At 43.1% G+C, this 72,089-nt stretch overlaps 1 non-coding gene and 1 pseudogene across 1 annotated transcript; both read left to right on the top strand.

Annotated features, from left to right (window-relative positions):
* The first annotated feature begins 46,477 nt into the window (after positions 1-46,477).
* Positions 46,478-47,686, top strand: LOC130025986 (thioredoxin-interacting protein-like; annotated as a pseudogene).
* Positions 47,687-67,894: 20,208 nt separating this feature from the next.
* Positions 67,895-68,036, top strand: LOC130026233 (U4 spliceosomal RNA). Its single transcript, XR_008792844.1, has one exon. It is a non-coding gene; the product is annotated as a U4 spliceosomal RNA (small nuclear RNA).
* The last annotated feature ends 4,053 nt before the right edge of the window (positions 68,037-72,089 follow it).

Raw genomic sequence — 72,089 nt, 5'->3', positions numbered from 1 at the left:
GGTGTAATTCCTGAGTGCAGAGCAAGGAGTAACCCTCAGTATTACCAGATGGAAAACTTGGGAGAAAAGTGAGGAAGTTACTTTGCCGGCTATTGCTTAAGGAGTGGCAAAACTTCAGCCACCCACACACACACAAAAAAAGTAACCACATGAACCACTGTGATTTAGTACCAGAGAGTTAAGTCACCAGATAGGGCTCTTGCTTTGTATGCACCTGACCTGGGTCCCCACCACTGCACATGATCCCTTGGACACCACCAGGAATGATTCCTCAGTGCAGAGCACCTGAACAGCACCAGATGTGGATTTAAAAAAAGACCCAAATTATTTTAAGTTTTTTAAAAAGATGCTATGTCAGAGTTCGTGAGATTTGGTTTGCCTGCAAGTTATCTGAACATAAATACTTCCATTTGTCCTATTGCTTTGAACCATATACTCTCTTTGCAGCATGCGTTGCTTCAAGATCAGGCCAATGTGCCCGAGCAGATGGCTCTGTGCTAGATGGCAAGGAACTGGAGTTCTATCAAGGCCCAGAAAGGCAAATAAATCTTCTTCTTCTCATGTAATAAAAGTCTTTATTGTCCTATATCCTGTGTTTAAAAATAAATTTAGAAGACGCTATCTAAGTACAAAATCTTACCACCCCATTTGACTGACTCATCTCTGTGTGCAGTGGGAGAGGATACACAAATTACTAATATGTTTGTTTCTTCTGGTTAACCTATTAGTCTAATTTCAGGAACCCAGACTGATACCCTGAGGAAGGTAAAGGACAAAGAATTTCTCTCTTCTGCTCCAGTGAGGAATGTTATACAACAGAACAACCCCGGACCAAGAATTGTCTTTCTCTCTTATAAACTCCCTTCTACCCTGTTCATTAACCTGGAGGAGTTAGAATTTGGCCCTTCTAAGTAATAGATGGAACTCTACTGGCCTTAAATATGATCAAGGAAAAAGATTTTCTAATTCAATATTCCTTCTGAGAATATAGGTAGCAGCCCAGATAGGCTTGGTTCTATAAAAGAGACATAGTAGTTTAGTTAATGCACAGCTCAAAATGCTTCAAAAGAGATGTTTTACTTTGTCATGGATTTTATTTAGATTTTCCATACAGAAATAGAGAAAATAACTTTTCTGGTCAAGTGATTGATGAAGGCAGTCATTCGCATTCATTGAGGGTCTAATTTTGCATCTATCAAGCTCATATTAGCCCATCAAAAAGAGTTTTGAGGGGCTAGAGTGATAGCACAGCTGGTAGGGCAATTGCCCTGCAAGCAGCCAAGCAGGGTTTGATTCCCAGCATCCCATATGGTCCCCCTCAGCACCGCCAGGAGTGATTCCTGAGTAAAGAGCCAGGAGTAACCCCTGAGCATTGCCAGGTGTGACACACAAAAAAAAAGTTTCGATTTGTGTACAGAGAAAAACTGGGCTGGAGTGATAGCACAGCGGGTAGGGCGTTTGCCTTGCAAGTGGCCAACATAGCCGACCCTAGTTCAATTCCTCCGCCCCTCCCGGAAAGCTGGGCAAGCTACTGGAGGCAAAGCCTGGCAAGCTACCCGTGAGGTATTCGATTCGATATGCCAAACACAGTAACAATTGTCACAATAGAGACGTTACTGGGGCGGCTCGAGCAAATCAATGAACAATGGGGGGACAGTGACAGTGACAGAGAAAAACTATTTGTCTAAAAAGTAAAAAACCTAATATTATTAAAAAGGCTCTTAGACATTCTGATGGATTTTTGTGGGGGTTGGGGAGGTATAGAGACAGTTAAATGATTTTGTCTGATTGCTCTTCCCACTGATTTTCATAATCTTTGCCAGCTACTTCCTATGAGCTGAGATCTCATGCAAAGTATATGTATTCAATGCAGAAAAATAAAAATAGAAATAAGCACTAGGTACCTATCTCAAAGTCTAAAAATTTATGACCAAGCTTACGAATATTTTTCAAAATTAGTGTTTTCATCAAGTTGCAGCTCAAACAAAATTCAGAAAGATATCTTTAAATATCAAGAGTGTCTCAATTTTTTAAAAGGTACAAAGCAGACAAGAAGTCAGTCTTAATGAAATTAACCTCAAAGAGATTAAAAGATAATTCAAAAAATGTTTTTAAAACAGTAAACTCCTCTGGGCTTTGTGTCTTGAGAATGAAAAGAATGTTTCCTTTATCTTGACCTTTCACTAAAGTTTATATCAGAAAAATAACATGTCGGGTGAGCCTTTAGTCAGAAATCCTTTAGATTCACAAACATGCTGCCTTCTGCCTCAGAAAACCAGCTCAAAGGAAGTTTGTGGACTCTGCTGATGCCTACTGATCCGTATCACGAACTTCTAAAATAAGATGTCCCTGTTATTTCCCCATAGAAAATGCATTTTGTGTCCATTTAGGTAGAGTGGTTCTCCAGGTCCTCACGTCTTAAACTGTACCATGACCCCATATGGAGTCACTTAACTGAATGAAGGGTGGGGCACATGTAAAAATAAATTTCCTTAGGACGTAGAAGCAATAAATATTTCATTTCTATGCCTGCCTTTTATACTTATATAGCAGGGGTCACTTAAAAAATTCTCAAGTGAATGAGGGATTATGAGTGAAAAAATTTAACAATTCCTGCCCTCAGAGGTGAATCTGCCATCTTTGCCACCTGAGATCTTGTTACTAATCACCATCCTGTGTCTTGATTGACTGCCCCCCTCAAGTGGCAGTGGATTCAGATCTATAAGCAAGCCACTATCTTTGTCTCACGTCAAGGATTTGCTTATTATGACAGACACTATTTAAAAGCAAACATGCTTATTTTTCTTTCATTCCCCCTCCCACCCTGCAAAAAACTAGCCCACCAGCATTAAGAACTATCCATTTGCTCTATGACTTGTATTTTTATTATTATTATTATTATTTGTCCTTCTCCTCCCCCTGTTTGAACCAGGGAATAACATATGTGAGGCACAGCTCTATCACTGAGTCACATTCCCGGGCTGGCCCTTTGGGTATTTCATTAAGGTCGAGTTCAAATATAGTAAAAGTAGGCTCATCATTTACACCCCAACAGGGAGGTGAGAGGGAGCATTTCCTAAAGTTCCTTTGCATTAACTCAAGACTGAGAGGCTCAAGTCTTGGGAAGCCTGTGCAGTCAACTGAAACCTCAGCCTTCAAATGCTTCAAGATTAAGAAATTGAAACCTAAGAACAACCAGTCACAAACAGCCATAGGCTTTCCTGAATGCGGCCACTCCTTAAGCAATAGCCGGCAAAGTAACTTCCTCACTTTTCTCCCAAGTTTTCCATCTGAAAGTCATGCCCCTAGTTTGGATTTGTAAACCACCCCTAACCACTTCCTGTTTTCCACTGTCCTGCTCAAATATATGTTGGCTCAAATAAATAGACCTCAGTTTATCTGCACTGGAGAAAAATTAATGGGATTATTGTATTAATTTAATTCACTGGACTGGGAGGGGCTGGATATACAGCAGGTAGGAAACTTGGCTGACGAGTTGAATCCCTGGCACCCTAAATGGTTCCTCCAAGCCCGACCAAGAATGATCCCTGAACACAAAGCCAGAGTAACCCCTGAGCACTGCCTGATGGGACCCAAATACAATTTTTAAAAAATTTTAAACTGGAGAGGGATTTGTTGGTATGCTTGAGACTATATTCCTGGCTCTGTGCTCAGGAGTGGCCCCTGGAGGTGCTCAGGGGATTGTGTACAGTGCCAAGGATTGAACTAGGGTCAGTTACATTCTACTTATTAAGAATTTTATTTTTAAAGGTGTTGGGAGGATCCTCCCAGGATGGGAGAAGCATGCTGAAAATAGACTATAGACCAAACATGATTGCCACTCAATGTTTCTTTTGCAAACCACAACACCCAAAAGGAGAGAGAGAACAGAGGGGAATGCCCTGCCACAGAGACAGGGTGGGATGGGGGGAACGGAGAGTGGGAGGGATACTGGGATCCGTGGTGGTGGGAAATGGGCACTGGTGAAGGGATGGGTGTTTGATCATTGTATAAGTGAAACCCAAGCACAAAAATGTGTAAGTCTGCAACTGTACCTCATGATGTCTCACTATTAAAAAATTTTATAAGAAAAAAACAAACAAACAAACAAAAAACAAAAAAAAAGAATTTTATTTTTATTGAGTCACTGTGAAATACACAGTTACAAAGTTGTTCATGATTGGGTTTCAATAATAAAAACCTTCCAACACCCATCCCTTCACCAGTGTACATAACACACTACCAGTTTCCCCTCCCTTCTATGGCAGACCTCTCTCTCTCCATCTCTTTCTCTGTCTCTGTGCCTCTGTTTCTCTCTGTCCCTGTCTCTCTCTGCCTCTCTGTCTTTGTCTCTCTCTCTCTCTCTCTCTCTTTCTCTGTCTGTCTTTCTCTCTCCTTCTTGCATTATGGTTTGTAATACAGGTACTGAAAGGTTATCATTTATATCCTTGTCCTACTTTCAGCACTCCTTTGTCTTACTGGTCCCTTCTCTATCCTAACTGTCCTGCCCTTTCCCATCCGTCCCCATTTGCCACAAGATTCCAACAGTGGACCAGTCCTTCTGACCCTCATTTCTATGCATTCTACTTTAATTTATCCTACTTTAATTTATTTAAAATGTTATGTTTTCTAAAACCCCTCTTGAGTTATGAGAGATAAACTTTTAGAAATAGATTGTTTCATCAATGTTAGTACAGATTGGTTGGCCACTTTGTTTAGCAAGAGTTCGAGAGAAAGCAGGGCTGTGGCTCTGCCACCAATGCACGGGCTTTCTTGTGGAACCGTTGCCTTTGGTTAAGTTCTTTAGATTCTGTGCCTGACCAGCACTGATCCCAAAGAGACTGCTTGGGGCAGGTTCATAGAGGGGGAAAGATCTGAATGCTGACATGTTCCTGCCACTTCCCATTAAAAATGAGTATTCCGGGGCCGGAGTGATAGCACAGCGGGTAGGGCATTTGCCTTGCACGCAGCCGACCAGGGTTCGATCCTCATCATCCCATATGGTCCCCCAAGCACCGCCAGGAGTAATTTTTGAGTGCAAAGCCAGGGGTAACCCCTGAGCATTGCTGGGTGTGACCCAAAAAGCAAAAAAAAAAAAAAAAAAAGAGTATTCCCTGGCCCAGAGGAATAGGGCTGTGACTTAGAGTGCTTTCCAGCAATTTCTGGCCCGCAACACGGTCAGGTATGTGTGAGCACTGCAAAAATAGGGGGTGCAATTCGCAGGGAGCACCGCACCTATAAAGACAAAGGAGTGTCAGGGCCGGAAAGTGTGACCCCCACACCACAACTTGTTTGTCTCAACTAAGGGAGGGAGGGAATCAATGCTAACCGTTTTGAAAATAAAATCAACTGCATATATAAAGATGGACCTGCCCTGAAAAATCTATCAGTGCGCAGGCGCGGACTCTCTCTCTCTCTCTCTCTCTCTCTCTCTCTCTCTCTCTCTCTCTCTCTCTCCCCCCCCCCCCCATAAAAAATAAAAGCCTCAAGGTTCTCTTTTTGTTTCAACTCTGTCATTAACGGAAAAGCACTTCTCTCGTCCTCTATAGCAATTTCCCCTCAACTCTAAAAGCAGCAGGACACACCCCAGGCCCTCTCTTTGTCCGTGATGATAGCTTTCCTCCCTCGGTTTACTTCCCAAGCCTGCATCTTGCTGCTTAACTTGATTGATAAATACTTCATTTACAACCCAAAAGGTTAAAGGTGGCTGTGGGGAGAGGGTTATGAAGCACATTTAAATAAGTGGTTCCTAGCGAGTTCTCTGACAAGCAGAGAAACAATTTACTAATCCTGCTATTCTAGCTCCCTGGGGTCTCGCCTTCATCTCCTCCGTATCCCAGACAGGAAGCCAAATCTTGCTTTGAAACTCTCCGGGTTTCCCTCTGGAGAAAGGATCTACCTAGAGAGCATTTCAGATTTGCAATGATGCCCCAAACGCCAAACTCTCAGACCCACTTCCGGGAGGTGAAAATGCGGAAATGCAATCCACAAAATCAGAAGACTCGAAATGAACCTGATGCTCCCCGAGCTCAAACGAAATCTCCCCGCTGCGCCACTCAGGCAGGATTAAGGCTATTCATCCAGCGGAAAGATGAGCTTCCTGTGGCTTCCCGGGAGGCCGCCGTCTCCCGAGAATCCACCGCGGTTTCTGGCTGGTGGAGGAAGTGTCTTTCCCTGAAAGCGGTGAGAAATATACCTGGAATAAGAAAGGAACCTCCCAGCATTGTTTGTCTGCAGTGGGGTAAAAACATCATTTAAAATCCTTTTAAATTATTTATTTAAAAATAGGTTTAAAGTTATTTAAAATGATTCTAAAATAAAATGTAGAAAATCACCCAGAAGAGCATAATTACCTTCATTCAGTATTGGAAGTGACCGACTGAAACGAAAGGAGGCTTTTAAATAACGTTTTGGGAGGCAGATCCTTCAAAGGAGCAGAGCTCACGGCTGGTTTGCAGCAGGCACTAGGGTTTCTATCCCCAACACCCTGGATCCCCCAACACTACAGGGAAGAGGCCTCCATGGATTTAACCAGGGAGTAGCCTCCAAGCACTTCCAGATGTGGCCTCCAAAGTAAATTATAGTAAAATAATATAATTGCAGTAACACTGCACTGTAGCACTGTCCTCCCTTGTTCATCGATTTGCTTGAGCGGGTCCAGTAATGTCTCCATTGTGAGTCTTGTTACTGTGTTTGGCATATGGAATACTTTGTGTATAGCTTGCCAGGTTTTGCTGGTCCAGGTGAGATACTCAGTAGCTTGCCAGGCTCTCTGAGAGGGGCAGAGGAATCGAACTCTGGTCTGCCAGCCACATGCAAGGCAAATGCCCTACCTGCTGTGCTATAGCTCCAGCCCTTAATTGCAGTATAACAAAGAAATTAGTACACATATGATATGTCTTTGTCTTTTTAATTACCCCTGGCAGGTTCAGGGGACCATATGGGATGCCTGAGATCAAACTCAGGTTCACTGAGAGTAAGGCAAGGCTGTACTATATCTCTAGCTCCTCATCTCTTACTTTTAAGGACATAGGGGCTGGAGAAATGTTACAGCAGGTAACATGCTTGCCTTGCATATGCCAATCTGGGTTTGATTCCCAGTATCACTGGAGGTGGTCCTGCTGCGTGCACATTCAAGAATAAGCATTGAGTACCTCCAGGGGTGGCCCCTCAAAAAAAAAAGACAATCTAGTTGGATTTGATTTTTATGAGTATGTGATAGGGATCAAATTTAAATTTATCTATATGGACAATTGACACAGTACTAATGATTGAAAAGACCATCATTTCCCTATTGTTCTATAATGCTCCTTTGTCCTGAATCTAATATCCATTTATATATGGTTCTTTGGGGACTGTCTTCATCAATTTGGACTATTCATCTGTTCCAGCTTCAATTACAAGTTGTATTAATTGCTGTAGCTAAATAAAATCTTAGTATCAGTTGTATTAAGTTTTCCAACTTCCTCTTCCAACATTTTCTGCTATTCTTTGAATTTATACATACATTTTAGGCTCTTTATTTGTCAATTCTCTCATATACAAAATAAACTTACTGGGATCACACTGAATTTTGACAGTTTGGGCAGAATTTATACATATGAGTGTGTATGAGATAGATGGATAGATAGATAGATAGATAGATAGATAGATAGATAGATAGATAGATAGGAAGGCAGACAGACAGACAGTTTGAGGACTACACCCAGTGATGCTCAGAGCTAACTCCTGGCTCTGTGCTCAGGGTTCACTCCTGGTATATTTTGTTCAAGAGCTTTCCCATGGAAGAGTTGTATTGCCTCTCAAATCAGAATTGGATGAGAGGTAGCATTCTACCTCTATGGTTTGGAGGACCATATGCATTGCTTGGGATTGAACCCAGGTCAGTAGTGTGACCCATTCTATACTTTCTTTGGTTCCATCTTTATAATATTTGGTGTTCCTTATATTTATTTGAATTTTCTTAAATCCTTGATTTTTCTAAGAAATGTTATATATCTTTATTTCTTTCTTTCATTTAATCCTAAGTGGATGATTTTTAAATTAGTCTAAATGGTTATGTTCTGTTATTTCTAACTGTTTATTGCTGGTTAAATTTTTTATTTTGGTTTGGGGCCACCTTTGACTGTGTTCAGGGCTTATTCATGGCTCTGCGCTCCAGGATTAATGCTCGCAAGGTTCACGGGACCATGTGTGGTATCAGAAATCAAATCCTGGTCAGCTCATGCAAGGCAAATGCCCTACCTGCTGTATTGTCTGTCTCTCCAGCCCTCTCTGGTTGAGAGGGAAGGAAAGTGAGGCAGGGAAGCAGGGTTGGATGAGCACTTTGGATCACTTCTGTGGGCTCAAGGCATAGAGATGATTCCTAGTTGTCTGACAGCTGATCCCCCCCACACCTCACCATGATTAGAGAAGATGGATAGTAGTCCAGGAAATTCAGAGCTCAAGAAAGAATGTGTTTGGGGCAAGGCCCAGGTTCTTCAGTGCTATGAGGAACGTTCCCAGGAAGCCATTTGGTCTCTCAAGAAATTGGTCAGTCTAAGGAGGGCCATTCTCCCTGGTCAGAATATAGAAATAAGGAAATGTAGTTAATGCGCATTGCAGCATGAGCTGACCTGGCAAAAATAAAGTGCCTGAGGCCCATCAAGAGGGAACTGATATACACATCTAGTTCCAATCAGTGATGACTGCTCAGCCACACGAAAGAATGCTACCTCTCATCCAATTCTGATTTGAGAGGCAATACAACTCTTCCATGGGAAAGCTCTTGAACAAAATATTTTAGGATTATAGTAAGTAAAAGTAAGTAAAGTAAAGGCCCTCCCGTTGATCATCGATTTGCTCGAGCGGGCCCAGTAATGTCTCCATTGGAGACTTTTTGTTGTTACTGTGTCTGGCATATCGAATACTCTCGGTAGCTTGCCGGGCTCTCCGAGAGGGACGGAGGAATCGAACTCGGGTCGGCCATGTTGGCTGCATGCAAGGCAGACGCCCTTTTTAGCATCGATCCCTGCTACTCCACCCCCATGGCTTCAGTACCAAGTGTACCCACCACACACACACACACACACATACCTACCCCCAAAACAATGATAACAATTTATCCTCCACAGGAATCTCGTATACTAAAGAATTTGGAAAATAAAATAAAATAAAATAAAATGTATCTGCATTTCTAAAGAAAGAAAAAGAATTTGGTTTATAAGAAAATGTATATGATTCTTTTGTATATATTTTTTAAAAATTTTTTTATTCATTCTTTTACCCCTGGTGATTTTGCACTGGGTAACTGATGATGCTCAGTGATCTAAGTTTGCAGTTACAGATGTCAGAGGAATATGGCTCAGCTAACCCACAGAACAAGCAAAACTCAGTGAGGCCAGTGTGGAAATTAGTCTTGCTACCGTGAAATGTATAACTACCGTGAAATACCTTGAACACATTTCAGGAAGTACAAGTGAACTCCCAGCTCAAAGCATCAGATCTCTGGCCTTGATTCTACCAGTAGGAAGTAAGTAAGAGCAGGCTATTAATAGCCGGGACTGGGGGCAAAAATAGAGCTAGGTGCTAATGCAGCTTCCTTAACCTTTCTTCTACCGCCTTCTTGGTTTTCATTACTTGTCTGTCCTTCCCATTTGTGTCAGATTTTTAAGAAGAGCTTGTTATAAAGTCTTCTTGATGCATTTCAAACTCCTGCAAGCAATGGAAGTGAAGCGGCGTGGTTAAATGGAGAAAACTGAGAAGGCACAGGAAGATGTGTTTTCATTGCTGACCTGGTAATGCACTGTCTCTGATTTCTAAAACCTCTGAACCTTGGTTTCCTCTGGGACAGAACAAACAAGAAGCTGATCTACTTCATAGAATTGTCATTAATATAAGAATGACTTCATGAATGGCTACATGTAAATGAAAACACAGGACACAGTCATGAGTGATGATCTCTTCATCGCATAACCCAGCTGTGGCAGAAATGGGCACCTGCTATATCTCTCCTCGGTATTCTACCTACTAATTGAATTCCAAAGCTGTTGTGCTCAGGGTAACAACTTTTCTCTTATCCTTCCTCGCAGATATCTGAGATGTCCTGTAAATACTTGCTTTATCAATGTGGATATTATCTCTTTGGCATCCTTCCTTTCTTTTTTCTTATGCCTAGAATGTAGCTGTGATGTGAAGAACTGCAGAAAATGGCCAGAGCAATAGTACAGTGGGTCGGGTGCTTGGCTTGCTCGTGGCTGACCTGGATTCAACTCCCCTTACAATGGTCCTCTGAGCCCTACCAAGAATGATCCCTGAAAGCAGCAGAGCAGGAGTAAGTCCTGAGCTCTACTGGGTGTGGCCCCCAAAAATAAAACAAAAGAAAAAAAATAAAGAGGCATCCTGGAATCATGAGGGAAAAACCAAGAGATTGTTAAGACCTGCCCTGTTATCCTTGGGACGTCACAGTTACCAGCTCTGCCCAGATTTCCTGGCACATAAGGAATCAAAATAAACATGGAGCTTATGGAGTTTAGGCATGGTAAGTATTAACTCCTAGCTCCACAGGTAAAGATACCTTATTATTAACATTTGTTATTTTCTGTGGTATAAATTCTCCCACCATGGCTTTAAGCTATCAGTGTAATTTTGCCCAGGGCAATTATGAGAAGAGATGCATAAACACATCCACTAGCTAATATTCTATCCATAGATAAAATAATCTCAAGAGCACAGTGCAGTAAAATAATTAGGAAGTGATACATCTTGAATATTTTTACTTTTGTTTGAAATAGGATTAATTGATATGTATCTTTATACCACAACAGTAGTTGTCTGATAACTGACTTATAAAACTTCTGAAACTCTAATAATCAGTTTTTGTGAGTCTGGGTGCCTTCAATTGAAAGCACTATGGGTTTAACTAAGTATTAATTAGTTAATCTTAGGGGAGACAATCATAATTAATGCACTGAACAAGGTTTTTCTCCACCATTTATCAATATGACTTTCTATGTCACCTAGATTAGTGAATCTTCAACCATTTATCCATGGACCAACACTGGTTAGCAGGTGTCAAAAGGTTGAAAATCACTGGTTGAAAACTACCTTGGCTATAACTGCTATTTCTTTTCTGCAAATTCCATGCCTGTGGCTTGCATATTCCATGTTCAGTTGCTATACTCCCTTACCCTTGAAGATGAGTGGTGCCTTCTATGGTTTCTAACCAACAAAGCAAAGGTGATTGGATATCACTCTCATTGGGATATACATATACAAAGCTCCATCGTGATAGAGAGTCCTAGAGAGAATTTCCCTGCTGTCTTGATGAAATGAGGAGCTGTGTTTAGGAAGTCTAAGAGTCAAAGAATAGCTGGTAGGCTCTGGAATAAGTAAAGCCTCTATCCCATATCCAGGAAAAGGAAAGGAGGAGTCATACAGTCACTGGAAAACAACTTTTATCAACAACCTTGAAAGGCTCAAAGTTTTCCTCCAGTCAAAACTAGAGATAAGAATGCAACCTATGGACCCAAGTGATAGCACAGGGGCTGAGGCTCTAGCCTTACACACAACTAACCAGATTCCAGCATTGCATCTGTTTTCTCAGAAAATGCTAGGTGTGGTCCCTGAGCACAGAGCCAGAAGTAGTACTACTGGGTTTGCACCCTACCAACACTACCACAAAAAAAGAAAGAATGAAACCTAGACACTCCTCATCTCTGTGATTGTAGATAATGAAAATGCTATTTGAGTCATCCATTTGTGGTACCTTGCCATGAAGAGCAGAAAATTATTACAGTGCCCTTGTCATTGTTCCTCCTCAATGCTTCCTATTATCTCTTCAACTTTATACCATGAAATTCAGCGCATTTTTTTAATTTGGCAGTATGAAATTCAAAAGACCTACATTAGAGATTTTTCTATCAGTCACTCCTCCTGTATAACCCGTCCTGTTCACTGTTAGTAATTTGCATGAGACGTGGCTCAGATATGTATGTCACATAAAGCAAAGAAGGATAGCTAACTTTTTTTTTTAATTTTATTGAATCACCATGAGATAGTTACAACCTTTCATGTTTGGGTTACAATCACACAATGATCAAACACCTATCCCTCTACCAGTGCACATTCCCCACCACCAATATCCCCGGTATACCCCCCCTTTCCCACCCTCCCCCTGCCTCCATGGCAGACACGATTTCCCATAATCTCTTTCTACTTTGGGGCATTATGGTTTGCAATACAGACACTGAGAGATTATCATGTTTGGTCCTTTATCTACTTTCTGCACACTTCTCCCATCCCAACCGATTCCTCCAGCCATCTTTTTCGTAGCAATCCCTTCTCTATTCCAGCTGCCTTCTCCCCTTTGCTCATGAGGCAGGCTTCCAGCTATGGAGCAATCTATCTGTCCCATGTATCTACTATCCTTAGGTGTCAGCCTCATGTTATGTTGTTTTATACTCCACAAATGAGTGCAGCCCTTCTATGTCTGTTTCTCTCTTTCTGACTCACTTCACTTAGCATGATACTCTCCATGTCTATCCATTTATAAGCAAAGTTCATGACTTCATCTCTCCTGACAGGGATAACTAACTTTTTAAAGTCCTAGACCAAATGCAAATAATGAACAAAACAGCATAAAAAATATTTAACAGATCTGATCAGCTTAAACATATCTAGGTTTTTAACAATAGTTTACAATTGTCCTGAATTAGTTGGCAACATGGTCATCAATAGTCTTGAAAGAGTTGATCCCAAATATTGCAAACCACAATTCCCAAAAGGAGAGAGAGAGAGAGAGAGAGAGAGAGAGAGAGAGAGAGAGAGATGGAGAGAAGAAAATAGCCTGCCAAAAGGGCAGATGGGGGTGGGGGTGGAGTGATGGGAGGGAACCTGGGGACACTGGTGCTGGGAAATGTACACTGGTGGAGGAATGGATGTTGAAATACTGTATGACTGAAATCCAATCATGAATAGCTTTGAAAAAATATGAAAGGCATAAAAAATAAGAAAAGAAAAGAAAGGAAAAGAAAAGAGTTGATCACAAAGAAATAAATAATCAGAAATCCTGTGCAGTATTTTATCCAACATCACCAAACAATTAAGCAGTGGACTCACTTTTGTCACTGTCTACCTGAAATGAGTGTGAGAACCCAGAGGTTAATTTAGATCTTAGTTCCATCAAACTATATATCTCAATCACACTTCAGATGCTAGCTAATTCAGGTTGACTCCTAAGGTTATAGATCAAAGGTACCTAGACTGTCCTTCTGGGTTCGATGAATTTGCTAGAATAGCTCAGAAAACTCAGAGAAATGTCTGACTTAAAAGATTGCTGGTTTTATTATTGAAAGATATAGCTCAGGAATTGCCAGGAAGCTCTAGGGAAGGTGTATGGGAAAGAATGTGTAGCTTCTATGCTGTCTGACTAAACTCCCTCTCCAAATCTGGTATTCACTAGCTTGCAAGCTCTTTGACAGCCTCTTCCCATCCTTTTGGACTTTTGTCACTTAGATATAATTGATTAGATTATTGGTGACTAGACACCTCTGGTGTATTTCCCCTGAGAAATGGGAGTGAGGGACTAAAAATTGTAGCCACTCAAATAACAAGGTCAATTCCCAGGGCAATCACACCATCCTATGAAGCAAAGAGATTTCCAAAAGCCACTTACTTCATTAGTATAAGCTCAAAAAAGGACCCCTTACAAATAATAAAAGACCTTCCTACAACTCCAGAAATTCCAAGGGTCTGAGGAACATTGTGTCAGGAACCACAACAAAAACCAAATATTAGAGAAATATATATTTTTTATTATTCTACCACCTATCGTGTATATATTGAAGAAATATATAGGTCAGTATGATTTCTGAAATAGTTGAATTTATCACCTTCTAATATCTATGAATATGATTCAATGTTGGGAAATATATTTCTCTGAAGACACAGTAAATTCTAATTGTGGCCTTTGGAGAATCCAACTTGAAGACGAGGGATCATGGGGGGGGGGGGGTGTCACTTTGTGATGTGGTCTGATTTTCCACTAACCATCCACACCTACATTAGCATCACCCTCCTGTCTAAGACTAGTCAGTGTAATATAGCTCACTGAGTCAGTTACCTATTACTGCATAACAAACACTCCTGACCCATTGGTAGAGAGACTTCCTTGCAAGTAACTCTTCCTTGAGAATTTTATCCCTGGCATCACCTCACATACCCTAGTATGATACTAGAGACACTGATTTTTGTGGTCCCCAGTGCCTCAGCTAAATGTACAATTGGTAGTGTAATGCTACCAAGTATGCACGAGTACTACAACCCAAATGTACGACCTTGTATCTAAGTATGTGAGACATCATGCCATCACAGACACAGGAGAAGAACAACAAAGAAAGTGGTTGTGGGGGGAGATTAAGTATACAAGATTTTTAAAATTAATGTCATTACTTTTTAAAAAACACTAAAAATATAGTGACTTAAAATAAAACTCTCTCATTTGCTCACAATTCTCTGGTTCAGTAACTTGGGCTACACCAATATACTTGACGACAATACAAAGACATCATCAAGAGACCGGTTGCTCTAAGCAGCATTCTTCAACCTTTTTACACATGTGGCCCTGCACATATCCTGCATTCTGATCCATGAACCAAGAGTGGTAACCAATGCATAAATTTACAACCTTCTACATCTGCAGACTAGTACCAGTTTATGAACCAGCAGAAACACACTGGTCTTGAGGGGGGTCTCTGGTAGAAAGTCATATTTTTATTTTCGTAGTTACATCCTTTAGAGGTCTAGCCCGAGCTTCTTCACTCAGCCAGTGGTAGCATTGCGAAGAGACCAGAACAAAAGATAGAGACTTCTTATATCCTAGACTTATAACCTCATCATGTCTCCAACAGTTGCTGGGCCAAACTAGTCACAAACCCAGGCCGCTGAAAGGTGTGGGAAGCAGATTTCACCTTTTGAGGGAGGAGGCAAAATCTTTGTGTCTGTTTTTAATCTTCCATGGCAGCAAATCCTTGAACATTATCATCTTTTGTCCCAGTGCCTCGCCTTCTGTCTGTGGTCTCTGGTGACTAGCTTCCAACAAGATGGGAGTGAAAACCATTTCCAGAAAGAGTCCAACTGTGATGAAACAGCTGTGGCCTCATTACTTTCTCCATGATTGTTAAGGTCAGGCACATCAAACCTTTTCTGAAACTGTCTGTCCCTGGCATCTTGTATGAGGAGGAGGCGAAATGGTCCCAATTTGCTACCCATGACAGATTGCTAGGGAAATGGCTGTTTCTTTACACTCAAGTGACTTTTTCATAAACCGGTGTTAGCTGAAGTCTAGTAAGCTCGCTGACATTTCACTGAGAGTTGTTATCTCTAGACACCTGTGGCTAAATGTGCTAATGAGAGACTTTTCTTAAGGGCTCTTCTACCCCTTGATTATTCCAAACCATGGTTGAATGCAAACATCATCAGAACAGTGTGTTATGCTTAATAGCCCAGAATGCTTCTGTAATACTTAATCCCCTTTATTCCTGTGACAGCTCAGCCTCTGAAATAGGAACACAGCCCCAAGGGAGAGAACAACTTAATCACCAAGCCTCAGGTAGGAAAGCACCAATAAGTAATGACTTCCCAGCCCAGGGATGCTCGTGGAGTTGATATACTGCCAGTCTAATCAAGGCAGCAACCAAAGTAATCCTTTTCCATCAAAGATTATTATCCAAGCCATTTATGGAGTAACTCTCTGAGAGGGGCAGTTTCTTCCACTTCCTTGGGGGGAATGGAGGCCTGTAGAAAGACTATTATGCAAAGACTTTAATTAAAAAGAGACTTGGGGTCCCCCACAATGTTGACATAAATCTGATAACTTGGCACCTGAGATCAAGTGCCTACAGGATCTCTGTATCTCTAATAAAAGAATTTAAATCTAAATGTCACACAGCTTGCTTCCCTCTTGAGTTATCAATATTCTATCAGATGATCATCAGGGGTGGATGTTATCTTATAGTCAGTTAAAGGTACCTACCTATTTCTCTTTTTTATCTTTTTGGGGGGAGTGGGGGCATACCTAGTCTATGCACAGGGTTTACTCCTGGACCTGCACTCAGGGATTACCTTTGGCAATGCTCCATGGACCATGTGGAATGCTAGAGATCAAACCCAGGTCAAACACATGTAAGGTAAATGCCCTACCCACTATTCTATCACTCTGGCCCCTTATTTCTCTTTATACCACCTTTTCCCTTTCTGGGAGTTTTCTAAACTTGCAGTAAGGAAAGGCCACCCAAAGAGAGGAGAAAATGTATGTAAAAGCCTGTTGACAAAATCCTGAATAAGAACAAAGACTGGCTACCCTTCTCTCCAATGATGCTAGTTACAATCTTTAACAAATAAGCACGTACCAGGCATTTTTAAACTCTTTTTTTTTATTGAATCGTCATAAGATACAGTTACAAAGCTTTCATGCTTGAGTCTCAGTCATACACTGATTAAACACCCATCCCTCCACCAGTGCACGTTTTCCATCACCACTGTCCCCAGTATCCCCGCCCCCCCCTTCCCAACTTTCCCCCTGCCTCTATGGCAGACAATTTCCCCATACTCTCTCCCTACTTTTGGGCATTATGATTTGCAATACAGATACAAGAGGCTATCATGTTTGTCCACTTTATCCACTTTCAGCACACATCTCCCATCCCGAATGATTCCTCCAACCATCATTGACTTAGTGATCCCTTTTCTATTCCAGCTGCCTTCTCCTCCAGCTATGGAGCAATCTTCCTGGCCCTTGTGTCTACTGTCCTTGGGTGTCAGTCTCATATTGTTATTTTATATTCCAAAAGTGAGTGCACTCATTCTATGTCTGTCCCTCTATTTCTGACTCATTTCACTTAGCATTATACTCTCCATGACCATGCACTTTTAAGCAAATTTCATGACTTCATCTTTCCTATTAGCTGCATAGTATTCCATTGTGTAGATGTATCAAAGTATCTTTAAGCAGTCATCTGTTCTCAGGCATTGGGGTTGTTTTCAGATTCTGGCTATTGTGAACAGTGCTGCAGTGAACATACAGGTGCAGATGTCAATTTCCAGTTTTTGAAGGAATGTCCATATTGTTTTTCAAAAAGGCCGGACCAGTCTCCATTCCCATCAACAGTGAAAGATCATATCATACACATACACATCAACACTGGTTGCTTTCGTTCTTTTGAATGTGTGCCAGTCTCTGTGGTGTTAGATGATATCTCATGGTTGTTTTGATTTGCATCTCCCTGATGATTAGCGATGTAGAACATTTTTTCATGTGCCTTTTGGCCTTTTGCATTTCTTTTTTGAGGAAGCTTCTGTTCATTTATTCTACCCATTTTTTTCAGCTTTTTTTTTCTTTTTTTTTTTATTAGTGAAAAACCATGAGGTACAGTTATAGGCTTACAAATTTTGTGCTTGGGTTTCAGTTATACAATGATCAAGTCCCCATCCCTCCACCAGTGCCCGTCATCCATCCCCATGGGTCCCAGCATCCCCCCCACCCTCATCCCCCCCCCGTCCCATCCTGCCTCTGTGGCAGGGTATTCCCCCTTGTTCTCTCTCTCTTCTTTTGGGTACTGTGTTTTGCAAGAGAGGCTTTGAGTGGCAATCATGTTTGGTCTATCGACTACTTTTAGCATGCTTCTCCCGCCCTGGGAGGGCCCTCACAACACCCTTCATTTGGTACTCTCTTCTCTATCTGAGCTTCCTTTTCACCTAGAGCCTGTGGTTGGCCTTCCATTCATGGAGCAAAATTCCTGGTACTAATCTCAGCCATTCCTGTGTGTCACTCTCCCTTTTTGTTGCTTTATGTTCCCCAGATGAATGCAATCTTTCTGTGTCTATCCCGCTCTTTCTGACTCATTTCGCTTAACATGGTACTTTCCATGTAGTACCACTTGTATGTAAATTTCACAACTTCATCTTTTCTAACAGCTACATAGTACTCCATTGTGTAAATGTGCCAAAGTTTCTTTAACCAGTCATCTGTTCTTGGGCACTCAGGTTTTTTCCAGATTCTGGCTATTGTAAAGAGTGCTGCAATGAACAAACAATTGCAGATGTCACTTCGACTATACCTTTTTGCCTCTCTGGGATATATTCCCAGGAGTGCTATAGCTGGGTCAAATGGCAGATCAAATTCTAATTTTTTGAGAGTCGTCCATACTGTTTTCCAAAAGTATTCTACCCATTTTTTGATGGAGTTGAAGTTTTTGTCTTGTACAAATTCTACTAGTGTCTTATATATACTGGATATTAATCCCTTACCAGATGGGTATTGGAAAACTCACTTTCTTTTATTTTTATTCTTTCTTCCTCCCTTCTTCCCTCCTCCCACCTTCCTTCCCTTCCCATCTCTTCTCCTCTCTTCTACTCCCCTTCCCATCCCTCCCCTCCCCATCCCTTCCCTCTCCTCCCCTTCCTTCCTTCCTTCCTTCCTTCTTTCCTTCCTTCCTTCCTTCCTTCCTTCCTTTTTTCCTCACTTTCCTCTTTCTTTCTTGCTTTCCTTCTATCTCCTTCCCTTCCCCCTCTTTTCTTCCCTCTCTCACATTTTTCTTTTCTTCCTTTCTCTTGTTCTCCCTTTATCCATCCTTCCTTCCTTCCTTCCTTCCTTCATTCCTTCCTTTCTTCCTCTATATCTACTTTCCTCCACCCCACTCTTTCTTTCTTTCTTTCTTTCTTTCTTTCTTTCTTTCTTTCTTTTTCTTTTCTTTTCTTTCTCCCTCATTTTGCCTTCCTTCTTTCCTTTCTTCCCTTTTTTTACTTTCTTTATCTTTCTTCTTATCTTTTCTATCTCTATTTCCCTATTTCCCTATTTCCCTACTTCACTCTCTTCCTTCCTTCCTTCCTGCCTTCCTGCCTGCCTGCCTGCCTTCCTGCCTGCCTGCCTGCCTGCCTGCCTGCCTGCCTTCCTGCCTTCCTGCCTGCCTGCCTTCCTGCCTTCCTGCCTTCCTGCCTTCCTGCCTTCCTGCCTTCCTGCCTTCCTACCTTCCTGCCTTCCTTCCTGCCTTCCTGCCTTCCTTCCTGCCTTCCTGCCTTCCTTCCTCCCTTTCTTCTTTTCCTTCTTTATTTCGTTTTCTTTCTTATCCTTCTTTCTTTAGCTACACCCAGTTATACTCGGGTCTTACTTCTGGCTCTGTGCTCAGGGGTCACCCTAGCTATACTCAGGGCACCTTATGTGGTTCTGGGGTTTGAAATGTGGCCAGCTGCATTCAAGGCAAGTGCCTTACCCGCTGTATTATCTCTCTGGTTCCTTCTAACATTATTTCCAACTTCATTTTAATTCATGTTTAGATCACCTCCTTGCATCCCTGTCCCTATAAATCAAACACTGGTAATGTAATTTTCCAAGTGAAGAAAGAAGGAACAGTCATTTAATTTTGTTAAAGACATCAAGTAGTTAAGTGAGGTGCTGATATTCATGCCTAGTTTTGTCTAAAGCAAAAAATCCATCTGAATCAAAACTTATCTGGAGCAAAGACTGTGGTGTTGACTCTGGCACTAGCTGCAGTACAGGGATGATCTCCTCCAACCCAGACTGGGATTCCCTCAAACCAACACATTGTCATGGTTCTCTTTCTTCTTTCTGAAATTTGACTGTTTGCTTCATTCTTTTTTTTTTTCTTTCGTGAGGTGGGACATTGGATTACACCTGGAACTGCCTGGGTACTACTCCTGGTGGTGCTCAGGGGGACCATATGTAGTGTCTAGTTTTGGTTCCAGGGCCAGAAGTAGACACAGGCAAAATGAAGGTTTTACAATACTCTTGCTACATGATGTTTCTTAAGGTCTTGGAACCCATATGCTAACTGAATTTCTTTGTGACCCATATGGCCACAGACAGACTTGAAAAACATGGGCCAGGGAGATTGTACAGGGGTTGAGGTGCTATGAACCTTCCATGCTGATGACCCCAGTTCAGTTCCAGCTACAGTCCCTGAGAACGTCAAGATTTAGTCCTCCTACCAAAAATAAGTAAATCAATAAATAAAACAAATGTGATTAAGTTTTTTTTTTACTTTTTTAAAAAAGAAGACTTGAAAAGCAGTTAATATCTAACAGCATAAAAAAAATAGCTTGTGAAGAATTTTCAGCTGGGAGCTGTAAGCACCCTCTGCATAATAAATGACATTCACAGGCATTAGGACAAAGAATCCAGGCCTGCAGGCCCTACAGCTGAGACAACAGAAAGGGCCTTTGGGCAGGTAAAATTCAAGATAAGGACAAGACAAGGGCATCAGTTTGCCTGCTGGATTGGGTACCAAGGGCCACTGAAACCGTCTTCTACTCTGATAAAGAATGGAGTTTGGCATCTGGTGGGAAAACCCCCTCTGTGGAGGCCGCTGGAAGCACCTTTCTGTCATGGCTGATTACCAGCTCAGTGTTTATTGTCAGGAAAATAAAAAGCCAAAAGGACTGTTCTTGGCATAGCATTGGTGTTTCCTCATTGTAATTCAGTCCAGGCTAAAATGTTCCCCAGGGAGTTGTTTTTCATTCCAGAGGAAATCTGCAGGAATCCACAATGGAGAAGAGTTTGTGATAGCTGGGATAGTTACCTGCCTGGCTACCTGGCCGGTCCCACACCATCAAACCCTTTCCGTTCCCTTCTTAGACACAAATGCCTTAAGAGAGCTTACGGTTCTCAAGAAGAAATGTGTGGGGCTGACTGGTTCCTTGAGAAGAATCACTTTCCCAAAAAAAAAATATCTGTAATGAAGGCTTCCCAAAGGGTAAGGCTTTGTATGTTTCCCCTTTGGAAAGGATACAGTAATGAACAAAACACCTTACTTCTTCCTCTGTGATGATATTTAAAATTTCAATTAAGCACAACGGACCCTCACTTCCTAAAAATCACCTCCTTAAGGGCATTTTGTCAGTGTAGGGGTGATTTAGCATACATAGTTCGTAGCTAGTGCTTTGGACATTCTCATCATTATGTTGTTGGCTGGATTATCTGCTCTTCATATTTCAGCAGATCATAATACAATGCCCAGAACTAGCAGTCATACAATTCATCTCCCTTTTTGTCTGTTTCTGAACATAATTATTTGAAAATTCTTCCTACTTCTCGTGAAATACACCTGTCCCAACAGCAGTTGATCTTGAGAACGGTTCACTGTTTACTACATCCAAAATTTAGTTTTCTTGGGTTAACTCATTCTAATTTATTTTGTTTTTCCTTATCCTCCCACATTAAAAAGTCAACATCTGACTTAACTCTGAAATCTCTTCTACTTCTTCATGTTTCTAGTCTTGCAAACCCCGAGCAAGCATTAATCCTCTAAAGATGTAAAGTATCACACACCATTTCAGATTCCAGATCAGGAAAACGGGGAGTAATCTAGTCTGAAGAGGGACCAATCAGTCCTTAGAAACCAAGGGTTAAGTTAGGAAAGGGAATTTATCAGATCAATGGATAGAAGAGCAGAGAAGTAAATGAGAGAGTCTGAGCCTGAGCTTAGACTGTCATGGAGCCAAAAATACACCATAGCTAAAGGATTTGCACCCAACTTTATTCCTGGTATGAGCCCAGCAAGAGTGATTCAAAACTTTTTCATTCCAAAAGGGCGTTCGCCTTACAAGCGGCCAACATGGCCGACCCGAGTTCGATTCCTCCGCCCCTCTCGGAGAGCCCGGCAAGCTACCGAGAGTATTCGATATGCCAGACACAGTAACAACAAAGTCTCCAATGGAGACGTTACTGGGCCCGCTCGAGCAAATCGACGATCAACGGGAGGGCCTTTACCTTTACCTTCCCTAGTGTTGCTTTTTTGGGTAAACTTCTCTAAAATTAAATATATTGTGCTGGAGAGATAATACAGAGGTGAAGCAGTATGCTGTATGTGGCAACCTCTGTTCAATCCTAGGCACCACATCGTCCTCATCTCTAGGTGCTGCCCTAGAGACCTCCCAAACATACTAGGTGTGTTCCTGGCGTTTCCTCACTCTCAGCAGCACTGGGATGGACTGGCTCAAACAGTATCAAATCCTGGATTCTTTCCATTGAACCACTGGCCTAGTTGCTTGAGATGGGGCCCTCAGGGCCTCCTGAGCACAGCTTGGAAGGCTCAGAATTAAATACATACCCACTCCTTGACCATGCTCTTTGTTCATAATGTATCTTGTCTTTAAGAGAGGGTTATTTTATTAAATTCAGAACATAAATGTGTATGCCATCTCCCTGTGCAATCACAGATTGTATAACACATAACCATCCAGGATTATGTACCAAGTGAAAACAATTGGGTTTTTGTTGATTGCTTGGTTTGGCTTTTAAGTTTGTGGGCCGTACCCAGCAGTGCTCAGGGGTTACTCCTGGTTTTGTATTCAGGAATCACTCCTAGGGGGCTTGGTAGACTGTATGTGATGGCAGAGATTGAATCCGGATCCGCCATGTGCAAGGCAAGTATCTTACCGGCCAAGTTATCTTTGGCCTCCAGACTGAAACAATTTGATCATGTGTTGCATGGTTTAAAAACAGAGGGTGAGAGTGGAGATGTCACTTCCTTGAATGCCCATGAATAAATATTTAATTTCCTTAGCTCTTACCCTTCCCCATGGTTAAGATAAGGTGAAAAGGTGAAAGAAATACAACATTATCATTTAGCCACACCATTGTCTCACACAGAGCCTGGCAAGCTCCCCGTGATGTATTCGATATGCCAAACACAGTAACAACAAAGTCTCCAATGGAGACATTACTGGGCCCGCTTGAGCAAATCAATTGTCTCACAACTTTTTCCCAACCTTGCTCCCCTTCCATCCTCATTTATTTTCAGTGGCTCCCCAGTCTATCACTTGGTCCCCAAGTCTCATGCTATGATCACTCATTGATATGATTTTCACCTGTGGTCCCTTGGAAAATCCGGGGACCCACAGGTGGCCATATGGTCTCCATCTGAAAAAAATCTGGGGTACACTAACCTGAAAATGGACACTCACCATGAAATTTACATCTTTCTCACCTACCTCAGTGTCTCCTCAGAGATGTCCATAAAATGACATGACCTCATTAGCAAGCCCTGAAATACAAGTGATTTTTTAAAACTTTTATGGACATGAGTCACTTAATGGTGTTTCTCAATCAACGGTTGATCCACTTATACAGAAATGCTCCCAACAGGCTACATCAAACACCCATAGTGGGTAGCAGCTTTGTGTCATACTCTGACCTTTGCACAATGACTAAATTTGCCAATGACTCATTTGTCAAAACGTATTCCCATTTGTAAATGATACATGATTGTCTATGTCTTTCATTTTTACATAGGGGATACCAAAATAAGAGTTTGACTTGGGTATCAAATGTCATCAGTACACATTGTTGTGTTATATTCACTAGTTATGCCTGTTAAATAAGGTTTCAAATACTCGACACTCAATCCTGATGTTCACACCCATCTCCAATAAATATTTTACACACACACTCTCTCTCTCTCTCTCTCTCTCTCTCTCTCTCTCTCTCTCTCTCTCTCTCTCTCTCTCTCTCTCTCTCCTGGAAATCCTAAAAGAGTTTCTTTCTGAGAAATCTGCATTTGCTCCTAATTGATTGTTCTCATTTTCAAATACAATAATATCACCCTGTTGGGTGCAGGAAATGATTAGGAGTGATAAGCCATGGATGGAAATCCAGCCAAGAGCAGAGTTTTGTGACCTTAGTGGACATACAGCCTTACTGTGAGCTAGAGTTAAGTCAAGGCACTGCTGCTCCCCACCACAGCTGATGTGGTAAGTTCTAATGTGAGATCCTATGGACACAGAGACCCTCTGCTAGAGACCCAGAAAACCTTCTCAGATGGTCTTTCCTCCAACAATCTCCAATCTTCAAACCCCAGCCTTGAAGCTCATGAAAACTCAAAGTTGCTTCCCTCTGCAGCTGAAAATATAATCAATGGAATGAATCTGGAAAAACATCCTGCTGATGACTTAGGGGATGTTGAGGCTGGGTGTTGTCTTGCTTCATTTTTGTCCACCCAGAGTTCAGGTATTAAATGATCCTGGGATGCAATTTGGTGGCCACTGTGACCTCAGTCACGCTGTCATCTGTTCCTCTTTCCTTATTCTGTCCTCTCAACCTCTCCCCCACACCAAGTTTTCTTAAGGGGATTTCTGTCTCCTGACTGCTGTCTTCTTCCTCACCACCTGCCAACTGGACAAAATTCCTTGAGAACTTTATTTCCACTGTGACATGCTGGCAGGGCTGATGCTTTGTTGGTCTTGCTTCTGGCACTTGGAATTCTGATACCTGGAATTCACAGTGAACTTGGTGAACTAGGGAAGGTGAACTAGGGCTTCATGATTCTCTAGGGCTCAGATACAACCTGGCCCAGTTGAGACTGAGAGGTGGTTTCTACACGAGCCCCAAGACTTCTGTTAGTTCTAGTTAAAGGGGTATGGCTCAAAGTACATTGTCTGAAAGAGGGCCAACAAAATATAGCATTCCTCTGTAATGTCTCCAAGGCAAACATTGCTTGCAGGGGGAAGAATATATCCCTGTTTACAGCTTCTATTCAGGCCCCCACACGAGAAAGGTTGAAGCTTGCCTGGATGTCTCTGTCTTCAACATGCTACCTTATGCCAGCATGATTAACTTTGATTTGAATCACTCAAGCTGATTCTTGACTTCTGGATACTAGAAATGCAACACTGTTCAGTGTTTTAACTACATGCCCAAGAAACTTATGACCACATTCTTCCTTAACCTGTGTTCCTTCTTATAATGTGTTCCAAACTCATCCTCCATATTCTTTTCTGAAATACAGCTCTGGGACCAGAGTGTGGGGGCGTTGAGGAGCTAGCTTTCTGAGCTACCAATCTGGTTCAATTCGAAACACTGCATATTTCTCTGGGCACTGCTGGGAGGGGGAGGAGGATAGGGAGATGGGGAAGGGGCTTGTTCCTGATTCATGAGCAACCCAGAGTGTGGCTCAACACTCCCACCCATAAATTAAAAACAATAATCATAATAAAACATATCTCAAACCAAGTGCAGTTTTGTTAGTATAATATCTACTCCTTGCTTCCCTGTTGGTTTTCTCCTACTCTAGTTAAATATTACAATTTCCTGGGTGGCTTTCTTGCCTATATCTCACCTAAATCCTTGAAATTCCTTTCCTGTAAATGGGAACTTGTTATCATGTTCCTCCAAGTGATTTTAAGGAGTAGCAAAGAGCTGAGTACCACTGATCCTAGGACAAAGCTTTTATAGTTTGGCAAGTAAGTTTCTCTAGGATGAAGTACCTCACTGTCTGTCTCTTTCTAATTCATCAGACTATGTGACTCCAAACTTTGAAAAGGCAGGTACATCTCCTTGCTGCACCTCTTGAATACATGCCTTTTTTTCCGGAAGCCCCTGATCCTCCCCTACGCACCCAGGGTTTTGAGAGAAAATGTCTACTCTTTAGGATAAGAGGGAGGTTTTGACCACACCCATGGCTGCTCAGGTCCCATTTCTAACTCTGTACTCAGGAGTGAGTACTGACGGTGCTGGGGGACCAATTGGGCTGGCAGGGATTCAAACTGGAGCTGATGGAATGTAAAGGAAACATATAACTCCTATCCTATCACCCCAGTTCTCCTACTTCTCTTTTAAGGCCACTTACCCCACCATTAGAAATTTTCCCCTTCCTTTTCTCCATCCTTCTTTCCTCACTCTTTTGAACATTTTTTTGTATTATCTGTAGCACTGTAGCACTGTCCTCCCATTGTTCATCGATTTGCTTGAGTGGGCACCAGTAACATCTCACAACAAATTGTGAAACTTGTTGTTACTATTTTTGGCATATTGGATATGTCATGGAGAGCTTGCCAGGCTTTGCCATGTGGGCAAGATACTCTCGGTAGCTTGCCAGGCTCTCTGAGAGGGGCGGAGGAATCGAACCAGGCTCGGCCAGGTCAGCTGCATGCAAGGTAAACGCTTTACCCACTGTATTATCTGGAATCCCTTGAATTAGACCCCAAATCTAATCCTAGTTCCAGAGATCAGGAATTTGTGTCTCTTTCATTCCCCACTCAGAAAGAGCTACACAATTTTCAGGGCCAACAAAAAATGAAAAACAGAGCCTCATTTTCAAAAATTATTTAGAATTTTAAGTTGCCTCTGGGAAATTGTTAAGTCAAGCATGGGACCTTTGGTTTAGGTGTCATTGGGGCTCAAATGTGCTGGTTAAGTAATAGCGTTTCTGCATCTCCTTCACCTGACTGGGTGCTTTGTGGGAAGAACATGTACTCCTTGCAATTGGAGAAACCCAGTAAAGAGAGAAGAATAGGAGAGACAATTTTGCACGAATGGTGAAGCAATGTCTCATTTAACAGCAACCAAGCATGACAAACAACCAAGCAGGAATCCCCCTGATGGTCCTATTGATGATTCTATATGCAACATCTTGTCCCCTTCCAGGCTGGCAAGCAGAACATGAATAAATGAGTCACTCCACCCAATGAAATCTTTTCTGCTTTGAATTGGGTAGCAACATAGCCAAGAGAGCTCTATAAAGGCACTTGATGCTAGAGATAAAAACATCCGGGTAGAGTGCAGGGGTTAAGGTACAGCCTTGTGCATTGAGTCTGATCTTCCAAGCGGGATGGAAGCCTCCCAAAATACTTTTTTTTAATGGGTCCAGATATTGCTCAGCAGTAGAACACCCACCTTGTAGGAGTGAAGCCATGAGTTTGATCACAGCATCACTCCACATGCCTGGTGTGATTCTGTAGATTCTGCTTTTGGAATCCTTGGTGTCATCACCTCTGTGCAATCTCCAGCACCCACAACTGAGTGTGTGAGTACTTCAACCAGGGAGTGGGCCCCAGACATTACAATAATGAGGCAAAGCTATGAGAAAATTAAAAATGCAATTAAAATATGTTACTTTAAATTTACAAATAGCGCTATTATTTTTCCCACTTAATGCTATTATTTTTCTCACTTGCTCTGACATAATGTGCTTTCCCTCTCCCCTTCCTCACCCTTTCTATGGTCTAAGGATTGAACTCAGGCTCTCACATAAGGCAAGTGCTCTGCTACTGAGCTACTTCCCTGGTCTTAGAGAGGTGACTTCCAGCCACATCTTTTATGCAAGACTGATAACTCTATGTGTCTTCCTATGGTGTTTTATCCCTCCGTGCATCTCTTCCACACTGGGACATTAATTGCTGACATGTTGCAAGAAGGCCAGAACCACTGAAGTCGTTTCCTAACAAAGCTGTTTCCAAACCACTGCTGTTATCACACGGAACTAGATTATCAACAGTTCCTTTTGGATCTCTCATCTTTTTCTGGAACACGCTCTTCAGATTCTATCCTTATTAGCCTCCCTCCCTACTTCCCCCCTCTAAAAAAAAATCACTGTGCCCTGCTATGTCTACTCATAACAGACCATCTGGAAAAGTACTGTCTGGGTACACCCAGCTTCCAAAGGATGATTCATGGGGAAAGTGCATTGTCATGTCCATTCCTGCCGTGCACCATCTGGGTAGAGAGGAACAGTGCTCTGATTCCTGGGAGATTCAGGCTCCTGGCTTTCTCTCTTAAAGAGGAACACCCAATGCTCAGAGTATTCTCGGGTTATTTCGTCCCACTTCTCACCATGCCCATATCCCTCCCGTCTGTACTGCTCACCCTCCTCCTCTCCTGCTGAAGCCTGGTCACAAATATCACAAATATGGAGCTAAAAATGCCAAGTTGAGCTCACAAAAACACTTCTCTGGAAAACAATCAGCTTTCAATCACTGGGATCAAAGGTTTTCTGAATCATTCCCTCTTCATTCTTAAATGCATCCTAGCCATTATTTCATTATCCCATTAATGGTGATAAAAGCCCACTTCACCTCCTCTCCTTGAAGCCAATTCACCCATCTGCAGGTAGGTTTTCCACAGAGACCCATGTTGGTGGGAAAAGGGTGTTAGGAACTAAAGATATTTTAAAATATCAAGTTATTCCTATTAACTACCACCAGATTAATTACAGAACTGCTCTGTCCATGCATGCTTGTCAAAATGAAAACAAAATATTGTCACCAAAAGTCCAAAAATATTGAGGTCTTTGAAGGTAATTTCCAGAATATTGTATATATATATATACATATATATATCATATAATATATAGTGTATACAGAATACTCTAGTTTATAGTATATACTAACATGCAAACATGTAGTGCTTTAGGACCCTACATGTCAAGGGTTAATAATAATTTTTCTAACATTTAGTTAGCAGTTTACCATTACTTCATTGGTCCTGAAAATCCTTATGATGTCAGTATGAAAATGTCTGTTTTACAGCTAAAATGGCTCAGGGATAAAGTCAAGATCCGCTTATTTTTCAGCTAGTTGCCAGGACAATAGTTCCTACCCATCATGCCTTTCACTCTGAAAACCATGCTTCCTGGCCCCTCCTCTCCTCTCCTTCGGTTCCTCAGACCTCTGAAGAAATTTCTGGAAACCTGAAACCAGTCCATTGAGTGCAACTGTTTATGTCTATTGTCACTAGTCTGTTGTTCCAAGAAAGGAGACTGAGTGTCACAGATAAGTAAAAGCTCTACAAACCACATGCTGAAAAATCCACAATGATCTCAAATCTCTGGCTGTGCCTTTGGTATCTACAACCTTACCCTCCCAAAACTGCAGGTGCATGTCATCCCACCACGTGCTGACATGCATATGTGCACATGGCACACACACTGCCCCAAGTAGATCAACACATGCTTATGGGACAAACATCCCTCTGATCCAAGGGGCATTTTAAAGAAATTAGAAAAACAAAGGAAGGCATCTATTGAGAATCGTCCATGTGTTCTGTTGAAGGCATTACATTCTCAAATGGGCCAGTTTTACTGTATAACCTACAAATTAAAAGCACTAGATTTCAGAATCAGGTGGTCCAAGACAGGGATAGCAAGTTTGCTTTGCACATCTGAGGCCCTGGATTCAACCCCTGGCACCAAAAACAAAGCAAAATAAAGAAAACAAATAAGCAAAACCAAAAACTGATGATCACTAGGTAGATAGGATTTGAATTACAATTCCAAAATGTACTCTATAGATCATCATGGGCAAGTAATTGAAATTCTTAGTTTTGGTTTCTTCATGAATGAAATAATAATATGTACAACAAATGGCTACTTGTTGGGGCTGGAGCAATAGCACAGCGGGTAGGGCGTTTACCTTGCATGCGGTCAACCCGGGTTTGATTCCCAGCATCCCATATGGTCCCCTGAGCACCGCCAGGAGTAATTCCTGAGCAGAGCCAGGAGTAACCCCTGAGCATGGCTGGGTGTGATCCAAAAAAGCAAAATAAATAAATAAATAAATAAATATGGCTACTTATTAAAGAATTAAACTAGAAATTTATACACTACGTTTTATAACACACACACACAAACCGTTCCTGATGCAAATGTGCAAATGTGTTCAAAAATATATATGGGCTGCAGAGATAAAGGACTTAAATTCCTGATATATATATCAATTCCTGCCAGAGAGACATAGATAGAGTTAGATACAGATACAGATAATAGCTTTATTTTAAGAGAAAAATAACTGGATGTCCAACCAAATTTCCAGCCTCCTGCTCCAGAGGGTAGAGCTAGGAAGTGTATGGCTCACTGAGGACTCTACTCCCAGACACCCTTTCTGGGAAGAGTTACCATGTGACTGATTTCTGGCCAGTAGAATGTAAGAAGAACAAATCTGCAACAATTTGGAGTATGACCCACAAGAGGAAGTCATGGTTTTGCTCCTCTGCCTTTTCATCCTAATTGATGAAGTAGCAGTCTTAGAAGCCACCAATTGGAAATAGCAGAGTCAGCTGCGTGGCAGGCTAGACTATGATGTAGAGGAGAGTCACTCTGCTGAGCAACCCGAACACAAGCAGAAAGTAAATACTGAGTGTGCTAAAGCCATTGTACACTGAGAGATCTACTTGTTGTAGCAGTTAACCTGTCCTAATGGACTTTATTTTGGGGGAACATGGCTTTTGAGAGTCAAGCACCTTTCTCTAATACTAGTATCATTCTAGTGTTTACATGTCTGACTTCTATATTCTTTAGTGACTGAAATACTCAAGATGTTCATGCAAATATTTTTTGGGAGAAAAGAACTATGTAGTGTTAGGATAGCTGAGGCTTTCTAGTATTATAGAAAAGAAAAGTAAATTCTAAAGGAAGACACAGAAGCTTGGTTGCCTACAAAGCTGTGGATGGAAAGGAATTTAAAGAAATAACTCACCTCTTTGTTAAAGAGGGACTTTAAAAAACAAAGATGTCAAGTATTTATTGTAATTAATATTATTCGCATAACTATATTGTAGACCTCTTTCTTCTGCAAAACTTTAACAAGTCACATACACAGAGGCATACACACTCATCACTTAATCACTTAATCACTTAACTTCCCGTTAGTCATCGATTTGCTCGAGCGGGCGCCAGTAACGTCTCCATTTGTCCCTGTCGCGTGCTAGTGTAGCCCAATGGCATCTGTTCGCTCCGGGAACATGAAGGGCCTCAAACCGATCGTTCATGATCTTGACGAAGAAGTCTGACCATCTGGTAGGTGGGCGGCCACGCGATCTTTTGACATCCCGTGGAATCCAATCAGTAACAGCTCTAGTCCAACGGTCGTCTTTAAATCTCATTACGTGACCAGCCCATCTGATTTTCGACACCTTGGCAAATGAGACAGCGTCCCTGATCCTTGATCGTCGACGGATGTCAGAACTCCGATTCGTTCTCTCATTTGAGTGAAACGTGATATTCTAAGCATAGCTCTTTCTATTCTTCTTTGGGAGACCTGAATAGCATTCTCATCTTGTTGATGAGAACACTCATATGCACACTCATATACCACTACATCTCTATATAGATTACTCAAAAAGAAACAATTTTCTGTAAAGATATAACTAAGAAGGTCTGGGAAAGCTAAAATGTAACCTTGCTAATTTGGAGTCACTTACTGAAAAATGAGCCTAACTAAAAAGAAGCAAATTAATTACATTGTGATCAGGATGAATGGCCTGGCTGGGGCAGAGCAGTCAGAAGGGTCAGTGTAGGGGTGAGGAAGCAAGTCCCTGACAAGGTAGACAAGGCTGTTTTGTTCTTAAGAGTACTCTACTCCATTTGAGAAGGATATTCTATTAGAGTGCTCAGCGTTTAAAATATTCCTCAAAATCTTTAATACCCGTTTAAATCATCTAACTTACGTCAGCAGTTTTTGTAATAAGAAAGTAGCAGAAGCAATAGATGTGCCGTCCAATTACAGTAACATCCATACAATCAAAAAATATCAGTCATCTCAGGAGATGTCCAAGATATAATATTAAGTGAAACAAAAAGAACAAGTGAAAGTGTGTTTAGAGTAGAGAACTACCTCCTGTACATAGAACGTGAAATGGAAAAACTATAAACACCATGCATTCGAAATGTGCACACAGACTTCTTTGGAAATAGAGATTAACTGCTGAAAGGGGGTGGGGAACTGGAGCCATAGGTAGGAGAATGCTGTTTTCACTGTATCCCTTTATTTGAAACAATGTAACATGTGCTCATTTATTATTATCCAAGAATAATAATAAGCAGTAAATTAAAAGATCATCTGGGAGGTTTTGATTTTTCGTTTTGACAAGCCTGCTACAAACGCAGAACAATGAAAAGATAATAAAAATGGATAGATGTTTATTTTTGTTTGACGGAAACACTTGGGCTTTATGCATGCAAAGCATGCACTCCCACCAATGAACCGTATACTCCGGGTCCATAGGTGCTCATTTCCAATTTTCCTTCTTTCACTTTGATTCTGACTCTGTCAAGGTAGTTTCCAAAATTAGAATTGGCTTCTCTTGTGTCTAAGACGAAGAGGGCAACAGGAGCTGCTGATGGATTCTCTTCTGGTTCGCAGGCAGTTAGTTGCAGTTCCTAATCTGAATTGAGTCTCTCCACTGGGAGTTTGATTATGACCATCACATCCTTTTAAGCCCAATAGGAATATCTGGATTCTGAAAACCCAGCCTTAACCCCAGAGGGGGTGTGTCCTGGGGGCATTTGTTCCATTTTCGGTTCTAGATGGTGATGGTGGTAGGGGTGGGGGAAGACTTCCTTTATATGGAATATTTTATTCCACATTATGCAGGTGGGAGGCATGGAGGACTAGCATCTTAAAGGAAAAGAGCAGGGGATACCCCAAAACCATACACCAATGTCAGCTGCTTTGGCTCCTTGCCCAGCATTTATACACAATTCCTGGATTCATTCATTCACACAGCTTTGTGTTACCTGGAACCGAGGTTCTTTCTCACACAATCCTGGTGTTCAGTATCTCCTTTGAGAGCGTGGAGGTGAACAAAAAGCCTGCAACAAAATCAGCGGATGAAACACCACCGCCGGCCAGGGCTGCACCAGGAGAGGCTCTCAGTAAGCAAGGCTGATTCTAGGGGCTCTGCACTGCTCCCGGGGATGGAAGCCTCGTTTTAAGTTTTAATCAACCAGAGGGAAAGCTGGGATGTTTACTCCAACAGGACCTGTGATGAGTCACCACTGTGGAAACAGTGTGACAAACACCATCAGAAAGAGACAGATGACCTTGTCCAGGGACTTTTACTTGCAGGGGAAAGCAAAATGCATTTCCTGCCCCTGGGGCCGGGTGAGAGATGTGTGGGCTTCTTAATTCTAAAGAGTACCCCAAATGTGCTTCACAGCTCTGCTCTCTTCCAGGAGCCTGTGATTCAGCCTGCTTGGAAACCTGGTAGCAGGAACAGCCCCTAATTCTCACTAAAAGTGAGAGGAGGTCGTGGTGGGTAGAAGGACGTGACTTCATTTTTGTAAGAAAGGAGTTTAAACGTCTGAATTCTGCTCTCCTAAATAATGGGGCCAATGACCAAGGCTGAAGGTTGTGGCCAGAGAGATAGTGCAGGGATAAAGCTCTTGCCTTGCATACAGCCCATTCCATATATGCTGACTTTTCACATGGTTTCCTGAGCACCATCAGGACAGATCCCTAAGCACAGAAAACAAAGCAAATAAGGCTGAAATCTCAGATACTTCCTTTTACATCCAATGTCCCTGTTCTGTGACTGAGGGCCTTCCCAGGAGAGAAAAGAGTCATTCAAAAGAGTCTGTGGTACTATATAGCTGTTAGAAAAGATGAAGTCATGAAATTTACATACAACTGGTACTACATGGAAAGTATCATACTAAGTGAAATGAGTCAGAAAGAGAGGGACAGACATAGAAAGATTGCATTCATCTGAGGAATATAAAATTACAAAATGGGAGACTAACACCCAAGAATCGCTGAGACAAGTACCAGGAGGTTTACTCCATGGCTTGGAGGCCAGCCATACATGCTAGGGGAGAAGGCAGCTCAGATAGAGAGGGGAGCACCGAGTAAATGGTGTTGGGAGGATCATCCCAGGATGAGAGATGCATGCTGAAAGTAGACTATAGACAGAACATGATTGCCACTCAATGCCTCTTTTGCAAACCACAGGACCCAATAGGAGAGAGAGAACAAAAGAGAATGCCCTGCCACAGAGGCAGGGTGGGATGGGAGGAGTTGGGGGGTGGGGGGAGGGATACTGGGATCATTGGTGGTGGAGAATGGGCACTGGTGGAGGAATGGGTACTTGATCATTGTATAACTGAAACCCAAGAGCAAAAATTTGTAAGTCTACAACTATACCTCATGGTGTTTCACTAATAAGTTTTTTTTAAAAAAAGGATCTGTGGGGTGCTGGAGCAATAGCACTAGGGTAGGGTGTGTTTGCCTTGCACGCGGCTGACCCGGGTTCGATTCCTAGCATCTCATATGGTCCCCTGTGTACCGCCAGGAGTAATTCCTGAGTGCAGAGCCAGGAGTAACTCCTAAGCATCCCTGGATGTTACCCAAAAAGCAAAAAAGAAAAAAAATGTTTTCAAAGAGGTCTGGGAAGCTTTTGCTGGGCAATGAAAAAAGGAAATCTATTTTGGTTTGGTTTTTGAGCCACACCTGGAAGTGGGTGCTGGGGATAATGTGCTACTAGGGCTTGAATCCCAGCTTCCCTCATACAAGGCCTGCTTGCTGGCCCTTTGAGCTGTCTCTCCAGCCCAAAGGAGACGTCTTCTGAAGCCAGAAGAAGCAGGAGTGGTGCGGATGTCCTCACTGCCCAGCCCCAGCCAATCCCTGGATGAACCTGGCCTTCCATAGCCCAGAAGAAGCACAAGATGGAAGGCAACTCCTGTGTGTGACTGCACCTCTTCCTCTGGTTTCTTTGGCAACATTTCTTCTCAGTCAGAAGTTCCCATCCACAGAAAAAACTCGGGTCAGGAGGTTTGGTCCACAGTTGGAAGCCTGCCTCAAGTGCTGGGGGAGAAGGTAGTTCAGATAGAGAAGGGACCACTATGACAATGAGAGTTGGAAATGATCTCTCTGGATAAAAACTACGTGCTGAAAGTAGGTAAGGGAACAAACATGATAACCTCTTAATACCTGTACTGCAAACCATAATGCCCGAAAGGAGAGAGAGAGAAAGTGGAAAAGTGCCAGCCATAGAGGCAAACTGGGGAAGTGGGGGGCAGAGGGGTGGATATGGGAGGGAAACTGGGGACATTGGTGGTGGGAAATGTACACTGGTGGAGGGATGGGTATTGGAACAATGGATGACTGAAATGCAACCATGAACTGCTTTGTAACTGTGTATCTTATGGTGATTCAAAAAATAAATTCTAAAAAATTAATAACAGGGGCTGGAGAGATAGCACAGCGGGTAGGGCATTTGCCTTGAACGCGGCTGACCCGAGTTCGATTCCCAGCATCCCATATGGTCCCCTGAGCACCACCAGGAGTGACTCCTGAGTGCAGAGCCAGGAGTAACCCCTGTGCATTGCCGGGTGTGACCCAAAAAGCAAAAATAATAATAATAATAATAATAATAATAATAATAACATAAAAGGAAACAAGAAAATTAGGTAAACTATTTAAACATCAAAATTTACCAATAAATTATATGATTGCCAAATAAGCATACATACAAAAATAAATAAAGTAAAGTAAAGTAAAGGCCCTCCCGTTGATCATCAATTTGCTTGAGCGGGCCCAGTAACGTCTCCATTGGAGACTTTGTTGTTACTGTGTCTGGCATATCGAATACGTCACAGGGAGCTTGCCAGGCTCTGCCGTGCGGGCAAGATACTCTCGGTAGCTTGCCGGGCTCTCTGAGAGGGGCAGAGGAATCGAACTTGGGTTGGCCATGTTGGCTGCGTGCAAGGCAGACGCCCTACCCGCTGTGCTATCGCTCCAGCCCAAAAATAAATAAAATAAAATAAAATAAAATAACTGCTGGGGGTAAACAGAAAGTTATCTTTCGTTATCATCTAGCAGTTGCTTTGTCAAAAGAGTGAAAGAGAGTGGAAGAAGAAAGAGGGGCTGGGATCAGAATAAACAGGCCCAAAAGAAAGAGGGCTCTGTGGCATGGGATGAATTTCATCCTGGGAACTGCCACTAGGGATCCCAGGAGTCACAAGCAATTGCTCACCCCTGTGGAGCACAACCCTAACGAATGTTTATATTTAGGCATGTAACCCTGTAGGGCCCATAACCAACACAGGCAGAAGCTGAGGTGCAGTCCAGAGGAAGAGCACTTGCCATGCCTATGTCAGACGCTGGATTCAGATCCCAGTGCCAGAAAAAAATAAGCATAAGGAGCAAGAGAATTCAGTGATAGGGTACTTGCCTTGTATGGGGGCAACAGGGTTCAATCCCTGGCACCGCATACATTCCCCTGAGCCCTTCCAGGAGTGATTCCTGAGCACTGCAGAGTTTGTCAAAAAAATAAGAGAAAAAAACAAGCAAATAAATGATAAGAGAGTAAATCTGAAGTTTAGAGACAGCTCAAAGGGCTATACTGCATGTGGGAGGCCTTGGTATGGTCCCTGGCACCACAGGGCCCCCTGAGCACCACTGGGAGCAACTGGCCACCCAGCATGGAGCTGGGAGTCATGCCCCAGCCCTAGGATAGCTGAGTAAGTCCCCAAAGTCAAGCTCAAAAGCAAAGCCACATGTGCCTAGCACCATAACTGCAGAGTGAGCCCCAGGTGAACAAATAAAACTAGTGCACAAACTTTGTCATTGCAACAATAACATAACTGAGAGGAGGAAAGATAGCCAAAACACTTTAAAATAAGGAAAGGAAAGGAAATGACTTTCTCTTTGAGTGAGAGGAGTCTAGAATTAGGATCTAAATCAGAAGCCTGAAGAAAAGGATAAGTTAGATGGATTAGCAGAAAGCAGAAAAGCCCCAAACCTCTCCTTCCCCTCTTTCTCCACTGCCAGTACTTATTTATTTATCTATGAATCAGGGCCTCATACACATGAGGTCTCTGCTCTATCATTGAGCTACATCCCTTGATTTACTTTTTCAAAATTTATTTTGAAATTTTTTCTATAGTTCAAGCAACATGATTACCATAGAGTTAGATTACTTTTATTTTGAGCCCAAATGGCTGCAACAAATAAAATTGTGAGTGGTGGTATTTGTATAAACAAGAAAAGTCTCAGGAAAAATATACAGGGAAATTATAGTTTTGTTGACTTTTTTTTTTCTTTTTGGGTCACACCCGGTGATGCTCAGGGATTACTCCTGGCTCATGCACTCAGGAATTCCTCCTGGTGGTGCTCAGGGGACCATATGGGATGCTGGGAATCGAACTCGGGTTGGCCTCGTGCAAGGCAAATGCCCTACCCGCTGCACTATCACTCCAGCCCCAGTTTTGTTGACTTTCCAGAGGGACATTCCTGTGACTTTTGAATGTTAAATTATTTTACCTTATGCATATGAGGTAAGTTATGCTAAGTTAACTTATGCATATGATTATTATTATTTATTTATTTATTTATTTAATTTTTTTAAATTAGTGAAACACCATGAGGTACAGTTGTAGATTTACAATTTTTTGTGCGTGGGTTTAGATTATCACTTAATCACTTAATCACTTAACTTCCCGTTAGTCGTCGATTTGCTCGAACGGGCGCCAGTAACATCTCCATTTGTCCCTGTCGCGTGCTAGTGTAGCCCAATGGCATCTGTTCGCTCCGGGAACATGAAGGGCCTCAAACCGATCGTTCATGATCTTGACGAAGAAGTCTGACCATCTGGTAGGTGGGCGGTCACGCGGTCTCTTGACATCCCGTGGAATCCAATCAGTAACAGCTCTAGTCCAGCAGTCGTCTTTAAATTTCATTACGTGACCAGCCCATCTGATTTTCGACACCTTGGCAAATGAGACAGCGTCCCTGATTCTTGATCGTCGACGGATGTCAGAACTCCGGATTCGTTCTCTCATTTGAGTGAAACATGATATTCCAAGCATAGCTCTTTCTATTCTTCTTTGGGAGACCTGAATGGCGTTCTCATCTTGTTTGCGTAGGGCCCAGGTCTCTGAGGCATATGTTAATGCAGGAAGAACAGTGGAATCAAAAAGATGTGCCCGGAGCCGGAGGTTCTTCGTCCTCTTAGCTATTTCTTCGATGTTCTAGAAGGCATTCCAAGCCGCTCTCTTCCTCCTGCGCAGCTCGGGTGCCAGGTCATTTGTCATGTTGACTTCTCGACCTAGGTACACATAGCTGTTGCATTCGGAGATGGTCGTTCCATTGAGAGCAAATGGGGCGTCAGGAACAAGGCTGTTTCTCATAAACATTGTCTTCGTAAGATTCAGTTGTAGTCCTACCTTTCCACACTCACGGTCAAAGTCGGCCAGCATTTGTGCCGCTTGGCTGATGTTTGGTGTTATTAAAACAATGTCATCAGCAAAGCGGAGGTGGTGTAGTTGCCGACCATCTATCTTCACTCCCATTCCTTCCCACTCCAGTCATCGCATGATGTTCTCGAGGGTGGCACTGAAGAGTTTCGGTGAAATGGTATCACCCTGCCGCACCCCTCTCTTGACATCAACGATCACTTCTTTGTAGAATGGTGAGATCCTGGTAGTGAATCCGCAATACAGCTCACGGAGGATCCTGATGTACTGGGCTTGAATGCCCTGATTGGCTAGGGCTTCAATGACCGCTTCCGTCTCAACAGAATCAAAGGCCTTCTTTAAATCAATGAACGTTAAGCAGAGCGGCATCTTGAACTCCCGAGAAACCTCAATGAGCTTGGTTATCGTGTGGATATGGTCGATGGTGCTGAATCCTTTGCGGAACGCTGCTTGCTCGCATGGTTGTCCTTCATCTAGTGTTCTGCCAATCCTATTCAGGATAACTCAAGTGAACAACTTGTAGATGACAGACAATAGGCAGATCGGGCGATAGTTGCCAATGTCATGATGTCTCCCTTCTTGAACAGTAGTACGGTCCTGCTGGTTTTCCATTGGGACGGAACCTTGCATTCAGACAGGTAGTGAGTGAAGAGCCGAGCCAGTGTATTGATGAGTACTGACGGCAGGTTCTTCAGGTGTTCAGGTCTGACCTTGTCTAGGCCAGGTGCTGTTTGTTTCTTTAGTGACGAAATCGCGTGTTGGATTTCGGAAGGGAGAACGTTGGGAACGACATACCCATCCTGTGGAATTTGGTATGTTGGCAAGTGGACTTGGCTATCGAAGAGATTTGAGTAGAAGTCATGGATAATCTTCTCCATTGCCGTTCTGGAGGATGTGATGGATCCATCAGGACGTCAGAGGGCAGTCATCTTGGTCTTATAGTTGGCGAAGGACAGGCGGGCATTACGAATACTTTTCCCGGCTTCTGCCGCATCTACCAGTACTTCTGCTCTTCTCTCTTTGAGGTCTTCCTTGATCGCATCTCTGCACTGCTTTGCAAGCTCGGACGTTAGCTTGCGGTTGCCTGAGGCATGCGCCAAACCACGCTGGCGAATTAGCTCAAGAATTTTCGAAGATAGGCGACTTTTGGTGGCTATCTCTTTCTTGGCGTTCCTCGCACATTCATGGAGGTGCTGAACCAGTCGATTGTATTCCTCGTCAATGTTGTCAACAATGGCATCTTCCCATGTTGCCGCAATAGTACCAAAGAATTCCCAGTTTGTGGTCATTCTGGGAGTTCTCTTTTTGAACTTTGCAGCCCTTTCTCCCCGCTCTGTGAAGTAGAATTTTGCACGAAGGAGACGGTGGTCTGATCCTGTTCGAAATTTTGGGACAACAGCGACATCAGTCAGGCAAAACCGTCGATTGAATATGATGTGGTCTATTTCGTTGTGGAATCGTCCACCAGGAGACTCCCATGTCCATCGTTTAGATTCTGCCTTCTGGAACTGTGAGTTACCATGAATGGTCTTGGTCGACATGATGAACTCAGACAGTCTCTCACCCTGTTTGTTCCATTCTAGGCCATGGGTCCCGATGTGAAGTTCTTCAGCTGATCTTCTCGGTCCTATCTTGGCATTAAAATCACCCACAATGATCTTGTAGAAGGACACTACTTCCACTACCCAGCCGTCGCCACACTCCAGGATGCTTTCCGGACCCGCGCGGCCGCTTGCGGCCGCACGACACATCATAAGACACTAAATACCCATCTTCTGGAATTGTCGTACCATATTTGATAGGGTTCAAATATGGTAACACCTACAAGGGTGATTAGAGGTCACCCCAAAAGCCTCTATCCCTCTCGGAAAGACTGGCAAGCTACCGAGAGTATTCCGCCCGCACGGAAGAGCCTGGCAAGCTATCCGCTGTGTATTCGATATGCCAAAACCAGTAACTACAACTGGTCTCATTCACCTGACCCTGAAGGCTTCACCGACATGGCAGCACTGAGAAGGATGAGAAAGGAGAGGCCGACAAAATCTCAAGGCCGACCTAGGCTGCCACAACGAAGGAAGACAAAAATGATCGTCTGTACTTTCAATGCACGTACGCTAGCATCAGATGCATCCATCGAGGACCTGATGGTACAAGCGCGAATGATCAAGTACGACAACATTGGTCTGACCGAGACAAGAAGGCACGAATCTCACCATGCCGTTTTCGACACTGGAGAAGAATTGTTCCTCGGAACCTGTGATAAAAGAGGTGTTGGAGGCGTCGGTGTCCTTGTCAACACAAACTTGGCCAAGAGCATTGATTCATTCGAATGCCTAACAGCCCTAATCGGACGTTTACATTTGAATAGATGTGGCTCACTGCCTGCAGTTTCTATCTTCGTTGTCTACGCACCAACATCTCATTATGATGAAAGAGAAATCGAGAACTTCTACATGGGTTTAGATTATGCAATGATCAAATACCCATCCCTCCACCAGTGCCCATTTTCCACCACCATGGATAATATCCCTCCCACCCCCAACCCCCCCCAACCCCCCCTGCCTCTGTGGCAGGGCAATCCCTTGTGTTCTTTCTCTCCTTTTGGGTGTTGTGGTCTGCAAAAGAGGCGTTGAGTGGCAAACATGTTCAGTCCATAGTCTACTTTCGACATGCATCTCCCCTCCTGGGAGGATCCTCCAAACACCCTTTATTTGGTGCTCCCTTCTCTATCTGAGCTGCCCTTTCCCCTAGAATGCCCGGCTGGCCTCTAAGCTATGGAATAATCCTCCTGGTGCTGATCTCAGCTATTCTTGGGTATTAATCTCAACATATGATTATTTTTTAACTCATGGAAATAAGGAACAATTGGTCCATCCAAATAACAAATACAATATTAAAGGAAACTTAACTTCTTAACAATGAAACACGTAGGGGTCACAGAGGAGGGTCTCAGTCAGGAACATGCACACCCCACTTCCAATACATGGCAGGTAAATATGTTTTGGTTTTGAGAATCAAAAACATGTAAATATTTAATACTATTTGTATTTTTATCACCATGATCATAGTAGCACTGTCCTCCCATTGTTCATCGATTTGCTTGAGCGGGCACCAGTAACATTTTAACAAATTTTGAGACTTGTTGTTACTGTTTTGGCATATCAAATACATCACAGGTAGTTCGCCAGGCTTTGCTGTGCGGGTGAGATACTCTCAGAAGCTTGCTGGGCTCTCTGAGAGGGGCGAAGGATAGTAGATATCAAATATATAAAGTGGTGCCAGAGAGATACTACAGTAGGTAAAGCTCTTGCCTTGCACAAGACCAATCCATGCTTAATACCCAGAACTGCATAAGATCTCCCAAGCATTGCCAGGAGTTACCCTGGAGCACAGAACCAGAAGTAAGCTGTGAACACTACCAGAGTGGCCCCTTACCTGCCCCCTGCCCCCCAAAAAACTACAAAAAAAACCCCTCCAATGTAGAAAGTATTCAAAAGTATCTTTCCAAGTAAAATTAGATTTATTTCTATCATCAGAATTAACCACTTCATATACTGATATTATCTAGAAATAGTAGTGCAGGATTCACAGCCACTGTGACTTTGGCGTCATAGGTGATTCAATCAAAATAGAAATTGACCCAGAAAGATAAACCCCTTAAACATCTGCCAACCCAAATCTATCGCTTGATGCTATGAATATCTTCCATCTAAAGTCTTTCAACAAGTAAGGCAGTCTACAATACTATTGTTTTTGAAGTAACAGTGATGTCATGTGCACAACTTTATAATTCAACATCTGGATATATTATTATTATTATTATTATTATTATTATTTGCTTTTTGGGTCACACCTGGCAATGCACAGGGGTTACTACTGGCTCATGTACTCAGGAATTACTCCTGGTGGTGCTGCTCAGAGGACCATATAGGATACTGGGAATTGAACCTGGGTGGCCGTGTGCAGAGCAAACATCCTACCTACTGTGCTATCAGTCCAGCCCCCATTTGGATATATTAGTATGTTGTTTCCTCTCATGAGATAGTCAAATATCAGATTCTTGCACTAGGAAATTTTCTCTAGAATCCCTTTCTGATTCTGGATGAACTCAAACTGACCTTTCCCAGAAAGGAGGGGTGGGCACTGTTGACACGTTCATGGTCCACCGATGATGGAGAAGTACCAGCTCTCACAGTGACTGCGCATCCCATTGCAACCACTTTAATACCCACCCAACATTCACCAAAGAAATGGAAATTTGACTTCTTTCACTTCTTTTACTTTATATCCCTCAAGATCAATCAACTGCCTTTGGAGTGCTAAAGTAACATAAATCAAGTGACCCCACCACCAAAAATAATAGGATATATACTGTTTAGCATTCCCCAATTTGTTAAATGTTTATGCTCTATGCACTTTAGCCCCACTTCCCTTTTTACCACAGTGTGGTAAAATACACCAATTAAAAGTGGGAAATCCCAATTTCAGTCACTTGGGTGATCCATTATTCACTAGAACTAGACGTTCAATTTTTATTTGTTTTTTAAATAAAAAACTCACGGCTGCTCCTCCCAGGAAGGAGTATAAAATGAGGCCCCCATAACTATGCCACCAGACTCTGCACCAGGCTGTTTTCACTCGGAGCGCCCCAGAGGGGGGCAGGCCAGAGACCTCTCCACCCCAAGGGACCCAGCCTCGGCAGCCAACCTCCACTACCCAACCGCTGCCATGCTCCAGGCCGTTTTCCAGACACTCGGGCTGAGCCTTACGCAGAAGTGAAGTCCCACGGAGCCTAGGTAATGCGGAACTTTGTGACCCTGGACTTTGGACTCAATAGGACCAGGAGCAGAGATTCTCTGCCTGCTTCCACCAGTCTCTGGGGACCCAGGGATCACACCCATAAGCCACACCCTGCTGGCACCAGATAATCTCCTCATCAACCACCCTCCAGAACTCATGGTTGCTCCTCCCAGATGAGAGTATAAAATGAGGCCCCCATAACCATGCACCAGACTCTGTGCCAGGCTATTTTCACTCAGAGCGCCCCAGGGAGGTACGAGCGAGAGCCCTCCCCACCCCAGCCCAAGCAGCCGATCTCCACTACCCAACGGCCACCACACTCCAGACCTCTTTTTGTACACTTTCTACCCATTTTCCATGATTACCACACCATGTTTGATGGAGTTCAGACAGTAGGCAACAAATCATAGAGAGAAATATATATATGTATATTTATATACACAACAAACAATATAAAATAAATTATTTCGGTTCTGCTTTGGGGCAGGGGTGAGGTTCACGATGGAAATATTTGAAATATGGTGGTAGGAAGGTGTAATGGTGGTGGAATATATATAAATATATATATATATCTCCGAGAGGCATATATATATATGTATATATATATATATATGCCTCTCAGAGATCCCAGCAAGCTACCGAGAGTATCCCATCCACACTGGCAGAGCCTGGCAAGCTCCCCGTGGCATATTCAATATGCCAAAACCAGTAACTATGACAGGTCTTATTCCCCTTACCCTGAAAGAGCCTCCAATCATTGGGAAAGCAAGTAAGGAGAGGCTGCTAAAATCTCAGGGCTGGAACAAATAGAGACATTACTGTGCCCACTCTAGTAAATCGGTGAACAAGGGGATGACATTGATACAGTGATATAAAGTACTTCACAATATTTGATTACATTCAATATTTGAACACCAATTCTACCACCGTTACACCTTCCTACCACCATATTTCAGATGTTTCCATCGTGAACCCCACCCCTGCCCCAAAGCAGAACCAAAATAATTTGTTTTATATTGTTTGTTATGAAAAATGGCTGAAAATGCTACAGAAAAGTTTCCTTAGAGTATGAAGATTGTTGTATTTCATACAGGGGCCATTAAGCCCTTCTATAAGAGATCACTAACATGTTGTTAAAGGTTGACCCTTGTGTGCTTATGTGTATGTGTGTGTGTGTGTGTGTGTGTATCTGTAAAAAAAAATGCTTCCCTCTAAGATTGCTTGCCTCTTCCCTTAAACCCCATCAAATGTGGTGTGGTACTCTTGGAATATGGGTGGTGAGGTATGAATTGTTTCATTTGTAGCCACGCAGTCCAGGAATATGTTCACTCGTGGGTGAGGCTCAGCCCAAGTTGTGTGGAGAATGGATGTGAATATGGTGGCAGTTGAATTCTGGAGGGTTTTGGCTGCCAGGGCTGGGTCCCTTTGGATGGGGAAGTTCAATTCTTAATGTCTCTGGATACTTTAGTTTCTAGGTCCTCATTCCTCAAATAAAAAAAGACATGGATTTTTTTGTGAGGTTTATATGAAAGGACATAGAAAAGATAAATGCAGTGCATGCTACAAGTCAATATTATCTGTTATGGTAGAGTACTTGCATTGCATGAAACTGGTCAAGTGCACTTTCCAGCATCCCATGTGGTCCCCTGAGCACCATCAGAAGTAATCCCTGAATGCAGATCCAGGAGTAAACCCTAAGTATTACTAGTGTGGCCCTAATGCATAAAGCAAATCATCAGGAACAAATTTGTTAATCACAGTGTTTAGATAAAGTGTGTGGAGAGGGAATGAATGAATGTTATCATTTGGACTTCAATCCCATTCTAATATATATATATATACACATATATGTATAATCTGCTATCGTTGCCTGCTCATTGTCCAAACTTATAGTCATGAGTGTATGAGTACTTGGTTTCCAGGGATCCAAACTTACAGTCTCTCTTTCTGGGTTCTGGGATTCTGGTTGTCAGGAGTCAGAAAAGTATGTAACAGCTGATTTTTTTTTTCTTTTTGGGTCACACCCAGCAATGCTCAGGGGTTCCTCCTGGCTTTTCACTCAGGAATTACTCCTGGCAGTGCTTGGGGGACAATATTAGGATGCCGGAGATCAATCCCGAGTCAGCTGCATGCAAGGCAAACACCCTACCCGCTGTACTATTGCTCCGGCCCCAGTAACATCTGATTTCTTAGCTCAATTCAATGCCATTCACTCACATCATGTCTTATTGGTGGACATGTTGTCATAAAGGAATGAATGTTATCAAAAAACTTTCTCAGACACCCATTCCAAGTTGAGACCTCTGGGGTGCTATTGAAGGGGATGGGAGCAACTCCCAAGAAAACAAAGCTCCCGGCAGCAGCTCCCATACAAAGCCACTGCCCAATTAAAACTTTAATTCCCGCAAGACCAGTTAAGAATTCTGCATTTTCTTGAGTGTGTGGCCACAAATACACCCGAAGACATCTCCAATATCTACAATACTGAAAATCACAGTAGTAGTTGGATGAGATATAACATCAAAACTAACCAATCTTGACTAACAAAAACATTAACACAGAAGATTAACTTTCAACAACAGCTTAGTAAACTTTCACATAAATTGTTCTTATCTCTTAGTCTCCCTATGGTGAGAGACAATAATTTTCACAAATTTTTCTCCACGGAAACACTTTTTGGTCATTCCTTTAACCATTTATGGATAGTAAGCAATATAAAATAAATTATTGTGGGCCTGCTATGAGGGCAGACTTGAGGGGTGGATGGGAAAATGGACACAAGAGATGAGGGAAGGTGACAGTTGTGGTGGGATTGGTATTGTAATAATGAATTCCTCTAACAACTCATCAGGAACAACTTGGTTAATCACGGTGTTTAGATAAAAAAAAAATTGCGCGTGTGGTGGTGGTGCGGGAGAGTGGGGGGAATGAATGAATGTTATCATATGGAGTTCAATCCCATCCAAGAAGAGCTGTCCTTAAGAGAACTCCAAGTTTAAAAAAAAAAAGTTGGCTTAAAATTATTTCTAGTCATTCCAGGGAGAAAATTCATTTCCTTTGTTATTATATCTATGTGGGAAGCTGCGTGTTAGCTGAAACCATATTGGTCATCATTTTGCAATATATGCAAACCAAATTATCATCAGAGATATATGACAAGTATTTCTCCTTAACACTGGGGGGAAAAAAGCTTTCTTCCTAAAAATCCCTCAAATTAGTTGGAAATGGGAAGACAAGAATTTTCAAACTCCCATTGGTCTCGTGCGAAAAACTTACAAAGTCCCCTAACTTCATCTGTCAGCTTACTCAGATACCCTAGCTCTTAGGAGACCAAGCAAGTGAGTCCAGGGAATTTGGGAGTTCCCAATCCCTTTTTTTTCTCCATTGCTGTGCCGAAGCCCAAAGGTCACAGAATTGGGGGTTGTTTTGAAATGACAAACAACGCACATTTCCTATATCCCACGGCAATGGAAAGCCAGAATCTAAGGCACTTGTGTTCAAATGCACACTTTCCCACCAATATAAGGAAAGAGCCATGTAGATTGGCTAAATTCCAACTTGCTTGATATGCTCAGCAAATTCCTCCACTCTGTTCCTAAAAAGAGTCTATGAGAACAAGCTCTGCACTCCCACGGTTGTTCCGCCCCCACCCCCACACTGCCCAACCATTTCCATCCTACCCTGACCAAATAACAATCACTAATTAAATAAATAAAATGCCTTTAATGTGTGTGATAGGTTTGCCTAAAAGTAGACTGTATCCTGTTTACTTTTTGACTAGAGTAATGAGAGTGAGGTAATGTACAGCATTAATATGGGAATGATTGTACTGACTAAAAGGAGGAAGATAGGACCAGAAATGAAAGAAGGATCAAAGAAGAAAAAGAAAGTGCAATACACAGAGAACCAAATGACAGGTCGTATAGGCATATTAAATATTGTTGGTCAACCGCGTCAAGGCCATGCGGATCTTGGCATGCGGGGTGGCCAAGATCCTGTGAACGCAGGGCTCGCAGCAGTGCAAGCAGACCTTCAACTACCTGCGCTATGAAGACATGCTCCTCCTGGAGGAAGAGAATGAGATGGTAATCATCAGGCCTGGAAACACCTCCGAGTACAAGTCTGGCTTTGAGCTTCCTCAGGGACCTCTGGGAACATCCTTCAAAGGATGTGTAGACTACTGGGTGAAAGCTTTTCTGGATTGCCCCAGCCAGCCAACTCAAGAGATAAAGAAGAACTTCGAAGTGATGGATCTAGTGGATGTCACCACTCTTAAGTTAATGGCGCCTATGCCTGCGAAAAAAGAGAAGTTTCCTGCATGTTTATTCCTGATGGGCGGGTGTCTGTATCTGCCCACATTGACAGAAAAGGCTTCTGTGAAGTGGATGAGATTCCCATTTATGCTGATTTTGAGAATATGTTTTTCCGCATTGTGGTCCCCAAGGCCACCATTGTAGCCCGGCACACCTATCCTGCCAATGGCCAGACCAAAGTGCTGACCCAGAAGTTGTCATCAGTTCAAGGCAACCATATTATCTCAGGGACCTGTGCTTCTTGGCAGGGCAAGAGTCTGTGGGTGCAGAAGATCAGACCTATTCTGGGTTGCAACATCCTTCAAGTTGAATATTCCTTGTTGATCTATGTGAGTGTTACTGGATCCAAGAAAGTCATCCTTGACCTGCCCTTGGTGACTGGCAGCAGATTGGGTCTCGGCAGTCAAACGTCCAGCATGGCCAGCAGAACGAGCTCCGAGATGAGCTGGGTAGACCTGAACATCCCCGACACACCAGAAGCTTTCCCCTTGCTATATGAACATCATTTCTGATGATCTCAGACTGGAGAGCCCCACCACTCCTCTGCTAGAAGATGAAGATGGTTCTCAAGAAAGGCCTATTTTCATGTATGCTTCTGAGTTCAAGTTCATGCCACCACCCACGTACACTGAGGTGAATCCCTTCATCCTCAAAACAATGTGCAGTGAACACGATGAACAGAAGCAGCAGCTAGCTGTCCCTATTTGTTTCTCTCAGCCTCCTCTCCTGGCCACCTTTTCAGAGACTCTGCAGTTCCTACAATGGGGTCTTGGGCCCACCCCGCCCCTGACTCCCCAGATGTTGGAGGTGATTAGCTGGCAGTCTCCTGGGCCTTAAAGGGTGCTCACCCATCCTCAACCAGCGAGACGTGTTCTATGAGGGTTCTGCTATTAGATGGGTTTAAAAGCAACTAGAAAAGCCCAGGCCCATCGCCCTTTCTCAGATTTCAAAAACTTTAAGGCATTTTCAGTAGTTTTGAGTGTAAGGGGTGGAAATGACCTTTTTCATTGATCTTCCCAAGACATTTTGAAAGGGATTATAAATTGTACCAACATCAGATCTTGAATTTCTGTATTACATGGCACAGAGCGGGTTTAGCAAGTGGGAAAAAAAGAAAAGGAAAAAACAAAAAACAATGGCTAAAATTTAGTGGACAGCAGTTGCCCTTTGTACACTATTACAGAAAGAAGAAAAAATAACCCCTCCAGGGCTATTTTGGTGTGGACTTTAGAGAGAGCTTCTTATATGAATTAAAGGGAAGACACTCTCAGGTTGTCTTTGCTTAGAATGTACTTTACTCTGTCTTAAAGCAATAGTAACTAAACCCCATGAGAGGTCTTAAGCCAATTTCAGAACTTTCTGCACTGTGTTCTGTGTAAAATGGTTTTTATATGGGAAAATGTGGTTGCTGTTTTCTTTCCATGTGACTCCTTGGAATTGATTATAAGGCGATGTTCTTCACACTTTAGTTCTGTCAACTTTTTTTTTTAATTTGGTTTATCTATCTCAAGTGTAAGCTAAAGCTAGTCTGTCTCTCTCTAGGAGTGAGTACAATGACAAAAGAAAAAAGTGTTATGCATTACTTTGGAGACTGTGTTCTAGTGTATAGAATTTTGAAATTCTGACACTATGCGGAGAAAGGGGTGCTGCTGTCTTCCTGCCCACTGTGACTTCAAACCTGAGGAGGACTCGGTGGAGACATCCAAACACTACTTGAGCCTACCAAAGAGCCACAAGAAACTGCAGGGCACATCTTCCAGGATCAGTCCGAGCCCCCTTCCTCTCAGCGTTGGCAGACGTGGACCCCACATTTGGTCAGTCACCTTCAGCCTTAGCACTTTATTCACTGACCTGTGTCAGAGCACTGAGTTCCAGCCTTTCCTGTGAAAATAGGTAGACTGGTGGTAGTTTCACTTTTTGTTTTATAAATTGTTTATCTTTTTTATGATAAAACTATTTTGTATATACCAGCACATATGCCTGAATAGGAACACCTGTAAAGTTCATTTGTGTTTTCAGGCTACCGAGAATATCCCACCCACACGGCAGAGCCTGGCAAGCTATCCGTGGTGTATTAGATATGCCAAATCCAGTAAATACAATGGGTCTCATTCCCCTGACCCTGAATATGGCAGCGTTCAGAAAGATGTGGAAGGAGAGGCTGATAAAATCTCAAGGCCGAAATAGGCTGCCAAAATGAAGAAAGACAAAAATGACTGTCTGTACTTTCAATGCACATACGCTGGCATCTGATGCATCCATCGAGGAGTTGATGGTACAAGCATGAAAGATCAAGTACATCATTGGTCTGACGGAGACAAGAAGGCATCAATCACATCATGCCGTTTTTGACACTGGAGAAGAACTCTTCCTTGGAACATGTGACAAAAGAGGCATCGGTGGTGTCGGTGTCCTTGTCAACATGAACTTAGCCATGAGCATTGATTCATTTGAATGCCTAACAACCCAAATCAGACGATTACACTTGAATAGATGTGGCTAATTGCCGGCAGTTTCTATCTTCGTTGTATACGCACCAACATCCAATTATGGTGAAGGAGAAATTAAGAAGTTCTACATGGAGCTGGAAAAGTTCTATAAAGAAGACCACACCTTCTACAAGACCACTGTCGGTGATTTTAATGCCAAGATAGGACTGAGAAAATCAGCCGAAGAACTCCACATTGGGACCCATGGACTAGAATGGAATGAACAAGGTGACAGACTGTTGAGTTCATCATGTCGACCAAGACCATCCATGGTAACTAACAGTTCCAGAAGGCCGGATCTTAATGTTGGACATGGGAGTCTCCTACTGGTGGATGGTTCCACAACAAAATTGACCACATCATATTCAATGGACAGTTTTGCCTGACTGACATTGCTGTTATTCCAAAATTCCAAACGGGATCGGACCACCGTCTCCTTCATGCAAAATTCTACTTCACAGAGTGGGGAGAAAGGAATGAAAAGTTTAAGAAGAGAACTCCCAGAACGAACACCAACTGGGAACTCTTTGGCTCTGTTGCAGCAACTTGGGAAGATGCCGTCATTGACATTGATGAGAAATACGATCTACTGGTTCAGCACCTCCATGATTGTGCAAAGAATGCCAAGAGAGAGATAACCACAAAAAAATGCCTGTCTTTGAAAACTCTTGAGCTTATTCACCAACGTGGCTTGGAGCATGCCTCAGGCAACCGCAAGAGAACATCCAAGCTCGCAAAGCAGTGCAGAGAAGTGATTGAGGAAGACCTCAAAGACAGAAGAGCAGCAGTGCTGGTAGATGCGACAGAAGCCAGAAAAAACATTTACAACGCCCGCCTGTCCTTCACCAACTACAAGACCAAGATGACTGCCCTCTGATGTCCTGATGGATCTATCACATCTTCCAGAAGGGTAATGGAGAAGATTACTCATGACTTCTACTCAGATATCTTTAATAGCCATATCCACTTGCCCACATACCAAATTCCGCAAGAAGGATATGTCATTCCCAACATTCTCCCTTCCGAAATCCGACATGCCATCTCGTCGCTAAAGAAACAAAGAGCACCTGGCCCAGACAAAGTCAGACCTGAACACCTGAAGAACCTACCATCAGTACTTATCAATACACTGGCTTGGCTCTTCACACGCTACCTGTCTGAATGCAAGATTCCATCCCAATGGAAAACCAGCAGGACTTTACTACTGTACAAGAAGGGAGACATCCACGACATTGGCAACTATAGCCCAATATGCCTATTGTCTGTCATCTACAAGCTGTTCACTCAATTCATCTTGAATAGGATTGGCAGAACACTAGATGAAGGACAACCATGAGAGCAAGCCGGGTTCCAAAAAGGATTCAACACGATGGACCATATCCACACAATAATCAAGCTCATTGAGGTTTCTCAGGAGTTCAAGATGCCTCTCTGTCTAACCTTCATTGATTTAAAGAAGGCCTTTGATTCTGTTGAGATGGAAGTGGTCATCGAAGCCCTAGCCAATCTGGGCGTTCAAACTCAATACATCAGGATCCTCTGTGAGCTGTATTATGGATTTACTACCAGGATCTCACCATTCTACAAAGAAGTGATCATCGATGTCAAGAGAGGGGTTCGGCAGGGTGATACCATTTCACAGAAACTCTTCAGTGCCACCCTCAAGAACATCATGTGATAAGTGGAATGAGAAGGAATCGGAGTGAAGATAGTTGGTCAGCAACTATACCACCTCCACTTTGCTGATGACATCATTCTAATAACACCAAACATCAGCCAAGTGGCACAAATGCTGACCAACTTCGACCGTGAGTGTGGAAAGGTCGGATTACAGCTGAATCTCACAAAGACAATGTTCATGAGAAGCAGTCTTGTTCCTGACGTCCCACTCATTCTCAATGGAATGACCATCTCCAAATGCAACAGTTATGTGTACCTAGGTCGAGAAGTCAACATGATGAATGATCAGGCACCTGAGTTGTGCAGGAGGAAGAGAGCGGCTTGGAACACCTTCAAGAGTGTGAAAGAAATAACTAAGAGGACGAAGAACCTCCAGCTCCGAGCACATCTCTTTGATTCCACTTTTCTTCCTGCATTAACATATGCCTCAGAGACCTGGGCCCCATGAAAACAGGATGAGTACGTTATTCAGTTCTCTCAAAGAGGAATCGAAAGAGCTATGCTTGGAGTATCATGCTTCACTCAAATGAGAGAAAGAATCCGGAGTTCTGACCTCTGTCAATGCTCAAGAATCAGGGACGCTGTCTCATTTGCCAAGGCATCGAAAATCAGATGGGCTGGACATGTAATGAGATTTAGAGACAACTGCTGGACTAGAGCCATTATCGACTGGATTCCATGGGATGTCAAAAGATCACATGGCTGCCCACCTATGAGATGGTCAGACTTCTTTGTCAAGACCCTCAACGATCGGTTTGAGGCTCTTCGTGTTTCTAAAGCGAGCAGATGCCATTGGGCTACGCTAGCACGCAACAGAGATGAATGGAGACATTACTGGCGCCCGCTCGAGCAAATCAATGAGTAACGGAATATCAAGTGATCAAGTGATCAAGTGTATATAACCTGATATATTCTCACCCCAGGTGGGGTTATTCTTTTTTAAAAAAAATTAAAAAATAAAGTTTTTTTAAAAATAAATAAGTATTGTTGGTCTAATCTAAATTACTATGACTCTAAAACCCAGGAGTCAGCCCCCTAAAGGATTCCTGTTGAGAAGACCAAGAGGTAGATGGAGAAAGGGAGGAATTTGGGACAACAGGACACCAGTATGAGTTGTTGATTCATAAGCACGTGTGATTCCCATTTGTAGGGTGACCCCCACATCCTGCATTCTCTGATGAATTATAGCAGCACCACTGAAAGAGTAACAACTCTTTTCCCTCTCAAAATGGTTCCTGTTGGAATGATACGGAGTCTCCCTACCAATGGGAGACCTTATAAAAGGAGCTCCAAGAGAGATTTCTTAGCTGAGACAACAACGTAGCGGAATTGGATTTCCACAGAGGATGCTATAAATGGATAAATATCCACAGAAGAATTGCTATTGCCAGGGGAGAGTGGGTGAGAATTCAATCCATATTCCTTTATTTTCCAGAGGCTTCCTGCATTTCATCTTGTAGCTCGCTGTTTTTATACTCTGTTGCTCATACTCTGCTGCCAAGATTTTCCACTGAGGTTTTGGTTTTTTTTATTTGCCAAAGCCTTTAATTCTATCACTTCTGATTGTAAGGTTTTGAGGTTTTTGGTTTTTGTTGGTTTGTTTTTTAAAATTTCTGACCTTGGGGGGTATGGTGCCATCAGCAGGTCAATCTGTACTGTGAGGCGAGTGCATCAGCAGCCTGATGGCACCATCAGACTTCCAGATACCCCCAAATTGCTGCTGTGCCATTGGCCAGACCCCAAAAACTTGGGGCAAAGTTTACCAAGACAGTAAATGGCCAAAAGTTAGGTATGTGGGAGACACACCCACAAACCACCTCCGGCTCAGCTAAATTATTGGAGGCATGGCCTCTCTGGTACCTGATCGAATTGCTTAATGGCCATGATCCCAGAAACTCAGAAACAAATCTCTAAAACCTAATGGCTTTTGGCAGAAATGCATCCGGTCCCTGCAGTAGGTTACCAGCGCCTGGCCATCCTAGGTAAAGGTAAGGTAAAGGCCCTCCCGTTGATCATCGATTTGCTCGAGCGGGCCCAGTAACGTCTCCATTGGAGACTTTGTTGTTACTGTGTTTGGCATATCGAATACGTCACAGGGAGCTTGCTAGGCTCTGCCGTGCGGGCGAGATACTCTCGGTAGCTTGCCGGGCTCTCCGAGAGGGGCGGAGGAATCGAACTCAGGTCGGCCATGTTGGCTGCGTGTAAGGCAAACGCCCTACTGCTTTGCTATCGTGGCCATCCTAGGTAGGAATAGATTTCGTTCCTTGGCCTGTTCCCCCTGGCAGTCCAATGACCAGCATCCTCGAGGCCACTGGACAGTCAGGTTTGGGTCCACTGTGACGAGACACGCAGGGCCTCACAGGATGGGGGTGGAATCGACCCTTTCCTCCCCACCTCAACGAGATTCCAAGTCACCGCCCACAAATGGCCTCTCTGGCTCCTGATCAAGCTGCTTAACGGCCATGATCCCAGAGACTCAGAAACAAATCTCAGAACCCAGTAGCTTTTGGCAAAAATGCGTCCAGATTCACAGTAGATTACTATCGCCAGGCCACCCCAGGGGGGAAAGGGTGCTGTCCCACCGCCTGCTCCCCCTAGGCAGCTCAGAGGCCGCCATCCTCTAGAGGCCATTGGGCAGTCAGGTTTGGGCCCTCAGTGATGAGACACATGGGGCCTCACCGGATGGGGGTGGAGCGGGCCCTTTTCTCCCTATCCTAATGAGACCCCTAGTCACCCCCCATGAATGGCCTTTCTGGCTCCTGATCAAGCTGCTTAACGGCCATGATCCCAGAGACTCAGGAACAAATCTTGGAACCCAGCAGGTTTTGGTAGAAATCCCTCCAGATTTAAGTGTTAAAATTTCAGAATTTCAAAATCACGCAGCCACTACTGCAGCCACGTGACATCATATGCTATTCATAACCAGCAATAGAAAACAAATTGTCTACTGTTGCCTTTTCAGCAGATCTGAGTGTTGGGGTAAAATCCCAAATAATAATGGTTGGTCTTTGTCAAAATATTGAATGTAATCAAAGTAGAGAGAGAGTATTATTGAAATCATCTGCCCCACAGGTAGGCGGAGGGTGTAGGATGGGGGTATACTGGGGTTTTTGGTGGTGAAGAATGGGCACTGGTGAAGGTATGGGTGTTTCATTGTATGACCTAGACTTAAACCCGAAAGCTTTGTAACTGCTCTCATGATGATTCAATAAATAAAATTATAAAAAATGAAGAAAAGAAAGTAAGGTGGAGTTCATGCCCAATTCAATCAGCTAATTAGTGGCTGAATAAATAGCAGTACTCCTACATAATAAATAAATAAATAAGTAAATAAATAAATAAATAAAATAAAGTTGCCAGTCACCCAGCTGTTAGAGGCAGGATTCAAAAACCGGTTCCTTACCTGCGGTTCCTTATCTGCCTGTTCCTCTCCATTGCCAGTCTGAATCCCAGCACCCCACAGCCTTTAAGGTCCCTCATCACTGCCACTTTCTGCAAGAATTTGAGCACTTCTTCAGTTCAAAGTTTTTCATTTAAAAACCAAGAGAACCAGAGAGAGAGTATAGGGGTGAGAGTGTTTGTATGCCGCCAATCCTAGTTCAATTTTTAGTCCCACATACTGTTCCTCCAAGCACCACTGCTGTGACCCCCCAAAGCAAAAACCACAATAAAGAACATGCAACAAATAAGCCATAGAAAGAAAAGGTCTTTAGATAAAGGAACTTTCTTGTAAGGAGTCTATACAATATAGCAGGTCCTCAAGTAGCATGGCCTCGAATAACTAATAGAAATAGCTTTTGTCACAGTGTATTAAAAAAAATTTTTAAAAATAAAAATAAATAAAATTTCTGACCTTGTGCTTTCTTGTATTTACATTATTGTTTGAATTCATTAAACATCCTCAGCATGTTCTACGTCCATATCTGAGAAGCTGTAGATTTATTGCCAAGTTTTAAGTCTTCTGAGCTACTGTCTTTGCCTGCTAAGCATGGTGGGTTTTCTTTACTGCTTCCCCATTGTTTGTTGCAGTCTGAGGTTGAGTCTTTATAATTCACCACTCACACCCTCTCTTCCCCACCAGGCAGCCCTCTGGGGGGATGAGCTGGGTGTTGCTCCCTTCCTTCCTAATCAGAACTATCCCATCAGTTTTGTCATTACTATTTGCTTAGAGTCTTTTGCAAAGATTCCAGAAAAGCTTTCCGTGTCATTAGCCATGCTTCATAGCAGCTATAATTTAGGGTTTTATGATTTCTTACTCTATGCTATCTTTATTAGTTTTGTGGGAATAGGTGATTAAAGCTAAAATTAAGCTTATGTTGGCATAGTGTGATTTGAGGAGAGGAGAGTGGGTGGGATTAAAACTTGAGACATTGGTGTCAGAATATGTGGACTGGTAAAGGAATGGGTGTTGGAATATCATATGACTGAAACTCATGAACAACTCTGTAATTATATCTCACAGTGATTCAATTAAAATTGTTAAAAAAAAGAGAAAAGGACAAGAATGTATTAGAAAAAAAAGAGTGAGTTCAGTGTAAGAGTCCAATGTTTTTTTTTTTTTTTCTGGGAGATATGATGAAGGGAGGCATTGTGCCACTGCAATAAACTTATGTCGGAGACCTGGTGGAGGAGAGGGCTTCCAAAGGTGTATCAGGGAATCAGGAAAAATCAGGTCAGCATGCATTATTGCTTTATTTATTTTAAAACTAGAAATGTGTCCCTCAACTCATTTTGCCATTCCCTGCCTCTTACCTTCACCGATCTATTCTTTGTATCTAGGAAATCTTTCTCCTTTACTATTCCACGTATAAGTAATATCATATGGTATTTGTCTTTCTGTATGACCTATTTCACATAGCTTAATGCCCATAAGGTATGTCAATGTTTTCACAAATCACAAGATTCAGCAACTGTATAATAGTCTGATGCACATATGCGTGCACATCACATTTTCTTTTGTCATTTATCTCTCGATGGATAAAACTCCTCAGATTTTGACCAAGCCCTCTAGGAAAACTTATTCTATTCATCAAACCTTTCATCCTATCTCATTAAAAATGATATTGCAGGACCAAAGAGATGATACAGGTGTTAATGCGCTTGCCTGTGTGCAGCCAGCCCCAGTTTGATCCCTGGTACCACTTATGCTCCTCTGAGCACTACCAGGAGTGATCCCTGAGTCCAGAGCCAGATGTAAACCCTGAGTATCACCAGGTGTAGTCTCAAAATAAAAAATAATTTTCAATAAAATAAAATGACATTACACTAAGCTTTATATTGCCCACATTCTTAGAAACCTTGAAATAGATTTTTTTTTTGCTTTTTTGGGTCACACCTGGCAATGCACAGGGGTTACTCCTGGCTCTGAATTCAGGAATTACGCCTGGCAGAGCCCAGGGGACCATATGAGATGCTGGGAATTGAACCCAGGTCGTCTGCATGCAAGGCAAGTGCCCTACCCGCTGTGCTGTCGCTCTAGCCCCCTGAAATAGATTTTGATCAACAAATATTTGTATAATATTGTGTTGTTCAACTATTTTTGAGCTATCTTTCCCATTGCCTTTAAGAAATATCCTCTATTTGTTCAAAATTTTAAATAATTATACCGGGGAGATGGCTCAGTAGGCTGGAGCTCACAGTCTGCGGTATGGAGTCTGAGGTTTGATCCCAGCACCACATGGTTACCCCAAGCATGACTGGAAGAAGTCCTTGAGCACTGAATTGGGAGTAACCCCCAAGCACTACAGAGTATGACCCCAAAACAAAAGTAAAACAGAAAAATAGACCTTCAATTATGTTCCTTATTGATGCAAAGCTGCATCAATATGCGGGGATGTCTTTCCCTGTGGTAATTGCTCTTAAGAGAAATGACCCACTTACCCAGCTCACATGCTGTCAATCCTGTTACTGCATTATCAAACTAGAGTCAGAAACAGTTCTCCAAGAAAGAAATCAAGTAATGTTTCCTTCTGCCTAGGCCCAGAAGGGAAGCTTTAGAGAAGCGTTTTGCATTTCTGTCAGTAGATGGCTGGGGTGGCCCCTGTCAGCCAGGTTTCAGTGGAAAAAATGCTGGAAAACACCACTGAAAGTGGATGCAACTAATGTTTCTTTCTGGGGTTCAGTCCAGGACCTCAGGATATTCTATCACCAGTCTATTTTTTTGTTTCAAGTACGATATTTGAAAATGTCGCTCATTCTTCCACAGCTTTCAGGGAGACATTTTGCCAATGCATTGAGGCAACACTGAATGCAGAATAGTTAAGGGATTAAGTTTTGGTGTCCCTTGGCTAAAGAAAGTGATGACAACTACTTGTTCAGCATCTATCTACCCTAAAGCAAAGTCATTGCCTGAACTTCTCCTCTTCAGTTCTCCAGAAAGACAGCAATGACGATAAATATTAGGGCCTCTAAAGGCCAAAGACTGTAAGTTAAAATCCGCCTGTGCAAGTCTGATTATGCCAAACCAGAGAAAATCGTTGATTCACCAATTCGCATCAGCTCCTTCTATGTGGCAAACATGGAGCTCAGCTTGGGTCTTGGCTCCTGACATCAAGGAGCCGTTCATAGGATAGATAGAAAAGTCAAGCCAGTAGTACATAGTAAAAGCTACATCTGTTCAAGGTGCTGGGGGCCAGAGAGACAGTACAGTCAGTAAAGCATTTGCTTTGCACTTGGCCAAGTTGAACTGGATCCCTGAAAACCTATATGGTCCGCTGAGCATTGTCAGGGGTGATTTCTGAATGCAGAGCCAAGAATAACCCCTGAGCATTACCAGGTATAGTCCCAAAACCAAGCCAATCAAACCAAACCAAGTTTGTATATGGGATAGAGAGACCTCCACTCTCAGTGCAGTTCAAGAGGAGAGATCGCATTAGTAATTGATCTTCAGAACAGAAAGAAATCTAAGCAAAGGGAACCTTCTTAACAAAAGCAAATCGCATAGGATACTGCCAGGCAAATGCCTAAAGAAGTGCAAACAATTCAGTGTGGAAATAACATAGGAGGGGAGGTCAAAGAAAGGGAGAATATTTCATTCATTCAACAAAGACCTAAGGGGCAAGAGAGATAGCACAGTGGGTGAGGCATTTACCTAGCATGTGGCCAACTCCAACTTGATCTCTGGCACCATATATTGTCCCCAGAACACAACCAGGAATGATCCTTGAGCACAGAGCCAGGAGGAGTAAGCCCTATGCACTGTTGCATATGGTGCTACATCACCCCACCCCAAAAGAATTTTATATGGAACCTTGGGGAAATTACAGGGAACAAGACAAGTATTAGTATTAGTATTCAAGTGACTTTATCTTCTAATGGAGGAAGTCAAATGAGAGACATGCAAAGACATGAGAAATGTTGGAAAATTTCAGGATTGAAATAAAAGCTAGATTTGCTGATATATATATATAGATATATAGATATATAGATATATATTTGCTTTTTGGGTCACACCCAGCGATGCACAGGGGTTACTCCTGGCTCTGCACTCAGGAGTTACTCCTAGCGCTGCTCAGGGGACCATATGGGATGCTGGGAATCGAACCCGGGTTGGCTGCATGCAAGGCAAACGCCCTATCCGCTGTGCTATCTCTCCAGTCCCTTGCTGATATAGTTCTTAAAAATAATTCTGTTAGCCCTTTAGCTATAACAAGAAATATAAAATAATTTATTTTGGGACTGATAAGGGGGCAGGCTTGGAGGGTGGTTGGGGGAATGGGGTCAATGGTGGAGATAAGGTCACATTGGTGATCGGGTTAAGGTCGGATCATTGAGTGCCTGTAATAAATGCATCACGAACAACTTTGTTAGCCATGGTGTTTGAATAAAGTGGAAAAATTATAAAACAAAAAAATTAAATAAAAGCTAGAGACTAATCGTGCTGTAGGAAGGTAGAGGCGTCTTTTAGGGAGATGGTCAGAGACACCCCTAAATTGGGTTTTAGTTCATATGTAGCAGTATGGAAAGTTCTAGTGAGGGAGGTTTCAGGCAAAGCAGGACTGAAGGGGCTAAACTTAGCCTGACCCACTAAAATGATCCAAGTTTTTTTTTGGGGGGAGTGGCCCACATCCGGCAGTGCTCAGGGGTTACTCCTGACTCTGCATTCAGGAATTACTCTAGAAGTGCTCAGGGAGCCATATGGGATGCTGCAGATAGAACCCAGGTTAGGTTTGTGGAAGGCACATGCCTGTCTATCACTCAGAGATCCTTGATAAGACAAGTTTTTATATAGAATCTTAGTTATAATTGTTTTCTTTTTTTATCCATATATCTATATTCTTTTTTCTTTTTTCTTTTTTTTTTTAATTAGTGAAACACCATGAGGTACAGTTGTAGACTTACCAACTTTCGTGCTTGGGTTTCAGTTATACAATGATCGAGTACCCATCCCTCCACTAGTGCCCATTCTCCACCACCAATGATCCTAGTAGCCCTCCCACCCCCACACACTATCCCCCCGCCCACCCCACCACGCCTCTGTGGCAGGGCATTCCCTTTTGCTCACTCTTTCCTTTAGGGTGTTGTAGTTTGCCCAGGTGTCCTCTAGGACCCTGGGACACTCACCATCACTGAGTCTCTTCCTGTTCGTCCCCAACTTATGCTTGGTTTTGAAGGTCTACTCAGTCAGTGAAATTCTCACATACCTGAAGCTGATATAAATATTCCACAATAGAGATACACACCATTTTTTTTTTACTCTGGTGCAATAAATGTGTTTATCTGGGCAGGGGGCCTACCAAGCTGCGCTCAGAGGCCTGGGCCTCACTGGTGATTCTGGGCTAACTGAGCCATAGTTAGGGGGTTACATTGCTGCTCTGGCCCTGCAGTGCTGGACTGCAAATGGTAATGCTCATGGGAACAGAAGGTATCAGGGATCTCCCCCAGGCATTTATTGCCAGGAATGTGCACTGACTGCTATTCTATCTCCTTCCCCCTAAGGCATTCATTTTAAGAATTTTCTCAAGAGAACTGATATATACCAACCATCTACCCAACGAAGGATGTCAGGATTGATAGTAGTTAACCCAAGAAGGATTGAAAAGGGATATCATCATTTCCTATCCAGAGAAGTCAGAATCCAAAAAGTGATCTCATCCAACCCCCCTCTGCCCCTTTTCACCAATGAAATAAACAAGGATCCATGTGTTTAGAACATAAACCAAAACCAGAGGCTGAGCTGAAATCCAAAAGAAGAAACCATGCCCCCTGATATCCAGGTTTAAAGCTTCTATTAGCTTGTAAAAGAAAAATCCAAGTGTTGAACCTATATTAATCAACTCAACTGGACTAATAAAGGATATTTACCATATCCTTCCATTTAATGTGATTCACCAAAAGTAGCAGGATAAGTAAGAGTCCACACCTCTCTCTCTCTCTCTCTCTCTCTCTCTCTCTCTCTCTCTCTCGTCTCGACACTGGCAGACACATAAACGGTCCCTGTTTTCAAGGCCTTGAAGAGTAAAGTTTTACTGGAGACTCAACTTCAGAGTTGGAAAAACCTAACCTCAAAGAAATCATTATTCTGGCCTTGGGAAGATCTTCACGTGTTAAGTATTCCTTCCTCTTGTGGAAGAAGCCACTCCAGTTTTTCCTATCAGATGGTAGATACTGCTAAAGCCTATCTGCCTTGGAGGGGGTGAAAGTTCTTTCCAACCTTTCCACATGGAAAATGAAGACAATGTTTCGCCTTGAGAAACCTCTGGCATTTTCTGATTCCTGGTTGTGATCCAGGTTGCCTGAAAAAAGCCAGTACTCCATGCTATTTTGGTGCCTCCAAGCCCATTGCTAAAAAGTGTACAATCAAAACAAGTTAGAACAGAGATTTCATTACAAGTAAGTCTTCCAATGGGGCTCCATTTCATTTTGTGGTGGAAAGACAGTCCAACCTCCTCACAGGCTTTGTAAGTTTTTTCATAAGTGATCTCCTTCTAAGCCCCAGTGAAGTTCCTCTATGTGATTAAAGTCACTGGGAAGTTTTATGATTGAAAACTCCCCTCTGCCTAGGATTTATTTAGATACTCCTCTGACACGCTCTTGCTAACTCTGTAGCTCCGGTGGGAATTGTACAAGGAAATTTACTCATAAGTCACAGAACCAAACTAATCCGAGGAGCAGAGAAGAGCCATCTGGCGAATTGTTTGTAAAACACTTTCCTTGTATTTGCTAAATCCTGCTTCCTTGTAAGTCATTTACCAAGAGATCTAGTACACAGAGCTTAGCCACCTCTAAAAGTCCCCTGAAGCTTTCTTAGTGGGTAGCAAGTGAAGAAAATAGTTCAAGTCTTCCAGGTATGGCATGTAGACTTAGGACAGAAGCGTGGTGTTTTGTGGTACTAAGAATGGTTTTATGAAAGAGAACCAGCATTATGAAACAGTCATAGGCTTCTAGAAGCTCCAAAAACTGATGGATGAAAACCAACCTTTTGGTGGGGTAAGTGCCAGACTGCTTCCTTTGGAGTTCACAGGCAGTTGCAAAGCAGAATACATCACAAATGCACACACACACACACACACACACACACACACACGCACACACGCACACACGCACACACACGCACACACGCACACATACACTTCAATCAAACCCCAAATTGTCTCCAACATCCGTCCAGTTTTTCTCTTTTGGACCTGGGATTAGAAAGTGCTAAAAGACTTTAATGAGTCTCAGATTTGCATCTGATCATTAGCAACCTAGTACATTCCTATTTCTGACTCTGGCTGTAATTCCTGACTTGATTAGTGAAGACCATATGTTTAGCAAATCAAAGCTAACCTTGCACCCAAGCTCTCCATGCTCAGTCTCTGTCCCCTTCCTCCCCAATGTCTCATTCCATTCTGACACCAGAAACACAGGTGCAGGCCCCCTCCCCAGCCTCAGCTGCTCCCACAGCTCAGCAGCTGACAGTGTAAGTGGGGTGTTGACAGCTGTTGTTACCCAGAGTTCCTGCAGAGAGAGAGAGAGATGCCCGAGGTAGAGACCTGCAAAGCGGATAACATTTGTTTGAGCAGAGTAAGGTGATGTCAGATGAAGAATTTACAAAACAGGAGTCTCTGGCTAATGAAGGTGAATGAAGGGCTTAGCAGAGTCACCAGCTGCCCCCCAGATATTTAAGGTCCCCTGGCCCTGCTGCTCACACTGATACTTGCAGAGACTCTCCCACTCATTCGGGGGTGAGCTACAGGCTCTACGAACCCTTAGTGTTGGGGAAATGAAAGGAAAGGGTAGGTTCTACTCCCTTCGTTTGTTTGGGTTTTGAGGCCACACTTGACAATGCTCAGGACTTATTCCTGGTTCTGTGCTTAAGGGTTATTCCTGGTGATGCTCAAGGGAACATATATGGTGAGAGAGATCAAACTGTGATCAGCCACACACAAGACATGTATAAGACATGTATCTTAACCTCTATACTCTCTCTCTCTCTCTCTCTCTCTCTCTCTCTCTCTCTGGGTTCTCTTCTTTTTTAAAAAGAATTATTTATTGAAGTTCTGTGATAATATTGTTCAGCTCATGATGATTTCTCACACACATAATTCCAACACCAGTGTACCCACCTCCCTCCCCCAAGGACCCCAAATCCCTCCCTTTCAACCTTTGAATCAGTTCCTGTGTTGTGTTGCCTTTGGTCCATTTGGTCCAGTGTTGCTTCCTTGCTGTGTATCCTTAGGTCCCACCTATGACAGAAATCATTCTGTATCTATCCCTTTCCTTCCAACTGACTTCACTCAGCATGATATCCTCTAGTGCTATCCATATTGCTGCAGATTGCATGGTTTTAATCTTACTTAGAGCCACATAGTATTCCCTATGTATACCATACCATAACTTCTGGATCCATTCATCCATAGTAGCATTGTGGTGAGAAAGGAACCCTTAGGCACTATTGACGGGAATGTTGCCTGGTTTTTCCTCTGTGGAAAGTAATATGGAGATCACTCTGAAAAACAGGGCCAGAGTACCCATAAGACCCATTTATACCATACTTCTTGGCATCTGTCTCTGGGTTCTGGGTCCAGGTCTCAGCTGGTACAGATGTGTGTTGATTCAAGCCTTATAGCAGGGGGGCTGGTACAGCCCTCATTACTTTGGAGGGCTGGCCTCCACAGCAGTGCTTGGGGCTGCTCCCAGGGATATCCAGTGGTGCTCTTTAAGAAAAAAATGCCAGGGGCCACCAGGGTCATAACCCCCAGTGGTGTTGGGCAACAAGGAGCACGTGGTTCTGAGGGGAGAGAAGGAGTGGAGATTCAATTTAGAGCCTCTTGCATTCAAAGCATGTACCCTGCCACTTGCACAATCTCCCCAGCCCCAGATGCTATAAGCATTCACTCTGTTTATTCCATCTCTTAAAGCAAGGGTGCAGTGAACAGCACAGGGCATAGCGGCAGCCACTCTGCTGAAGAAGGAGCCTGTATGTCTAGGTAAAGAGAACTGCCTGTGCAGAGGATGCAGTGGAAAAACTGGAATGTTTAAAAAATGGAGCTGTTTCATTTCTGGAAAAGTGACCAAGGGACATTGAACCCCCTTGGGTTGTCTTTTTAACACAGTTGGGAGCTTATTCTATGCCTTGAAAAGTTCTTTTTCTAGTAGCCTCTGCATTGTATCTGAGCATTCTACAAATCTGTGTGGAGAAGAGCCACAAACCATCAAAACCTTATTTTGTTGGGTTTGGCCAGCACTCTGAGTCAAGCCAAAGTGCACCATCCCACTCTATCTTCCGTCTCTAATCTGCAGCCACAAAGCGACACACCTGAAAGCCAGGTGTGCACTCTGGGCCAGGGGAAGTGGTGCCGTGAGTCTACTTTCCTGTTGATTCGGTGTTGACAGGTTGCTCACCTCCCACAGAAATCCTTCAGGCCACTTTCCATCCCCAGGGTCAGATTCCATTTCTATCCATCCTGGTGACAGCTGAGGGACCTGAAGGTCAACAGCTTTGTTCTCTGTGCTCGCTGCTGCCCCTGTTAAGGTGGAGAGAGTGGCCGGAGCCCAGGTGCAGGGTTGAGGAGAAAATGGGCTGGGACTGGAGAGTTCCTACAGCCGATGAGGCATGCAACTGACCTGGGTTTGATTCCAGGCATCCATAGAGTCCCCTGAGCACCGCCAGGAATGATTCCTAAACACAGAATAAAAAAATAAAAACTTTTTAAAAAAGGAAAGAAAAGAAGGAAAAGAAAACAGGGGCTTTCTGGAAAGTTTTTTTCCCTGTTCCAAAACATAACTCATCAACCCAGGAAAGAGAGAGGGACAAGGTCAAAGTCCACAGTCACCTAAGTGCTAGTCACAATTGGTCTCACTCACATGTGAGAGAGCAGGGAGCATGGAGAAAGGAGAACAGGGTCCGGGCCTGTGCCCCTGTTCACACTCTGCCCCCTCCCCCATAAGTATTTGGTCTTGGCAGGCTCCAAGGGACCTAGAAGAAGGCAAGTGGATCAATCAAAGGGGCCAGGGAGATGGTTGAGCAGGCTGTAGTGTCTGGAGCCTCAGAATGAATCCCGGGCACAGTGACCACTGGGACCCCCCCAGAGCTTCACCTTGGGAGTTGCCCCTAACAAATAAAATGCAGACAACAAAAGAAAGAAATATTCACTGGGTAGCATAAGCATTTGCTTTTCTTTCTCCTCTATTTCACTACTAATTGAAGAAACCAGGAAATAAACACAATCACAAAATGCTCCCTAGCCCTACCCATGCCCCCAAAAGAATGAAACCTTGAATACAGGAGTTGAAGAAAGGCCCTGAGAACACATACAGCTAATTCAATTCTGGGAATTTGTTAAGAAGACTAAATGGGCAAATAGATGCCTGTCATGATATGGATCACAGCATGATATATAATGGCAAAACTGGGAGGAAAGCTTAATAGCTGCAGAACCTAGGTTAAACAAATTGGACTACTTATAGAACAAAATGCAGTGGAGACATCTAGAAATAGCAGGGTAGAAGCAACCTTATATATCAACTTGCTCACATGTCTAGATCTTCAAAAGAGCAAGTTAACAAAGCAAATTACAGAGATTGAAGTGATAGCACAGTGGATACAATGCTTGCCTTGGAGATGGCCAATCCAGGTACAGCGTCTGGCACTCCATATGGTCCTCAAGCCCACCAAGAGCACAGAGTCAGGAGTCTGTGCACCACTGGGTCTGGCCCAAAAACAAAACAAAAAGAAGCAAGTTGCCAAATGGCTTTCACAGTGTGATTCCATATCTTGACTTAAAAACATAGGCCTAGAGGCCAGAAAGATAGTTTGCGTTCCTGCCAACCAGGTTGGATTGACAACACTAGATATGGTCTCCCAGTAACATTAGGAGTGAATCCAGAGTGCTGCCAGTGAGGCCCCAAAACCAAAAATAAGTAAATAAATATAAAACAGGAAAATATGTGTATGTTCTTGTCAAAAAATTATGTATTTTTATATTTAAAAAGACTGATGGACTGGCGAGATAGTACATGGGTTAAGATGCTTGCCTTACTTTATGACCCCCTGAATAGCTCCAGAAGTGATCCCTGAGTAGAGTTTGGGTATGAAGCTCTGAACATTGCTAGTTGTAGCCCCCAAGCCCCAAAATAAATAAATTCCTGAACTCCCCATTGAAATGCTGATGATAGTTGGGGAGAGGGGGTTAGGGGTGGGATTTTCCTTGTGTCAAGTTTTGCTTATGAAAGCCATTTACACACTTTCCCTGGTGCGAAAGCTCTGTGGGCTCATCTCTGCCACTCAGGGGCTCAGACATCTGTGCTCCCACATTTGTGTTGTACAAGCTGACTCCTGGCGGGCACGTGCCTGACCCTGACCCCCCCCTCAGCAGCTGTGTCCCTCACCCTCCTCCCTGAAAGGAAGGAAGCGGCTTCTGTCCTCAGCTGCTTTATGACAAGACTTAAAGGCGTGATTTGTGTCATTCCCTAGAGGAAAAAGTGAGTGAGTCAGAAATTCTAGGTAAGAAGTCAGATAACGTCTCACCTCTAATATATTTGCCTGTCAGAATGTGGATGCTGTCTCTTTTTTTTCCCCTAGGGGTCAAGCGTAGAGTGATAAATGGGAGAATTGGGTATAGGTTAAGGCCTTCTGGGGCACAAAGATCAGATGAAGCTTTAATAGAAGGTAAACAGAAAAGGAAGAAATGATGTTTGTGACAAATTTATGAGCACCTTTTTTTTTTTTTTTTTTTTTTTGCTTTCTGGGTCACACTCGTAAATGCACAGGGATTACTCCTGGTTTTGCACTCAGGAATTACTCCTGGCGGTGCTCAGGGGACCTTATGGGATGCTGGGAATCGAACTCGAGTCAGCCGTGTGCAAGGCAAATGCCTTACCCCCTGTACTATCGCTCCAGCCCCTTTACCTCCCTTTATTTCTCTTCAAGAAGTTTATTTTTGAATTTTATTTTAAGGTGTGCTCCCAAACAGTGCTCGAGGTCCAGGCACCTCACCAGCCATTCTTAGTCAACTGAAGTAGAGGTTCACTGCATCGGGTTGAGGATACAATGCTGCTCAGGCCTGCAGTTGTGAGGCACCCAGAGCACCCCAATGGTACTGGAGTGCCTCCCGGTCACACCAGGCAATGCTCAGGGGACCATGTGGTGTTGGGGAGCAAGCCCAGGTGGGGTGTATGTTAGGCGCCTCTGTACTACCTCCTGACTTAAACTGTTTATGTATTTATTTTGATCTTGGAGTCTGTGTCCTGCAGTGATCAGGGGTCACTCCTGGTGGTGCTCAGGGTTTAGTGTGGTTCTGGAAATCAAGCCCGGGCCTCCTGTGTGCAAAGCATGAGCTCCAGCCCTGTGAGCCATCCACTTTCTCCTGAGCAGCTATTTTTGTTTAATTTTTTTTTCCATTTTATTTTGTCAGTTTGGCAGCAAGACTCCACCTGGGTGGTGTCAGGATAGAGTTTCTCTCATTCTCCCAGGCATGGTTTTATATGGCGGATAAAACCTCTTCTAGTGGTTCAAGGACTGGGAGTGGCAAGTACTGGGGGGCAGAAAGAATGAGAAGAAAGACACCAAAAAAGGAGGAACCAAGAAGAAGCAAACAGAAATCAAGTTAGGAACAAAGGATCCCAAAGTGGATTGTGGTGGGGTGCTATGTTCAGCAGAACAATAAGCTTTAAATTCTGAAACCCTATTGCATCTCAGTCCTATAAATCCATAAGATCAAGAGGAGACGAAGTATGGAAAATTGATGTGAGTGTGTCTGTATTAGGGAGGAACTGGAAAAAAAGAGATGGGGGCAGGGGACAAGGAATTGAAGATTTAGCCATGTCCAGGAGCTTTTCAACACTTAGTTGTCCAGCAACATGCCAGCATTTAGACCTTCCTCACCTTGCTGAAGTTCAGGAGAGGTAACGGGAAGGGAGGAAAAGTTCATTTGGAGGAAGGAGGCGGTCTAGCTGCTTATCTCTCCCAAGTTCCTTTCCTGATATTTCCACTTCCGGTTCCCATAGACCATCTTAAGAAGTGGCTTTCTCTGCAAATGACTGACATATTTTCTTGACCACCTCTAAAAATTGGCGTTAAAAAAGTGTTATTTAACAAACTTTAACTGTTTATGAGTGCTTAAACACTCCCAATATCATGGTCTACAATCATGTGACGTTTTATCAGTTCCCCTCTTTTCAGAAAAGCCTAAATTCAGAGAGGTCATATAGTTTAGTAAGAGGAAAAGCCAATCTTCGAATCTAAGTCTTGTGCTAGCCTAGCACATCTTTGGTGATGTCATTGCAATACCTTCGAGTGTAAGAGCTGGGTCAGACATGTCAGAGCAGAAATCTGACATTTTGTTCATATAAGAAAGACAGTTCACACTGACCACCCAGAACCCAAAGGTTGATAGCTAGCCTCAAAGGTGAAAGCCCCAAAGGTTGTCAAGCTTCCTTAACTACTCACTAAAGCTTTGAGCAGTGGGAGTATCATAGCCAATGAGGGTTATCTGAGGCACGATTATTGCTAATTGAAAACTTAATTATTCACTAAAGATCTAGCACTTGAATATATTTGATCTGTTAGGAATTATTTGGATTTTTATCTTGAACCCCTAGAGTGGGTTCCAGCTGGTTAAGGGCTAGTTGACAGAATTCCCAAGGATGTCTTGGTAACAGACCCAAGTTCTAGTTGTTAAACTGAATTCCTGCTTCTGGAAGCAGATGGTGATCCTTTCGTTCATTTCTATGTAACTCTTCTCCTCCTGAGGGTCATTTACTGCCCGGAGCATGGAGAAGGGTGAGGGGCTGGCCATCTCCAAGCCTAAAGGTAGCTTGAGACCTGAGATCCTGGGTTCCCCCTCAGCTTCTGCTCCCTCTTTCCCAAGGGTTTCGCACTAGTCAGCTCAGGTCCTAGGTCCTCTCACTATTTTAGTCACCCTCACTCTGATTCTGTAGAACATCCATCTGCAAGGAGAGGGGGCAGAGACTGCTCTATTGGTTCAATCCTGGCACTGGGCAAAGCTTCATACCACACGAGACTCTGACTCTTTCTTTCTGGAAAGTGCAGAGCCATCTTGAAAATAAAGAAAGAAAGCTTCCCCAAGGACTATAGCTGAAGCAAGTGGCCTCTTCCTAGGGCCTCTGGTGCCAGAAGAGAGGTGAAGAAAAACTCTTCAAAGAACACTTCTTGGCCTTTGTCTTTTGCTGAAGTTCCCATTTTATGTTATTTTTTGAAAAGGGAACATTTCTTAGAGAAGAATGGGGTTGTGTCTTTGACTTCATTTTTTTTTTTTTGAAAAATACTTCCTTTACCCCATTGTATCTTCTATCTTTGGTTTCTCTTTTACTCTGTCATTTTTTCCTCTTCATTTTTTGAATCCCTTCAGAGGAAAGTGTCAGAAGCTCTAGCATCAATCTTTGTGCACACACAACACAATGTTTCTTTTATATATAGTCTCTTCTTTAATCTTCACAATACACCCCAAAAGGGTATTGTGATGACCTATTTGCACATGAGGAAGTTGAATCTGGGAGGGGTGAAGTATTGCCTCTGATACTGCTTCCCTTTGTGTGTCATATTTACTCCCAAGTACTCCATTAAAAACTGTGATACTTGGACATGATGCCTCTGTTCAAACCCTCATGGCAGTTAGTGGATATTCCAGAACAAATCAGGAATCGTATCGTTAGGGATGGGGTAATGACATATGAATAGATCAGAAATTATGGTTCATATCTACAATGGACTTTTTCTATTAAAAAGAAGAGAGAGAGAGAGAGACCAGGGCTGGAGCAATAGAACAGCAGGTAGGGTGTTTGCCCTGAACACGGCTGACCCCAGCATCCCATATTGTTCCTCAGCCAATGTCAGGAGTAAGTCCTGAGTGAGGAGCCAGAAGTAACCCCTGAGTAATTCCTGAGTGCAGAGCCAGGAGTATCATCGGGTGTGACCCAAAAAGCAAAAGAACAACAACAACAAAACCAAAGATCAAGTCCTGAAATCCTGCCTTTTACTGCAACTTGGCTGGAGCTCGAGGCAGTCAAGACGAGTGAAAGAAGTCGGAGAGCGAAGGGGAAACATCAGAGGAGCTCCCCTTGCGGTAGATTGAGAAACCAGGCTAAGGGTAGAACTGTTCTGAGTCATGGCTCCATGGGGTTACCATGTGGGGAGAGAGGGACGGAAAGATGTGAGACTAGACGTGAGACTAGTCCAAGACAGTGGTAGAGGGTCTTGGGCACTTTGGGTTGGTGGAGGAGAAATAACTATGTTCACCGGCAGCATAAGCATAAACACTATTGAAACATGTTACCTTGACGACCAACTAAAAATAAAAAATACATACAGATAGCCAACAGGCACACGAAAAATTAAAATAGGTCATTGGAGAGAAGTAGGACACAGCCTCCTGTGGCCTTGCATAACTGAGGCGTAAAAAGTGGGTGAGTCAGACAGGTTAATGCCAAAGGGCACCCCCATTGCTCCTGCAGCCTTTTAGCTCCCTGCTGACCCCCCAGGAGGCACATCCTGTACCTCCCAGTGGCCCACCCTTGCCACTGAGGACAAGTAAGGGCAGCAGGCTGCTGCTGTTTGGTGCCAGCATATTACAGAATCGACAGAAGTCAGTCTCAGACCAACTTTCTCTTTAATCACAGAAGCTTTGATAAAACAAATCCTTAAAAGTTCCTCATTATGTCCTCTAAATTTTTTCATGTTTTGTTTTGAAGACTCAGCTAGCCATCCCAGGGTGCTACCACTAGTGGTGTTCAGGGCACTGTGCAGTGTTAGGGGCAAAACCTGGGGGTCCTGCAAGGAAAGCTTGTGCTCTGATCCCGAAGTTCTTTCAAGGACAGGATGAATAATCCTTTTAAAGTCATAACAGAAGAGAATCATTTGGCTGCTCCAAGTGAAGAAACTCCAGGCACAATTCAGCAGATTGCCCGTGGATGGGGCTGAGTGTGTGGGGTAGAAACCACTGACCCAAGTTTCTCCTTTCCAAAGGTCTTTATTTTAATGCTGGTGTCTCTGTGCCCAGCTAGGGAAGCACCCACTTCTCTTTCATGTGGGGCAGGTCCAGGCTGCCACTCGTTTAAGTCATCAGATTGTCCAGATCATCAACAAATACTTTTATTATTTATTTATTTATTTATTTATTTATTTATTTTATTTTGGGTCATACTCAGCGATGCACAGGGGTTACTTCTGGCTCATGCACTCAGGAATTGCTCCTGGTGGTGCTGGGGGGACCATATGGGATGCTGGGGGATCGAACCTGGGTCAGCTGTGTGCAAGGCAAATACCCTACCCACTGTGCTCCAGCCCCCAAATACTTATTTTTAGATTCAAAATGATGATGATTTCCTCTTCTTCCACCAGTGGGGCTTTGTTTGTGAGTATTATCAACAAGGATATAAAGCAGAAAGTTTTCCAGATTATTTTTTCATTCCCACTGACATTTGATAGAGCATTTCCGAATTGGACCCAAAGCAAAACAATATCATGAGGTGGAAAATCACCTCCATGGGAATGAAGAATGAGCTGTAGTACTTAATGAATTAATTTTTTCCCTTTAAATTATAGTTTAGGTAGAAGGGTTTTACTAGTGTTAACATTTATGGTATTGATGTGTGAAACTACTGCACACCCCTGCCACCTTAATGCCCATAACACCAACCCCACTGTCCCTGTGTCACCTCTTGTCTGACCTTCCTTTCCCTCCACACTTCCCCATTATTTATTGATTGACAGCTATGGTTTGGGTGCCTCTGCTATCTCTTTTGGCACCACCCATGTGCTCCAGACTCTCCACTTATGTTCTCATGTTACTTCCAGTCAACCTATTATTCCCCTGCCCCCCACCTTTAACCTCTCAGGTCTATATTAGAGTATCCAAGGTTTATTATTGATTAATATTCTTCAGGCCATTGATTTGCTTCTCTGTAAATCCCACTTTAGTGAGATCACCCTGTATTCGTCCTTCTGCCTTTGGCTTATTTCATTTTGCTCAGCATAATACCCTTCAGTTTTATCCAGGCATGGCTTTATTTTTTCTAATGATCAAATACTATTCCATCATGTATATATACTACAACTTCTTTATCCATTCATCTATTGTTGGACAGTTTAGTTACTTCTATATTCTGGCTACTGTAGTAAGAGCTGTGGTGAATATAGGTATGCACATATCATTTCAAATTACTGTTTTTGTTTTTGGGGATAGATACCTAGAAGTGAGAAGAATGGGTCAAATGGGAGCTCCATTCCCACTCTTTTGAAAAATCTCCATATGGTTTTCCATAGCGGCTGGACCAGGTGATATTCCCACTGATTTGTAGTCCTCTAAAATGTTCATATTAATCCTTTAAACAAGTGTACCATGGCCAGAAAACTGTACAGGAATCACAGTGCTTTTCTTATTTGTGGCTGACCTTGGTTTGATACCTGGCACTGCATATGCCCACCATCCCTGAGCATTGCCATGAGTAACCTCTGAGTACTTCCTGGAACAACCTCAAAGCATCCCTCCAAAACAAGTCAACACCTGGGCTTGCTGCTCCAGCATGCTGAGAAGGTCCCTGCATGCATTTATGGTGATGAGGTATGGGTCTTAGCCTAGCTCACGGAGTATCCAACTCAACCATTTTCTTAATGACAGAAACTGTCA

This window comes from Sorex fumeus, unplaced genomic scaffold, assembly GCF_029834395.1.
Source record: "Sorex fumeus unplaced genomic scaffold, SorFum_2.1 ptg000033l, whole genome shotgun sequence".
NCBI lineage: Eukaryota > Metazoa > Chordata > Mammalia > Eulipotyphla > Soricidae > Sorex > Sorex fumeus.
Note: the sequence above shows the minus strand (reverse complement) of the source record. Positions and strands in the feature narration are given on the sequence as shown.